This window comes from Sorex fumeus, unplaced genomic scaffold (genome assembly GCF_029834395.1).
Source record: "Sorex fumeus unplaced genomic scaffold, SorFum_2.1 ptg000095l, whole genome shotgun sequence".
Taxonomy (NCBI): Eukaryota; Metazoa; Chordata; class Mammalia; order Eulipotyphla; family Soricidae; genus Sorex; species Sorex fumeus.
Genome location: NW_026606152.1, coordinates 4,166,124 through 4,237,209, shown reverse-complemented (window position 1 = coordinate 4,237,209; position 71,086 = coordinate 4,166,124). Strand labels below are relative to the sequence as shown.

General features: G+C 52.2%; 1 protein-coding gene across 1 annotated transcript; it reads right to left on the bottom strand.

The window, feature by feature from the left end:
- Window positions 1-20,418: 20,418 nt before the first annotated feature.
- Window positions 20,419-70,667, bottom strand: LOC130040701 (epididymis-specific alpha-mannosidase-like). The gene is made up of 20 exons (XM_056132699.1): window positions 70,546-70,667; window positions 69,024-69,177; window positions 67,089-67,194; window positions 51,319-51,491; window positions 50,351-50,442; window positions 44,734-44,914; window positions 43,322-43,520; window positions 41,629-41,819; window positions 40,805-40,943; window positions 39,830-39,963; window positions 39,231-39,481; window positions 32,666-32,857; window positions 31,964-32,213; window positions 31,345-31,455; window positions 31,030-31,222; window positions 30,864-30,888; window positions 27,434-27,543; window positions 26,379-26,491; window positions 21,376-21,496; window positions 20,419-20,539 (listed from the first exon to the last, which is right to left on the bottom strand). Exons 1-20 carry the CDS (start codon window positions 70,665-70,667, stop codon window positions 20,442-20,444), a joined length of 2,955 nt encoding a protein of 984 aa, XP_055988674.1. The 3' UTR covers window positions 20,419-20,441.
- Between the last annotated feature and the right edge of the window lie 419 nt (window positions 70,668-71,086).

Below are 71,086 nucleotides of genomic sequence, written 5' to 3'. Positions count from 1 at the left end.
CACAGAGGAACAGCTGCCTGGTCTCACCGGGTTTGGGACTGTTGGAAAAGCCAAAAAAGGTCAGAGGGAGGTTATTTTTCCCCCTTTCATTAAATGAATTCAGTGCTCATTAACATGATTTGGCTGTAGTGTTCTTTAGCTTCCTAAATATAAAAGACCAGATTTATACGCCCCATCTGGATTGGAACATTTTTAGAATGCTTGAAAATTAGTGTTAATTTATTTTCAACAGAGATTTGCAAAATATTTTCCTGAGTTATCTGGGTCCGCAAGGCGATTCATTCGTGGAGAGGCCAGGTGGGGTGGAGAGGGGCACCCCCCCCGCCCCCTCCAGGGTGCTGTCTCTGCCTGCGAGGCTGGACAGAGCACGTGGGCGCTATTGGGCGTGGCCGGACTGGCCCCTCATGTGACCTCACAGAGTCCCCCTGGCCCACCAGAGCGTGCTGGAGCCACAGCGGCCCCCTGCCAGCTGGCGGAGGGTCTTGGGCCTATCTGCGTCCCAGCCCTCCAGCCCCCGGCCCAGACCCTCTCCCAGGAAGCACTAACTTTGCTCACTCAGCTCCTTCCATGAGCTCAGCCACGCCCAGCGGCCTCAGTGCTGGCAGCTCCTGGAAGGCACAAGCTCCTTCTTGCTGGTACCATCCCCCCACCACATCTCCTCCGGGTCCTGGGGACCCCGAGCCCAGGGCACAGCTTCCTCCCCAGTGAGCAGAGTCAACCTGAAGGCTGTGTCAGATGTCTGTGAGCAAACGGGGGGGGGGGGGGGGGGGCGGGGGAGGGGGAATCCTCCCTGGAGCATCTGCTGAACAGTAACGACAGCAAGTCTGAAAACTCTCAGGTGGAGGCTGCGGAGAGGCTCAGGGTCAGTGGAGGCTGCGGAGAGGCTCAGGGCTCAGGGCCAGGACCCTGCCTGTGAGAGACCTGAGTTCCCTTCCCAGCCTCTGTGGGCCACCATCAGCACCCCTGTTGGAGCCCCGCAGGGACCCCCATCAGTCTAGGCTGACTATCACTGGGAGTACTCCCCATGTCCACTGAACACCACTGAGGAGGATCTCCCTCAAAGCCGCTCCCACTGAACAACTGTAGACACACAAAAGGGGCAGCAGTGCTCTATCTCCCCCGCCGCCTGTGCTGGGTCGTCTCTGGCCACTTCCCCCACCCTGAGGAGGTTGATGGTGATGGCAGGTGAAGGAAAGAGCGAGGGCCAAGTTGGCCTCAGTTGCTGTTCATTCCAAACTCCTCTCCTTCCACTCCTAGGTCTCCTCTAGCTCCCCCCACCCCCATGCCACTTCATTCTCCTTCTCGATCCCCTTTCAATCTCCTTCTCTCTCTCTCCTTCTCCTTCTCCTTCTGCCTCTCGCCCCCCTCCTCCGGCCTAACTAAATCCCAAAACATGGGGATTGGGGTAACAGTTACACATCGGTATCATCATGTAATCAGCGGATGTAGGTCCTTCCCTCAGGGGAAGCTACTTCAGGACAGATTCTTATCCAGCAAGAAGACTGGACAAAGGCAAATGTGGCTGTGTATCTCCTCTCCTTGTCCAACAAACATAGAAGCATTCATGATATTAATCATTTTGTATGGACACAATAAGAGATGAATTATGCTTATAGAATTGCTCGCCTGGGGTCATCTCGATCTCAGACTACAGTGCTCAGGCCAGATTAGTCTTTCCTAACCCTAGCAGGGTCCTAATCTCGTGGTTGCTTTTGGATCATGACAGAATTTGACCATGATCAAGCTCGAAGGTGGGCGCGCGACATCTTATCAAAACTTTTTTTATGATATCTTATTATCTCATTCCTACTTTGGACAAATTTGTAGGCTATCGAATGTAGCCTGCCCACAGGGCAGAGTCTGGCAAACTCCCCGTGGCGTACCAAATATGCCAAATACCAGTAACAATGATGGGTCTCATTCTCCTAAAGAGCCGTGAATATAATCTCAGGGCTAGGATGAAAGAGACGTTACTGGGGCCTGCTCGAGGCAATCAACAAATAACAGGATGATGAAAAAAGCTCTTAACTTATAGTTAAGAATCGTGGCAGTTTGGCTTGGCCCATTTCGATGCCAGGGTAGCTCACAGCTTGCCCTAGGTCTATCCAGTCCCTCATCGGGACCCTGCTTTTGGGGTGCTAGGAACTAAGGGCAACTGAGGTTTAAATCGAGAAGGCAAAAGCCCAGGATTGATTAATATTCGAAGTCAATTAAATCCCAAGTTACAAAAGCATAATATTAACTGTCTTCCTGTGTCTATACAAAAAGGACATTGCTTTAAAGTAAACTATACAAAAGAAATAAGGGGAGGAGAAAGGCACTATTTCATTCATGGATATAAAATCATAGATTTCTGAGGAATCTGACCTTACAAGTTAACAGAGTCTGATTAAGGGGAAAAGGTGATAGGACGGTTGGGGAAGAGAGCACAGGGAAGAGTTTACAGATAAGCACATAGGAATGAAAGTGCCTCAGGAGCACTGTGATAAACGTGAGCTCCCTGTGGCAAGGGAAACAGGGCATGCCAATGTCATCCTAAAATGTTTAGAGCTGCATTCCAGTAAACACGGACGAATGGAGGTGCACTGCACCTAAAGGAGCACTGTGATGGGTATCGCGAGATAAACCTAAACTGTTTGTGGCAGAGGAGAATGGACATACCAATGTTAGGCCTAAAATATTTAGAGCTAAACTCCAACAAACAATGAATATCATATTTTAATATATTTAACATATTAATACATTCTCACCTGCACGGCAAAGCCTGGCAAGCTCCCCGTGATGTACTCGATATGCCAAACACAGTAACAACAAGTCTCACGATGGAGACGTTAATGGGCCCGCTCGAGCAAATCGATGAACAACGGGAGGACCGTGATTGACTGATTGATATATTAATAATATTAATAAACAGTATCATTTTATAGTAACAACAACATATTGTATATCATATTAATATAAGTACACCAATATATTCAGTGTTATAATTTAATATAATGTAAACATTTTATAAGTACAATTTAATATATGTATACATATGATTTAGTATAAATATCTTTTAATACATGTTTCTATAACTATATTTATTAATATATTATTTAAACATATTTTATATAGTACATTAATATGTGTAATATAATATGGGCTGGAGCGATAGCACAGCGGGTAAGGCGTTTACCTTGCACGCAGCCAACATGGCCGACCCGAGTTCGATTCCTCTGGCCCTCTCGGAGAGCCTGGCAAGCTACTGAGAGTATCTCGCCCACACAGCAAAGCCTGGCAAGTTCCCCGTGACGTATTCGATATGCTAAACACAGTAACAACAAGTCTCACAATGTTACTAGGCCCGCTCAAGCAAATCGAGGAACAACGGGAGGACAGTGACAGTGACAGTGACAATATAATATATTTTCCCAAGATTCAGTCATAAAATGGCAAATTCTTCCCATCATTCAGATACCAGCAGCAAGTCTTGTTAAATGGGAATTTTATCAAGTCAGGTTTTATCAGATCTGATTTCACGGGGTTCAACCACAGCCTTTTGCTTTCACAGTGAATGAATTAACTTAAACTTGCAGTTATTGGATCTTCCCATTGGCCGAGATACTTCCACATACTTGTCACATTGATGGAATCTGCATGCAGGTCCTGCCTCCTCCTCAGCCTTTTTCATCAGCTGTCGCTCATTCTCTATAGCCACTCCCCTGGCACCCCCACCATGGCCCCCACTGCCCTCTGCTCCCACCTCCCCGTTCTTCCTCCTCACTAGCATCGACATCTCTGGTCTGGACAAACTAGGTCTCCTGCTCCAGCTGCACCCTGCTTCTGTATTCCATCCAGCATGCATATACACGACAGCATGGACCAGCTTGCATGCATGAGGCTGCATATATGCATGTGCATATACAGGCACGCATATACAGCGCTGCATATACTAGCGTGCACATAGGAGGCTGCAGATACAAATGTACATATACTAGCATGCATGTATAAGGCCGCATATACCAGCATGCACATAGGAGGCTGTGAGAGAAGCAAAGAAGCAAAGGCAGCACCACGACAGACTCATAAGAAGCCAGAAGAAACTAGGTCTAGGTCTTGGTTCCAGAGTTCCTGGAGCTGAGTAGACACCTGGAATTGAGTCATGACTTCCCCAAGGTGAGATAGCCATGGTGAGGTCAACAAAGGGTTGCCAATCAGATGCAGATAGGGAAGCCCCCGTTGTACAACCCTTATGTAATTCTCAAGCAACCCTTAGGTAATGCCAATTTCTAACCAATCAGCTAAGTAAAGCAATGAAAAGTTCCTCAGACTGCGACTAGCAGGGTGGTTCGCTGAAAGTCCCTGATATATTTTGTTATGGTATAAAAACTCCTCACTTTTGAGACTCAGGGCCACTCATCCCAAGAAGGATGCCATGGTGTCAGTGAGCCCGATGAGGGTCCCAGCACAAGCTAGCCAATAAAGACCTTTGCTTATTGCATTGAAATTTGTCTTCATGTAATTCTCTGGGGGAGATCTCAGCCCAGTTTAACAGCTGCATATATGAGCATACATATACAAAGCTGCATAGACAGTTTAGGTCAAAGCTCAGCTGCAGAGATGCCCCTCCACCTCACCTCTCCACCCCTGCACCAGCCTTAGCTGCTCCACTCTCACCCTCACTCACGTGTGCCCATGACCTGGCCTCGTCCTCTGAGAGTGCCCATCCCCTTCCTGCACCTTTGAGTTGACTTTTGAGATACATACACCAGAGAAAGCCAGCTGTGATGGTGAAACACCTACAGGAAGAAGAAATCCGCATCAGCCTCCCTAACCAACAGCCTCACCTCATCAGCCGAGAGAAAGGACCATCCTGCATTTGCTCCATGCAGCCCAGCGCCCAGCTTCTCTCTGAACCTGACAGGGAATTCCAGGGGTGCTGGCTCTCTGAGTGCTGTCAGTCTACAGGTGGGGGTGTCCTTGCACACCACTGTTGTAGGGGCCCAGGGCTGCACTGTTGGGGTCTCAGCAGCCAGCCTGAGATCGTGGTCAAATCCCCTGCCCTTGGAAACAGGAGCTGGCTCTGTTCACAGGGGCCCAGGGCCTTGGGCCGGAACTCCACCCAGAAAGGCACTCTGGTTGAGAGGATAACGGGATGTAGGATGCACTCGTACCATCTGCCCATGTTAATATGCCCAGCCCTGAAGGCAGGAAAGGTAAATCATCAACTAACATGTGTACTGAGCCTGTATAAACTGTGTGTACTGCCCTCAGAGATGTATATACAAATACCCCTGTGTGAGAGCTAATAAATGGACTGCTGCTTGACCTCCAGCTTTCCTCCCCTGCGTGGTTCTTTCTTGGTGGCGGTGGGGGCCCACAGTGTGCAGAGGGGCAGGGCAGAGGCTTCTCCCCATCCCACTCCCTCTCCTATAGAGAGTAAGTCCGGCGGCCTGGGGGATCATACACCAGTGTGTCGGGGTTGACTGACCAGGATGCTGACACTGCACAGTGAAGGGAACTGTACCCTCCACAGGATGTCTCCTTTTCTTGTCTGCTCAGCCCTTGGCCAGGGGGCCCTGTCATCAACTCTCTCCCAAGGTGACTTCTCAGAGGCATTATGAGTCTTTGTGCCGGTTGCTTTGCAGCTGTCTTGTGTCTTGTGTGATGGGAAAGGAGATGTGGTGTGGACAACAACGTGTTTGGACCTTTGTGAGTTAAGAATTTCCTAATTGCTCACCCCCTTGATTTCCTTTTCCCCACTTATATAATCTAGGGTGAGGGTTATGTAGCCACCTCCCCATTCAGATAATCAGCATTCCCTTGTCCTGATACTCTGTACACCACAGAGACGTGATTTCATCCAGTATTTATCCTTCTTCTGACTTCCTTCCTAACATGATATACTCCAGTTCCCTTCAAGTTGGAGCGAATTGCATGATTTTATCATTCCTTGCAGCTATTCCACTGTGTGTATATGGCATCCATGAGCCTCATCTATGAGTAAATCTGCTGAAAAACCCAGGTATGCAGGACTTGTGACTGAAATCTCCAGACTTGCACAGAGTCGGGAATGGGTGACCTCCCCCCATCTCCATGTACTTCTGGGAGCCTGGCGGTCACATCCACGACTGCTTCTGGCACCATATAAGCTCATTAATGGCTATGATCCAGAAACTCACAAATAAATCTCAGAAGAGAGGAACATGAGAGCAACACGCCACAGAGATGCCTCTGAACCCCAGAGTCAACATCCAGTTAAAAAAAATAATTGAGTCGCTCTATTTAAAATTTTAGAATTCCTGGAGCACACATCTCATATTCCATCCCACTGATGTACCAAGAGTAGCACCCACATTTGATGGGGTGTAAAGTAGAAGGCGACCAGCTTCAGGAGAACAAAGCAAACAATTTTATATATATATACATATAAATATATACTTCATAGCTCCAGAGTAAAATACAGCAATCTTACCACACTTTCCTCAAAGGATCATTTATTTTTTAGATCATTTTTGGCGGATTATTCATAACAAGCAATGCAAAATGAATTATTTAGGTCCTGCTTTGGGGGCAGGCTTTGGGGTTCAGGGTGGAAACATTTAAAATATGATGGTGGGAAGGTGTAATGGTGACAGGAGTGGTGTTGTAATATTAAATGTAAGAAATTATTGTGAACAATTTTATAAAAATAAAATTAAATTAAAAAAAAAGAAAAGAAAATTTTATCTTATGGAAGCTCTGGGCCTGGAGCGATAGCACAGCGGTAGGGCGTTTGCCTTGCACGCAGCCAACATGGCCGACCTGAGTTCGATTCCTCCGCCCCTCTCGGAGAGCCCGGCAAGCTACCGAGAGTATCTCGCCCACCTGCACGGCAGAGCCTGGCAAGCTCCCCGTGACGTATTCGATATGCCAAACACAGTAACAACAAAGTCTCCAATGGAGACGTTACTGGGTCCGCTCGAGCAAATCGATGATCAACGGGAGGGCCTTTACCTTTACCTTTATGGAAGCTCTATTCCTGCTTGCCTGAGAAATAGCCATGATCAAATTTTACATGCACCAACATGATTTTTGTATAAATGACAGAGAAATTGTCACATTTCAACCTCTTTAAATAAAAGGTGTGTTATCAAGAAATCAACTTAGATTTGAAAACCAAGCTGGCATAGTTGCAAGTGTCTCCTTGGCAAAGTAGACTTGTAGAAAGACTTGAAAGACCTGATGTGGGACGTTTGCAGTCCTGTGAACCAGACGTGCTTGTGTAGGTAGGTCTCCTCCTGTCTAATTCACAGAACAGAGGGCTGTACAAGCATGTCCCTGTATATTAGGGCTGGAGAGACAGCTCACGGGCAGAGCAGGTGCCCTGAGTGCCAGGGGCCTGCTGGGAACTGTACTACATTGGTTCCCTGAGAGTGTTGAGGGGGGACCTCTGGGCACGAGCCTGGCCTTGTTTCCTCATTTCCTCATGCTGGCGTGGGATGTCATGGGGGAGTATTTCAGTGGGGGTGTGGGCATATACCACCTACATTAAATGTATTTCATTTGTTTGCTTTCTTTCATTTCCAGCCACACCCAGAGTTGCTCGGGGCCCACTCCTGGCTCCACGCTCTGTGATCACTCTGGCGGGGCTCAGCGAGCCTTATAAATTAAGTGTCTTAATTGAGCTATAATTTAACTCAGTGAAGGCTGCAGAATCCCAGCATCCATCTTGATGTCTAACAATTACATCATAAAACAGCTGCTAGGATCTTCGTACGGCCCTAGAAAGATCATTCGCTCCCCTTTTTCCAAAACGCATGTTTCCTGTTTTGAACTATGATGTGTACCAAGTGCTAGGGTTGATTTGTACACGCCTCTTACGAAGCGGGCACATTTTCAGCCATTGACAAGCTTTTCAGCTGCGTTCTCGGCTGTCACCAGCATCACTAGCATGGTAACTGCCCATTCTTTTTTTTTTTTTTTTAATTTTTTTTTCCCCCTTTATTTTATTTTATTTTTTTTTAAAGTTGTAGATTTACAATTTTTTGTGCTTTGGTTTCAATTATACAATGATCAGATACCCATCCCTCCACCAGTGCCCATTTTCCACCACCATGGATAATATCCCCCCTACCCCCATCCCCCCATCCCCCCCTGCCTCTGTGGCAGGGCAATCCCCTGTGTTCTCTCTCTCCTTTTGGGTGTTGTGGTCTGCAAAAGAGGCATTGAGTGGCAAACATGTTCAGTCCATAGTCTACTTTCGACATGCATCTCCCCTCCTGGGAGGATCCTCCAAACATACTTTATTTGGTGCTCCCTTCTCTATCTGAACTGCCCTTTCCTCTAGGATACCTGGCTGGCCTCTAAGTTATGGAGTAATCCTCCTGGTGCTGATCTCAGCTATTCTTGGGTATGGTAACTGCCCATTCTGAGGCTGCGCTTTGTAGGATCTGAATCTCCTCCCCTCCCTCTGTTCGTCAGGCTGGAGATATCCTCCGGGCTTCTTCACGTGTTTACCCCAAATATGTTGTCTCCTGCTATGTCACAATTAGCGACTTTCCCCTCCATACCATTTTCGGGTTTAGATTTTTTATTTAATCTCATAATTTCTACTCTTCAGATAACGTATGTTTCCAATCACAGTGGGTGTATTTTTCTTCATAAAATCATATGTAGAGGTCTGGAACGATAGCACAGCAGGCAGGGCATTTGCCTTGCAGACAGCCAACCCAGATTCAATTCCTAGCATCCTATATGGTCCCCTGAGAACTGTCAGGAGTAATTCCTGAGTGCAAAGCCAGGAGTTACCCCTGTGCATCGCTGGATGTGACCCGAAAAGAAAAAAGAATAGTATGTAGGAGGAGGAGATGTTTTAACGTTATTCTATGCAAATTCTAATGCAGGGGTAGTCCCAGTTCTTTCTGCTTCCCTTGAGTGGCATTCATTCCCATGCGGAGAAATTTGTTTTGTATCCTGAATTTGCAAGGAATGTGTTGTACAGCTTCTTGATTCTGCTATGTTATCCTTCAAAATAATGACTTTTTGTTTTACAAACGGAAAGCTCCTGGTCACAAAGTTTAAAATGTCTCATTTACAGAAGGTAGCAGCTAAAAATCTCAGTTTAGTTCTCAGGGCCTTTTCAAGGTGTTTGTGCCTGGTGAGGGCTGGGTGGCGTTCACACGGGGTTTCTGTTCCCTTCCCTGGTGATCTCATTCCTCCGCACTTACAGTGACTGTTTCTCACTCTGTCAAGTGCTCCTGGAAGCCTCTCCCGCCTGCAGGGTTAGGTCTCAGCTTCAGGGCGTCTCCTGAGACACAGAATGAGAAAAACCTGGGGCAAAAGGCCTCAAAAGGGGAAAAGTCTCAGCACTCCCCTCCCCCCCCCCCCGCACCAACTGGACACTTCCACACTTCCACACCCGTCTTCTCGTCTTCTCGCTTTGCTTCCTTTGCTGCTGGCTCAGAGCAGTGGTTGTTATCGTGAGAGGAGACATCTACACACAGTATTAGGTTAAGGACGCCATACTCTAGTGGCCTGATTTATTTGGTTGCAAGTTATATTATATATTACTGCTTGAACAGTGGATTTCTTCTTCTTCTTCTTCTTCTTCTTCTTCTTCTTCTTCTTCTTCTTCTTCTTCTTCTTCTTCTTCCTCTTCCTCTTCCTCTTCTTCTTCCTCCTCTTCTTCTTCTCCTCCTCCTCCTCTTCCTCCTCCTCCTCCTCCTCCTCCTCCTCCTCCTCCTCCTCCTCCTTCTCTCTCTCTCTCTCTCTCTCTCTCTCTCTCTCTCTCTCTCTCGGGGGGTCCACACTTGGAAGTGCTCAGGGATTACTTCAGACTCTACATTCAGGAATTACTCCTGGCGGTGCTCAGGGGACCATACGGGATGCCGGGGATTGAACCCAGGTCGATTGCATGCATGCAAGTGCCCTTCCGCTGTACTATCTCTCCTTCTTTTGGTGGACATTTGGGTTGCTGACAAGCTGTGACTATAATTCTTTGTGCAGACATGGATATTTTTTGTTTTGTTTTGGGGGCCACACTTGGTGGTGCTCAGGGCTTACTCCACTCTGTGCTCAAGGATCACTCCTGGCAGTCTTGGGGACCATATATGGTGCTAGGGATGAAAACCGGATCAGCCGCGTGCAAGGCAAACACCCTGCCCTGTACTATCGCTCTGTCCCCGAGATCTTTTCCCTCTAGCACCTAACAGTAGAGGGAATGAGCACGGGAGGTGCTTATTCGCCTTCATCAGACTGCCATTAGTGGATTCACAGGATTCCAATGTGTGTGTGTGTGTGTGTGTGTGTGTGTGTGTACGCGTGTGCGCGCTCGGGGTGGGGGGGGATTACAGAACAAAACGCAGTTGATGGCAGCAGACTGCGCGGTGTGGTACAGACGGCAAGTGCTGGAGAAAAGCCAACCTGCGCAGGGTGAAGGGAGGTGGACGGGGTTGGAGCTTGGGTACCTGTGTCAGCTGGCACCAGGGAAGGTTGATTAGACGGGACCTCAGGTCACCTTGGAAGGTGGCGAGCGATGCAGGCCGAGGCCAGCTCGTTCTAGGGAGGGCGAGCGGCAGCTGGCAGAGCTGTCTGCCCAGGGTGCCATCGAGGACAGAGGACCCTGGAGGAAGAGCCACAGGGCGTGGGCAGCTGGGGACACTCTGGACTTTTCCGAGCAGGGCAGGAGATGGGCAGCGGGGAGAGGCCCGCGACCTCGTGTGCAGACAGTGGAGCGAGCTCAATGGTGAGGAGGCGGTGGGCAGTCCTGCCAGGCCCCCGCCTGCCCGGCTGACTAGCAAGAGGCACAGCAGCTGGCTTTGCCCACTCTAGCGCTGTGGAGAAGCAAGCCGCGCTTTTAGGGCGAAGCGACCAGAGTCCACTCTAGACGTGAACTCGTGACCAGCCACACAGTATAAGGCAAGACTGAGCATGGGGAGGAAGGGGGTCGCTCTCCCCTCTCACAAGGCGCTGGGGCGGCAGAGAAAATGGAATTCACTCTTGGTAGTTATCTTTGAACCCTGCAGGAAACAACTCTCAGGATCTCCCCAGGTCTGGGCAACTATGGGAAACAAATACATAATTTGCGGTGATAGAAGGACTGCTAAAAAGAGCAATAGCAAGGTGATGAGAACTGATGGGCCGAGCTGGCACGGTGGTGCGGCTTGCCTTGCGTGCATCCGGCTGGGCATTCCAGCCACCCCGTATGTTCTCCCAGGGCCCGCCCAGGAGTGATTCCCGAGTGCAGAGCTCAGGGCAAGCTTTGAGCACCACTGAGTGTGGTCGCCTCCCCGAATTGGGGCAATGATGGAAGGAGAGGGAGGGAAGAAGCTGGGGAAGGGGCTCTGGGGTGGGGGTAGGGGAGAGGGGGGAAGTCTTGGGGTGAGGACTGCCCAAGGCAGAGGTCAGGGCCAGGGGACTTGGTGGGCAGAGGCAGGGCCTAGGTATCATGGCAGGCAGGGGTCAGGGCCCTGATAGCAGAGTCCTTGGGGTGACCTTGGGCCAGGGAGGTGAGCGGCCATGAAGACCCTCCCATGGACCTCTGGGGGTTAGGTCGGGAGGAGGTGAGGTTGTGGGAGATGCAGAGCCCAGCTCCAGAAAAGGCCATCAGCCTGTCAAAGTTGCCTCGCATGTGAATGGGTTCCACCCAACTCCCACCCCCCAGTCACTCCTGAGCCCCACCAGCCACGTGGTCAAAGAAGAGTGACGCCCAACACTCAGCCACAGCGCCACCTAATGGGTGCCTCTGGCAGCTGCTGCTTGCAGTTCTCAGGCCTCGGCCACAGCCTCCGGGGAAATAAGACAGAATCCAGGAAATGCCAAGAAATCAGGAAGAAATGAAGGAGTCCTTCTCCTCGAAGGATTAAAACCCCACATATTGTGCGTAGAGAATCTGATAAATGAAACGAAAGGATTCTTTAAGCCTGAGAAGCAGGACCGCTGCTATTGGAGAAATAGTCAGTTCAAGTAGGAGGCTGAGCCCCGGCATGAAAGGAGCCTCTGAGAAGGCAGCAAAGGCACTGGAAAGGCCGTCTGTCCGTCTAGCCAGTGGTGTCACACGAGCCCAGACTCCGGCAGATGGCAGATGGCACAGGCTAGGGCTGCAGCAGCGACTCAAGCAGAATCGCCAGGCAGGAGGAAAAAAACGGAATCTCAGTGAAGCAAACAAAGAGAAGGAACAAGAAATGGCAGAGTGACAGAGGAGATGCAAAAAGATAAAATGGCTGGACTGGAGCTGCATTTATCGATGATGACACATAAAACAAAGTGAATTGACCGATCAAAAAGGCCCAGGGTGCTCGTAGGATCAAAACCCAAAACCCAATTTATAGGATGTTTCCAGAAGTCCGTCAGTCCTAAAGATAGATTCACAGTGAAATGTCAAATTAAGTAATGGGAAAAGGAAGCGGCAGCTATACTCGGATTATAAAATTTGGACTGCAAATAAAGAAATGAGAAAACACAGACGCTATACAATGATGAGATGCTATCTAATGATGAAAAATCTGATCATAATTTTTATCTAGTCATCAAAAATAAGGACAGTCATTCATATACATGCACTCAACACGGGGGGCCGAAATGCATAACTCAACTATCAACAGTCTAAAGAGAGAAACTGAGAGCAACATAAAAATAGCCCAGTAATTAAAGAGCACACTTCTACTGCCAGACATCAACCAGACAGAAAATTCACACGGAATCTCTGTGTTTAAGCGTCGCATTAAACCAACAGCCTGTAGAAATGGACAGAACCTTCCGTCCGGAACAATGCACACCTTCTTCGATGACAGGTCAGGTGCTGGTGGCTGTCTGATGAACATCTAGGGACTGACATCTTGTCAAGCATATTTTGTTTTACTCTTCCTGATTCCTTTTTATTTAAAAATTAGGCACAGTTTTGATATTGGCAGGATTTCACCCCAGCCCCCTCGACCTGCACGTCGACTTCCCTGCACGTCCCACTGTCCCCCCATCCGTCCTTCCCTCTGTCCCCCTACCGGCTGTGCTTCCTACTGAAGACCAGTTCTCACCTTCTGTTGCCTTTGAGGATTTGCTGTTTGTTTATTCTGTGTTTTTAATATCAAAAATAAGAGATATTCCATATCTGTCCCTCGCCTGCTGACAAGCTTTCACTCAGCATGAAACTCTCCGCATCCATCCATGTCACTGCCAAGGATAAATTTCGTCTCCTGCTGGGACAAGGTCAAGGTCGCATTACCCTGTGGTTTTCCAGGTGCCACACTATCTCTTCACGCACGGGGCCCTTGGCTGTCTCAGAGCTGCAGCGCACACGGGAATGCAGATGTCCTTCTGCAGAGAGTTTCTGGGCCCTTGAAGAAGGGGGCTGCTGAATCAGTCACCAGCGTTCTGAGAAGTTTCCACAACGGCCTGGACCGCTGATGGTCCCACTGCAGCGGACGAGGCTTCCTTTCCTGGCCTCCCCCAACAACGGCTGCCTTTGCTCTCTGGCATGTGCGGGGCGAGAAGCAGCTCACTGCCGTCCTGATTTCCCTGATGATTCATCAGAGCATTTTTTTCATGTGGCTTTTGGACATTCTGCAAAATGTTTATATCTCTTATATATGTCTTATATATGTCTTAGTTAAGGAAGTTTCTGTTCATCCCTTCCCACTAGGTTTTTCTTTGGGGGGGCACACCTGATGGTGCTCAGGGGCCACTCCTGGCTCTGCGCTCAGGAGTCACTTCTGGTGGGGCTCATCTTCCCCGCTTTCTCACGGGGCTGGTTCCTTTCTTGTAAAGCTCTGCTAGTGCCTCATCTATCTCGACTATTAACCTTTGTCAGGTAAATGGTGGGCAAATGTTTCCTCCCAGTCTTTGGGCTGTCTTTGTGTTCTGATGGTCATTTCTTTTACCGTACCAAAGCTTCTTACTCTGATGCAGTCCCATTTCTTTATCTTTGCTTCTGTCTGCTGCCCAGCATCCAGTTGAATCACTGCAGAGGCCTCGAGAGTCGATGTCCTGGAAAGTTCTGCTGAAGCTTTTCTCAGTATAGCTTATGGATTCAGGCCTTATATCCAGGTCTTTAATTCGTTTCATTCAGCCTTTGTGCATGGTGTTGGAAGGAGCCTGAATTCGTCTCTTTCTTGCCTGTGACTAGCCAGTGTCCCCAGAACTCTTTGTTGAAGAGGTTTTCCTTGCCCCAAGTGATATTTATTGCTCCTAGAGGCGGGTGGGGCGGGGTGATGGGAGGGAACCTGGGGACACTGGTCCTGGGAAACATGCACTGGTGGAGGGACAGGTGTTGGAACACTGTATGACTGAAACCTGATCATGAACAGCTCTGTAAGGATATATCTCACAGTGATTCAATTACAAAAATTATTTTTAAAAAATGACTCACTGTCCATATACCTGTGGATTTACATCTGGACTCTGGATTCTATTCCATGGGCTGACAGCCTGTCCTTATTCCAGGTCACTCTATCTTGACGGCTACAGCTTAACAGGCTGTTAAAATTGGGCACAGACGTCTCCCCGGGGCTCCCTGCCTCCCATTGGCCTGTCAGTCGCTCCACACTCTCACTCTGACTGACACTCCAGAAGCGTCTCCTACAAGCAGCACTGGCTTCGGTTTGGTGTGCTTCCTGGTTCATCCAGTGACTGGCGCCTTTCCGTTGAGGGTTTTAGGACTGGATGCCGAGGGAAGCGGCCGCTGCAAGCAGCCTTGCCATTTGAGAGGATTTGGGTTGCGGTCGCCGGGTCTTGACGTCCAGGCCCTGGCTCACGGTTCACACGTGGTGGTGCTGGGCAGTGAAGTGGTGTCACCATCTGACCCTTGGCACAGGGCACCTTGCCCTGACCCCTCTGCTCAGAGCTTGCTGCTTTCTCCCCACCCCCAAGCCCAGTTGGCTCTTGTCCCCGCTGAGGTCAGGTCCCGTGAGAGCAAGCCTCAGCTCTTGATGTCTGGCTCCTGCGAGGCTGAGCTGCATGGGGCTGACGCGCCATCCCAGCAGCCCCCTTCTGGAGCCATTGGTCAGGATTGGGTAGGGGGCAGGCACCAGGCATGCGGGGGAGTATTTGGGCTGCCCTGAGCTGCCCTTGCTCTCAGGGACAGGAGTCGGGGAGCTGAGAGAACCCCATCGGCTCATCTACAGACTCAGTGCCCAGGGCTCCTGCATGGACAAGCAGACACTGGTCCCTGGAGTGAGCAGCATGACCAGTGGGAGAGGCAGAGTGACCTCAGAAATTGGGGTCCAGGGGGACCTGCCTGCACGGTCCTCTGATGGCCCCGCAAACCCCGCCCACCCCACCACCTGCTGCTTCCTGCCGCCCCTGGAGCTGAGTCCTCACAGGCAGGGCACAGCATCAGGGCAGCTGCGATCGCCCCCTGCTCCCCGGACACTCCCCCGGCTGGTCGGTCAGACCGACCTTCATCCTACATCCTCCTCATCCTCGTTGCTCGCATTGGCTGGGGGCTCCATCTGCAGGTCAGAAAAACAACCGCCTGGACCCCCCAGGCCTTTCAGCAGAGCTGGCTCAGTGCTGCCCTCACTAAGGCAGAGAAGGACAGACTCACCAGGGATGTGGTCCTGGAGGACAGGCCGGTGCGGACCCCACAGCGAGCTGCCGGGAACTGCACACTTGGTGGCTGTGCTTATTCTCTAGCTCACAGTGCTGCCACATTCACCCTCTAGCACACAGTGCTCCCACGCTCACTCTGCAGCTTACAGTGCTCCCATGCTCACTCTTTAGCTCACAGTGCTCCCACACCATCTCTAACTCACACCCTCCAGCCACAGTGCTGGCTAGGGTCACCTCAGGCACAGCGCCCACACACTCTTGGCTCCCACTGACTTTATTCAGCACTGGAGTCCAGTCATCAGCTGTGCGCTGAGGATCCTGGGTCACACTCGCCATGTGGGGGTGGTTGGGGGCTAAACTCAGGACGTCAGGCCAGCCAGGCAGACACTCGCCCACAGAGCCCGGACTTTGGTCCTCAGGTATTTTTAAAACCATTTTCTTTTGATGTTCTTGCTGATTCAATAATCAATCCGAAGTACAGTGATACTCTTGGACTTTGCCTGTACACTTGAGTTATCATCAGAGAACACACTTGAGAACAGCCAAAGGCAGAGAGAGCCTCGCTGGCATTGATCAAACATTCAGCGAAACAAAGTCACCCACAACTGGGAGGACATGGCGTGCCTGTTGGGAGAGCGCTCAGGAAGGGAGCTTAACTCACCGATACCAACGTGCACCGAGGCAAGTGCTGCACGGTTATAGGTTATAGGACAACAGTGTCAGCGGGAGACCTCCCCCCACCCCGGGGCCAGATGCGGGAAGCAGGTCACCAACCAAGAAGCAAGAGCCCTGGGTGAAGGCCTAGGAGAAGCAGGTGGACAGACGCCCAGGACCACCACCCCCAAAGCTGCATTCACTTCCTTGTGAGTGCTCACAAGGACAGACACACAGGGGCACACAGTGTTTGCCAGGTGATGATGACAGCGTTCGTGCTATGGATATTTTCAGACCACAATGCTGCTCGAGTAAAAATGAACTTGGGGAACACGTTGATTTTTTTTTGTTAATAACACAATGTAATTTTATTTTATTTTATTTTATTTTTGCTCTTTGGGTCACATCCGGTGATGCTCAGGGGTCACTCCTGGCTCATGCACTCAGGAACCGCTCCTGACGGTGCTCGGCGGACTATATGGGATGCTGGGAATCGAACCTGTGTCAGCCATGTTGGCTGCATGCAAGGCAAACGCCCTACCCACTGTGCCATTGCTCCAGCCCCCATGTTGATATTTTGAATCTGAACGAAACACTGCTAAATAACCAATGGGTCAATAAATGAAAGGAAGAAGAAAATCCCTACGAAACATGTGAACCGGAAGACACAGACTGTCAGAACCGGTGGAATTTGGCAGAAAGCAGTGCTCAGACAAAGTTCATGGCCAAACAGGGCCACATGAGGAAACAGGAAACATCTCGAATAAATAGCAGTAGCACAGCGGGTCGGGCACATGCCTCGTGGGCGGCTGATGCAGGTTGGATCCCCAGCACCCTTCGTGGTCCCTCAGGCCAAACCCGGAGTGATTCCTGAGCACCGAGGCCGGAGTTTGCCACCCCATCCGCTCCCACCTCAGTCAAGTAAATAACCTGGACCCACAGCTTGAGACACTACATAGGGCAACAGAGGAAAACGAGGCCGTTGACTTTGGCCCGTCCGAGGCTGTCTGTCCGGGCACCCCTCCCGCTTCACTCCCTCCAGACCCAGCTTTGGCCAGGTGCTGAGGCTGCGGGCCTGGGCCTGAGCCAATATTTCATCACTTGCGGTCCGAGCCCCCCGTCCCCCAGGCTTAGCGAGTGGCAGGAACCCGTGGAGGAACCTTGAGAGTCCCCTCTGCCCGGCTGTCTTCTTCCCGCCTCTTCCCACTGGGGGTCCTCCAGACCCTTTGCCAGGACCCGGGCGGGTTCGCACTTCCTGCACCTCCTCCCCTGACCGCCAGAGCGCGCCCTGCGTGGCAACCGCTGTCCGCGGTGCTGAACTACAGCAGCAGGTGGGCCCAGTGCGGCTGCAGTGAAGCGACCCGCGAGGGCGAGATGTGATGTTCTGGATTCTTTGCAGATCCCGGGCGGCTGTGGGGGCTCTCGGCCACCGAGCGCATCTCAGACTGTTCCGAGCTTGAAGGGGCGCCATGAGAGTGGAGAGGCATTACCTTTGTGTGTGTGTGGAGAGAGGCGGTGGGATGAGGACGCACAAGGGGTGCAGGCGGGGTCCGTAGGAGCGCAGAGTGGCCGTGAAGGGTGCCCGTGGGACGCATGTCACAACAGAGCAGCTTGCTCCAAACCGGGGCGGGGGGGAGTGGGAAAGGGGCTGTCTGAGCCATTGAGTGAATGGAAACTGGCATCGCAGGAAAGACACACTGAAGAGGCACAGGGGGAGGTTGGCCATGGGGAAAGGACGCACAACCAGGCAATTCCAGCTATCACACTGCATCGTCTTTAGAAAATTTGAATTTTTTTCTCAATCACTTGTCATTTAACGCTATAAATGAATCTCCAGGAACAAACACAGATTCTGGCAAGTGAAGGGACAAAATAAATATTATGGAATGAAATAAAGAATAGGTGCATGGAAGGAAGAAAGGAAGGAAGGAAAGGAGAAAGGAAGAAGGAAAAGGGATTGGAGGGAGAAACGAAGAAAGCGAGAGGTGGAGGAAAGAAGGAAGTAAGGAAGAAACAAGGAAAGGAGGAAGGGAGAGAGGGAAGAGGGATGGCAGAGAAAGGATGGAGGGAAGAGAGGAAGGAAGGAAAGAAGGAAGGTAGGTAGGGATGGATAGAGGAAGGACGTGAGGAAGGAAGAAAGGAAGGTAAAAGGAAAGCAAGAAAATAAGAGACGGGGAAGGAAGGGGTGGAAGAGAGAGGACGTAAGAAAGGAAGGGAAGAAAGAAGGGTGTGAGGGAGAAATGGAGGAAGAAAATGGAGAGAGGGACAGGGGATGGGAGGGAGGAAGGGAAAGAGGAGCAGAGGGACAGAGGGAGGGAGGGAAGGGAGGAGGGATGGAGGTAGAGGGAGGGAAATGGAGGGAGGGAGGGGAGGGAGGAAGGAAGGGAAAGAAGGACAGAGGGACAGAAGGAAGGAAGGAAGGAAAGAAGGAAGGGGAGACGGAGGGAGAGAGGGAGGGAGAGAGGAGGGGAGGGAGAGCAGCTGGGAGTCTGGAAGGATGGGGTCATGGGGAGGTGTAGATGTGAGAGGAAGCGCCTGGTAGGTGAGAGGGGCTGGGAGGGAGGGTTTGGGGGCCAGAAGTTCGGCTGGGCGTCTCGCTGGCATGTGCTGCCCTGTCACCGTGGCAGGCCCGCTCTGTTGGCAGAGGCCCCTCATATTCATAGCCAGGGGCCTCAAGGTGGAATCTGCTGATCTTCCTTGGCCTCCTGCTCCAATACCGAGACGCTCCATAACCGTGAGAGTTCTTACCTGCAGAAACTGGCTGCCCCCCTCCTGGCTTCTCCGCCAGGACACCCCCTCATGGAGACCGCCTCAGATCCAGCCTCCAGTCCCAGATTTACTCCCCAGTTACTCTGGAGACAAGTGATTGTGGCCCTCGAGCCCTCCAAATTAGTCAAGTTGTGTCTAACCTCCCTGTGCTGAGCTCCTGGCCAGAAAGGCAAAGAGGCCTCAGCCCCATCTGCACGGAGGTCCTTGTGGGGGTAGGCCCAGACCTGGGTTCATGTCTGCCCTGAGTTGGATCCATGACCGGAGCTGACCGTGGCCAAGGGGAAGTGTGGTGTGATCATGTAGAACCCAGGTCACCTAGCTCAGCTTCCTAATCTGTGAAATGGGCAGGCACTGAACCTCCTCCCCGAGGAGGAGGAATCTTTTTCTTGAGTCTGGCTGTGCTGGGAGCTGAGACACCAAAGGTCCGGTTGGAGCTCCAGGACACTTAAAGGTGCTGCTCCCATGAGCCCAGGAGGGTCCTGGGGGTGCCCTGGGCTGCTCTGCTCGGGGGTTCCCAGACCACCGGCCCCCAGTTTAGCTCTGGCCATCACAAGTGTCGCCATGGCACCTGAGCTGTCCATCATCATTGGCTGCCCCTCCCCAGGGTCTGCTGCAGAAATCTATTCGGTCCCCCCCACACCCCTGCCCCATTACCTTGGCGGCCGTCAGAGCAGACCCCTCCCGCCCCAGGGTGGCACTCTGGATCCCTGAATAATTTATCCCACACTCTCCTGGGTCTAAAAACCTGATGGCTTGGCTGAGTCTGACCGCAGAGGGCCACAGGGCCGTGCCAGCATCAGCGCCGCCCACGGCTGCTCTGCAGAGGTCAGTGCCCTGCATGGTCTCCCTCTGCAGCTGCCCTGCAGGATTCCAGGGACCCCAGGGGCTGGACCCACCTGGCCCTGGGGCAGGCTCTGATCTGCAGACCCGGGGCCGCCTGGAGGGTCTGTAACACGGGGTGGGGGGGGGGGCGGCTGAGAGCCTGACTTGGTGCAGATGAACCTTGTCTTGTCTGTTTAGGCTCATGGTGACCCTGCGCCTCCACCCCAGAGCACGGGGCAAGGCTGAGCGGCCCAGTCCTGGCCGGCTCCCCAGGGTGGACAGGCCCCTACGGGATGGCCCCCAGCCTGCTCCCACTGCTCTCTAGCCGGGTCTCCTCACTTCCTGGGTCACAGCGGAGACCCCTGCAGGTTGGACACCCACCAGAGGTGACCTGAGATGTCACAGCACACAGTAGGGTCACAGTGAACCCACGGAGATCCATGGGGGCTGCAGGGCACAGGCAGTCTCTGTCCCATGGGCAACACCTTTGGTCCTGAGGTGACCTAGCCTAGCCTGGTCCCAAGGGACAGGGGAATGGGAGGACACGGGGCGCAGGAACTTCTCATGCAGTTTTATTCAGAAGCCTCCACAACTGTCCCGCCCTGGCCCGACAGGTGGGCGCTTCTCTGTGCCCTTGTCCCCCTGTCCCGGTCCCAAGACAGCCCAAGGCAAGAGGAGCGTCCACAGGCTCATTCCCTCTGGAAGTGGACAAAGAAGGTTCGGATTTCCTTGGGGTAGATGGTGAACTCGAAGTCTCCGGCTGGCTGCAAGAGGGCCCTGGAGTTGTCTGGGGGAGAGTGTACTGTCCAGCACTGTCCCCTCAGTGCCCCTCGCCCCTCGCAGAGCCCCCCAAGGACTCCTGCCAGCACGGCCGTGTGGCCCTCCGCCTGCTCTCAGGTCGGGCCCAAGCTCCAGTGGAGGTGGCACAGGAGGGCACCTGCACCCTCGCACGGTCCTGACGACCTGAGCCCCTTCTCTGTGACATCTGCAGCCCCCTTTAGCTCACTCCGTGGGGTCCCCCACCCATGGGAGGGGGCCTGTTGCTCCAGCAGCCCACCCATGCTCCCCCCACAGTCACGCCTGCGCTTGATTCCCGAGTCACTGTCTGTCTCTGCACCCGCCCGCTTGAACACACACCCTGAGACACCCCACTTCCGCCCAGCCACCGTCGTCAGCAATCACGGGAACTATCCCTCGAAACGACAGTGTCCACCGTGTCTGAAACTGTGCTTTGTGCAGTGGACAAGAGGAGATGCAGGCACAGAGCACACATAGCACACGGGGCAGACACAGCCTGGGGTGGGCGGAAGTCTGAGTAGAAGTTTCCAGAAAGTGCAGGCAGAGGGAGCATCTCCAGGCTGGGAACCCTCTGGGGAGTGCCCGGGGGACAGGGTGGGCAGGGGAAGGCCCCCGGGTACCAGGGCCCCTGGGCTGACCTGGGGCAGGGAGGTGAGTGGCCAGCAGCCCCCCACACTGCCCCTAAGGGCTGGATGGGTGGTGGTGAGCCCGGAGCCTTTCCTGCTGTGGGGGACACAGAGCCCGGCCCCAGGCAAGGCCATCAGCCGCCAAGGTCCCCGGGCCCAGGGGGCGGGGGTCTGCACAGCTCCAAGGGGGCTTCCAAACCTCTCTCCCGGTGTGTGTCCTGCAGCTTCCACCTCCAGCGCTGCAGGGAGCCCGCGGCCCAGGTGCCCGTGAGGGAGCGCTCCTCCACCGTCTGCACCGTGCCCAGCCCTCGCAGCAGGACCTGCGGGCAGAGACGGGGGCGCCCTGAGCCCGGCCAGGCCTCGGTGGCTTCATTTTCCAGGGCCTCCCCGCCTCTCTGCAGGAATGCCCGCCCCTCTCGTGCAGGCAGCAGAGGCTCCCGTGGGCCCCTCCAGGCCTGGGCCAGACCCGGAACCGCGCCCCCAGCGCCACTGAGCGGCTCAGCGAACTGTTGGCGCAAATCTGACCTCCTGACACATCGATGGTGTCTGTGACAATACGTGTGGGGGGCCTTAGCACTGTGGTGGGTCAAACATCTCCTTCCCGGGTCTCCTTAAACAAGGGCCCACAGGTGCTTCCCAGGCGGCCGCAGCGGGAGCGACTCGGGGGAGACTACTCACCCATCCCCGGGGATGGGAGATCCCCCTCCCCCACCCAGGCAGTGAGGGAGAGTCCAGGAGGCATGACCCACAGGTGAAGTACAAAGGGGCCCATGGGGTGGGTGGTGCAAAGCGCCCCTTCCCCTGCCAGGAGGACATCCCCACAATCCATGTGGTGGACAGGGGCCACGCAGACCTGCCCCCTGAGGCAGGACTTCCTAAATAAGGCTGCCCAGAGCAGGATCCACGTAGGCTCAGGCAGGGAGGGGGCAGCAGAGTGACTGAGCCTGGAGACCCCCACGATGAAAGCTGGGACCCCTCTCCCCTCCATGCTCCTCTCCCTGCTTCAGACCCCGACATAGATCAAAGGAAACTCAAACCCCCCAGATGGAGCCACCCACTGGAGATTTAGAGAGCAGCCCGGCCACGAGGAGACCCAGGCACAGGCAGAAACGGCAGTCACCAAACAAGTTCAAAGTCACAGCAACATGGAGAGTCAGATTGGAAGTGATATTTCCGGAAATCAAAGGCACAGAATTATGGATCTAATGGAAAGATCATCAAAAATAATTATCGACTAACAACGAGGACCAACTATAAGAAAACAGGGAAAATTAAATCAATGAACTCAGAAAGGAAATGAAGGAGTAAGAAGCAACAGATTGAATTGATTGGGAAAAAAAGGATAATTTCACAGATTACATAATATTACTATCAAATCAGACAAATAAGTGTAGTTTCTATTGCATGAAGAGATAGTTGAAACAGAAGGTAACTTACCCTAACAGCTTAAAAGATAAAACACCTGAGAAAACTTAACAGAGGCAATGAAGGACTCAATCCATTCAGAAGAATAGTGACAAGATAATCCAACACAAACATGACTCTCCTACACATGGTAAGTTTCATACACCAGTCATGTGGCATGTAAAAAACTAAGTCTTGGAGCAGACACACGGCAGAAAACCTGAGATAATCACCATGGAAAACCACTCAAGTGACAAATAAAAATGGAGCAACAATGGAATCATAAGCATGTACAGAAAATAGTCAACAAGGATTAAATGTCAAAAGTCACAACACAAAATGTGATAGAACTTAAATCACCAATTTAAGGGAAAGAGTGACTCAGAGGTTACGAAACATAATCTAACTCTGTCACGTGCCAGCAACTCCAATTGCTTCCAAGCGGATAGCGTGTGGCTGAAACTCGGGGAAGAGCTGCCAGGAGGAGGCGACGGAAGAGAGGAGTGGGTACCCGGCCCCCAAGAGGAAGAGTGGCTTCCAGCAAATCAGGTAACAAGAGGCAAGGACAGACAGTCATGGTGAGCGCTCAGTCTGCCCAGATGCCTGTCATTAAATGAAACACACAAGCCTGTGTGAGTGAACACACATACAGACTGTTCTGGTTGCACGGAGAACAACAAAAGACCCGGTGTAACATAAAACCAATCAGAATGGAGCTCCAATGATACAAATCTATCAGAAATACCTTCTGCCGGCAAGAGTATCAAACTGCAAAGTTAAAATCAGCCCATCCCAAAGACTTGGAAACAGGAGTGGCAACTTGTCAGCAGGAAGTGATGGGTGAGAATTTTTTGGGGGGGTCACACCCGGCGATGCACAGGGGTTACTCCTGGATTATGCACTCAGGAATTAGTCCTGGTGATGCTCCAGGGACCATATGGGATGCTGGTCCCTGGTCGGAACGGCCACGTGCAAGGCAAACGCCCTACCCGCTGTGCTATCGCTCCAGCCCCAACAGGTGAGAATTAAACTGTCCCGAGCCTAGGCGTGGGGCCATGGGCAGAGCTGACCCTGGCTTGCATGGTGCCCTGAGTGTAAGCCCCTCTGTCAGCCCCCATGACAGGAATGACCCTGAGGACTCCAGACACTCTGCTGAGTGTCAGCGCCACTGCAGCCGTGAGTCCCCAGCCAGCATAGCCACCAGAGAGTGTGTGCGCATGGCAGTGAGGGAGCAGAGTCCATCCTGGGCAGCCTAGCCAAGGTGAACAATGGGAGACAGGGCACAGGAAGAGACTGCAGGGCGACGGGGCAGGGTGGCAGGTTCTGAGGAAGGAAAGAGCATTTGGGGCAGGGTGGCAGCTTCTGAGGAAGGAAAGAGCATTTCACATCTACCGGACAGGAGGAAGGGCTCACCCAGAAGCTGGCCTGGAGGGCACAACAGGATGAGCAAACCCAGAAAACAGGAAGAGGAAGGCGGGACTGCAAATGAGAGAAAACGAGGAAGAGGAAGTAAAGAAAATAGAGCTTTACAGCAGGTCAATCTGTACCTGTGAGGCGAGTGCATCAGCAGCCTGATGGCGCCTTCAGACTTCCAGATACCCCAAATTGCTGCTCTGTCTTTGGCCAGACCCCAAAAGCTTGGGGCAAAGTTTACCAAGAAAGTAAACGGCCAAAAGTTAGGTATGTGGGAGACACACCCACAAACCACCTCCGGCTCAACTATATAATTGGAGGCATGGCCTCTCTGGTTCCTGATAGGACTGCTTAATGGCCATGATCCCAGAGACTCAGAAACAAATCTCGAAACCCAGCGGCTTTTGGCAGAAATGCATCCAGTTCCTGCAGTAAGTTAAAGGTGCTGGGCCACCCCACGTGGGAATAGGTTTCGTGCCTTGGCCTGTTCCCCCTGGTGACCTGGTGGCTGCCATGATCCAGAGGCCACTGGACAGTCAGGTTTGGGCCCACAGTGACGAGACACGTTGGGTCTCACGGGATGGGGGTGGAGTGGCCTTTTCTTCCCCATCCCAACAAGACCCTGAGTCATCGCCCACGAACGGCCTTTCTGGCTCCTGATCAAGCTGCTTAACGGCCATGATCCAAGAGACTCAGGAACAAATCTCGGAACCCAGCAGGTTTTGGCAGAAATCCTTCCAGATTTAATTGTTAAAATTTTGGAATTTCAAAATCGCACGACCACTACTGCAGCCACGCAACATCATATGTTATTCATAACCAGCAATAGAAAACAAATTATCTACTGTTGCCTTTTCAGCTGATCTGAGTAAAGGTAAAGGTAAAGGTAAAGGCCCTCCCGTTGATCGTCGATTTGCTCGAGCAGGCCCAGTAACGTCTCCATTGGAGACTTTGTTGTTACTGTGTTTGGCATATCAAATACTCTTGGTAACTTGCCGGGCTCTCCGAGAGGGGCGGAGGAATTGAACTCGGGTTGGCCATGTTGGCCGCTTGTAAGGTGAACGCCCTATCGCTGTGCTATCACTCCAGTTGATCTGAGTATTGGAGTAAAATCCCAAATAATAATGGTGGGTCTGGTGTCAAAATATTGAATGTAATCAAAATAGAGAAAGAGTAATGTGGAAATCATCTGCCCCACAGGTAAGGGGAGGGTGTGGGATGGGGGTATACTGGGGGTTTTAGTGGTGGAGAATGGGCACTGGTGAAGGTACGGGTGTTTCATTGTATGACCAAGACTTAAACCCGAAAGCTTTGTAACTGCTCTCACGGTGATTCAATAAATAAAATTATTTAAAAAATGAAAAAAAAAGTAAGGTGGAGTTTATGCCCAATTCAATCAGCTAATCAGTGGATGAATAAATAACAGTATTCCTACATAAAAAATAAAAAAATAAAAAACGTAGAATAAACAAGAAAAAAAAGAAAAGAAAGCTTTAAAACAATACAAACATTAAAAGCTAGTGATTGAAAAAGATAAAAATGAAAATAACTTTAATGAGACTCTAGGAGAGGAGACAAGGAGATTACAGAGGAAAGTCTTATGAATGAAATGAGAAACGAAGAGAAGTGTCTACTGATACCAGAAACCCTCGGAACTGGAAAACACTCCAAGAGTATATCCTTAAGTCAAAGATCTTTTTTTTTCATTTTTTTTTTTGCATTTTGGGGTCACACCTGTCAATGCTCAGTGGTTGTTCAGAAATTACTCCTGGTGGTGCTTGGGGGGCCGTATGGGATGCTGGGAATCGTACCCGGGTTGGCCATGTGCAAGGCAAATGCCCTGTCCACCGTGCTATCGCTCCAGCCCCAAGCCAAAGATGTCTTAATGTTAGATTTTGTTCCAAAAAGCTTGACAGGACGGAAAACGTTCTGACTTATTATGAGTCTGAATCCTGCACGGATGCGTTTTGTTTTCTAGTCAAACAAGTGCTAGATTTTCTTTCTTTAATGTGCTACAAAAGTACACGTGAGCAGGGGCTGGAGCGATAAGACAGTGGGGCGGGCGCTCGCCTGGCACGCAGCCAAGCCAGGCTCGATCCCCGGCGCCCCACGCAGCTCCCGAGCTCACCAAGAGCAATGCTAGTGCAGAGCCTGGAGTGACCGCTGAGAATCACTGGGTGTGGACCCCAGAGGAAGAATAAATGAGAAGCAAATGAATACCCACCTGGGGTCCTACCTGGGAGCCCAGAGACCAGGGAGAGGGGGAGGCACCCAAGAGTGCTCCTGGTGAGTGCCCTGCCCTATCTCTGTCAGGGCCGACTCTGGGCTTTCCCTCTCACCCGTGCCGTACCCCAGGAATGGGACGTGGTGGGCGGGCGCACTCACCTTCAGGTTCACCGTCGCTGGCTGAGACAACACCGGGTCCTCCCCAACCTCATACAGGTGCTGGAGCCGCAGCAGGACGCGGCGGAGGTCTGCCTTGACTTGGGCCTGGCGACCTTCAAGGGCAGAGGGGAAGGGCGGTGAGACGCCATCAGTGCTCCAGGTCACGCCTGCTACTCAGTCACCTCCACTTCCTACCCTCACCTCCCTGGAGGCTGCTGAATCTGCTCCACAGACAGAAAGAAAACCAAGGCACAGAGAGGGACAGTAAAGTGGCCGAGGACACACAGCTAATGACCAACAGAGGGACTCAGTGCAAACCCAGCTGATTTTGACTTGCTGCCTCCAGCCACACGGGGCCAGCGCTGACCCTGAAGTGCCTCTGGGTCCATTTGGGCTGTTCAGGAATATCCTGACTTCCTGGAACTCTGCCCCCGTGTGAGTCTGGCCTCTGTGTGACCAGCAGGAGTGAGCTGAGCCAAGGAGCCACTCCCCAGGGAGTTCCTGCCTGGGTGACGGAGCTGGTGCCTGGTGAGCAGAGAGCTCCGAACGAGACCAGCCCAAGCCACTGAGGCTCTGGGGACCCAAGAACTACTGGGACAGCCTCCCCCACCCCCCAAACCGTTTTGGTGCCTCTTGTGGCGAAACGGGGAGGGAGGGAGAAGCTGGAGTTTTGTCATCACCTCCTCCAGGAAGCCCTCCTTGATGCCCACGTGGGCTTCCATCTGAAGCCGGTGGCGACTCAGCTGGAGCTCGGAGAGCTGTGCGCCCCTGCCTGACTCGGTCCTGCTCATCCCCGGGGGGCCTGGGACAAGGGACCTGGGCTCAGAGGTCCAGAGGACCTGGGGCACTGATCCTCATGCGGCCAGAGGGCATGGGGACCCGGGCCACCAGGTCTCCAGAAGATGCTGGGGTGGAGCAGGCGCAAGGCTGGGGTGGGCTGGGGGGTGCTCAGGTCGGTGCCAGCAGGCCAGTGCCCTCAGCTGGCTCGGGGTCCCCCATTCTGGCGCAGGCGCCCGTGGCCTGGCTGTGGTGAGAGGAGGCACGGCCCCACCCACCTTCCTGCAGGTTCCGCAGGTGCTCGGTGTGGTTGGAGCTGAAGTTCCAGCCCGGGATGCTCAGGAGCTGCAGGTGGAGGGTCGGGGGCAGCGTCACGGCGCGCCGGTGCCTGTGGGCGTCCAGCAGGTGCGGGAGCTCTGCAGGGGGCGGGGGAGGGCGGGGGTTGGGTCGGGCCGGCCGGGGCAGCGGCTGAGAGGGGCAGAGCCACTGGGCACCGGAGAGGCGCGGGGAGGCCGGTGCTCAGGCCGCGGCGGGGAGGCGGCTCCGCTCTGCCGCGCTCCCGCACGGCTCTTGGCGGTCCTGGACGACTTCGCAAGGAGCATCACCTCTGGGCCTGTACAGGGCGGGCACCAGGGCGGGCTGGAAGACGAGGCGGTGGTGGAGAGAAGGTGGCAGTGATGGTCGGCCGGGGCGGGAATACGGAGTACCGGTAGCAACGTTTGTAACCATGATGCTTCAAGACGGCGGGAGAACGGGGGAGATAAGCGGACATCAGATCTAAGTGTTTTAAGTGTGACTCTATACGCAGCCCTTCGTGGGGTCTGGCACGAAAGGTGATGCAATATCGAAGGAACGGTTATGAGTTCCAGAAAAGTGACACGTGAAAACTGTAGAAATTGGCACCAGCTCCTTTAGTCACAGCCTCTGTAGCTGGCTGCGCCCCTCTGAGCCCTGCAGGAGAGACTGACACCAACAGGGACTGCGGGCTTCTGGCCCCCCAGGCCTGTCCCCAAGGGACAGAGCAGAGGCAGCACGTCGGGGTGAAAGGAAGGTTAAGGATTCAGGAGTGGAGAAATTGGCTAGTGAGACCGTGGGAGACACGGGCCAGAGTGGGACACGAGCTGGGCAGGAAGCAGGACCTGACTGTAAAGGCACAGAAGGACAGAAGAGAGACGGCACAGTGCTTGGACACCAGGATTCAGCCCTGAGCACAGATCCAGGAGTCAGCCCCGAGCACAGAGTTGGGAGTCAGCCCTGAGCACATCCCAGGATTTAGCCCCGAGCACAGAGTCAGGAGTGAGCCCTGAGCACAAAGCCGGGAGTCATCCCCGAGTACAGAGTTGGGAGTGAGCCTGGAGTCAGCCTCGAGCACAGAGCCGGGAGTCAGCCCTCAGCATCATTAGGTATGGCCCCAAATATTTTTTCAGGAGTGTTTACTGAGACACAGGGTTTCCAAAGTTGTTCATAATAGAGTTGTTTCCGGCATACAGATTCCAATGCCAACCCCACCACGGATGCCCACTCCCTGCCACCAATTCCCCCAGGCTCCCTCCCAGCCAACCCCCCCGTGGCAGGCATATGAGAAATTTATTTCCAATGACTTGGTCCAACAGAACTTAAAGGCATGGCAAACAGAATGATCAGAAAACAAAGGGGCTGGAGAGATAGCTCAGCAGGTAGGGCGTTTGACTTGCATGCGATCGACCCGGGTTCGATTCCCACATCCCATATGGTCCCCTGAGCACTGCCAGGAGTAACTCCTGAGTGCTTTTCTGGGTGTGACCCAAAAAGCAAAAGATCAATGAATAAAAATCAAAAAATGGATTAAAATGGTAAATATTCAATGTTTCCGTTTGAGCTGTGGGAGGTGGGTGCAGAGAGGTCACTGTGGATATGCGTGAGGCTCAGAGAAAGAGAGAAATCGGGTGCTTGGCAGGGAGGGCGGGGCTCCAGAGACAAGCGGGTCAGCCACACGCAGACACAGGATGGTCGCAGTGAGACCTAAAGACGCAGAGCAAGGGGGCAGCGGGGGCCACAGCTCACAGCGGGGACCTGAGCCACGGGACTGAGTAGGGCTGGGACGCTGGCGGTGGGGTGGTGCTGGCATTCTGCAGAGAAACTGCTATTAAGAGGGTGGTAAGCTTTGTACTGACGTTTAAAATCACCTAGACTGGGGTTGATGTGGGTCAGCGGTCAGGGGTCTAAAGATAAGGAATCGGTCAGTGACAAAACGGTTTCTCTTCATGTTTTGTTCTGAGCATCTTTATACAGACACTCACTGTTCTGTTTGTTGACTTCAGATTTTCACTTGTAAAATCTTATTTTTCAAAGTTAGGGGCTGGAGCAATAGCACAGCAGGCAGGGCATTTGCCTTGCATGCAGCCAACTCAGGTTTAATCCCTGGCATCCCAACAATCCCCCAAGCACTGCCGGCAGTAATTCCCGAGTGCAGAGCCAAGAGTAAGCCCTGAGCATCGCTGGGTGTGACCCAAAAGGCAAAAAATAAAAAGAAATTAAAAAATAAAAGTTATACAGTCTAATAAAGATAGAGGGTGTGTGTGCTTGATAGATAAGAGGTAAGGTAAAGGTAAAGGCCCTCCCGTTGATCGTTGATTTGCTCGAGCGGGCCCAGTAACGTCTCCATTGGAGACTTTGTTGTTACTGTGTTTGGCATTTCGAATACGTCACGGGGAGCTTGCCAGGCTCTGCCGTGCGGGCGAGATACTCTCGGTAGCTTGCCGGGCTCTCCGAGAGGGGCGGAGGAATCGAACTCGGGTCGGCCATGTTGGCCGCGTGTAAGGCGAACGCCCTACCCGCTGTGCTATCACTCCAGCCATAGATAAGAGGCAAAAATAATAAAGATTTTAGGGATTTTCATTTTTTCCTTTTTTTTTGAATAAAGTAAAAAAAGTATAAATGCAACTGTTATCTGAAGACATTTGTAAATATATCTTTGAATTTGATTTAAAATCTCTTTCATTTTCTTATATTTTAATTGTAACTTCTATCTGGGGAGGGGGGTCTACTAAACTGTGCTCAGGGATCTGGGGGCCAGTCCTGAGACTTGGCTGGAGGGGAGATGACTCAGTCCTCAGGCCTAGAGCACAGCCTGTGAGGCACAGGGGGGCTGAGCTCCCGGGAACACAGCTGCCGAGGGCCACGCGGCAGGGGACAGCCAGATCACTGTGAGTGGCAGGCAGGTACGGCTCACCCTGGAGCTGCATCTCTGGCCCCACCTATTCTGTTTTAAGCAATCAGTGGTAGGTTATTCAGAAGAAATTAAGACGTGACGCCCAAAGGGGAGGAGCTGGGGACCCTGGGTAAGGGAAGCAGAGGTCTGGGTGGCCGGTGGTAGTGGAACCATCTATGCGTTAAACTGTCATCAGCAGCGTCGTAAATCACAGCACCTCGATTGAAGCTAGAGGGGGAAAATACCAAAATGTAATAGAAATGGGAGAGATTCAGGAGTGGTGAGAAATCGCGGTCCTGCCCATCGGCCTTTGATGCGGATTTCTCTAAGCGCCGTCCACTGTCTCCGGGCACCCTGGTTTCGTGAGAGACGCTGAAGGTGTCCGAAGGGGGCAGAGTGACCCTCCCTGGGTACACACTCCAGACTCAAGTCACAGGGCCACGCGGTCACAGGTCGTACGAGCAAGATAAAATATCGCAGGAGAAAGGAGCAGACTCGGAACACGGGTACGGGGGAACCGGGGGTCCGGACCCCACTTACCACCTCAGAGCCCCTCTGCACCTCACCTGCCCACAGAGGACAGAGGACTGGCCTCAGATCCTGCCCCGAGGTTTCCCAGATGCACGGTCCCCGGCCAGGTGCCCATTCAGGGTTGGTGACCACGATTGGTGGGTGCCCCCTTACCCCTCAATTCTCTCAGCAGCATGACGGGCCTGTGCTGCAGTGCCAGCCCGCTCTGATGGTGCAGGGCTGTGGTCAGCGGCAGGGGGCCCAGCAGGAGCCAGAACACAGGGTTGACCACCGAGTCGTCGTTCAGTGTGAGGTTGAATGAATGCATCCAGTGGTTAGTGTTGTGCAGGCGCCGATGCAGCATGACCTGAGGGACAGAGGTCTGAAGGCCCCTCCCACCCGGGCAGCCCAGGGCCATGCAGTGACCTGAGGGACAGAGGTCTGAAGGCCCCTCCCACCCGGGCAGCCCAGGGCCATGCAGTGACCCACCTCGACCTGCCCGTTGTCCTGGCTGGACACGCCGTGTGCCTGATCGGACAGCACCAACAGCCGGTTGCAGTCATCCTGAATGAAGGCCGACTGCACCATGGGGTAGTAATTCTGTGGGCACAGACATTGTCAGCTGGCCCTGCGCAGGCGACCAGGTGGGCTCTCCCTGTCCCTCGCCTCCCTCCAGAGAATGGGGTCAGCATGGGGTTCGCAGGCAGTGCGGGGGTCGGGCATGGGGAGGAGGCAGCCGGACGATCCTCCCCAGCTCACTGACCTGTCCCGAGAGCCAGGGAACCGGGTCCCTTCGGGCTGCCATGCGCCCCTCTGTCCACTGCAGCCCTAGGCCAGCACATGCTGAGGAATATGGGACCTGTGCCAGCCCCACTGACAAGGATGGCGCAGTGGCCAGACCCTGGTCCTGGGTTCTGGGAGGGCCTGGAAGTGCCCCTGCCCTCATCCTTGAAGCAATGTCCTCTGGGGCTCAGGGACAACCAGGGGCAACTGAACACATCTGGCTTGGGCAGAGCTCAGGCCCCAGCGCCGGGCACTCATGGTGACAGCAGCTCGCACCCGCTGCCCTGGACAGGGCCGTGTGGACCTTCAGGATCTTGGAGCATACCTGGGCCCTGACGTTCTCCCTGGGCTCCTGGAAGGTCCTCTGCTGCATCTGGTAGCCATTATTGTCTGAGTAGAGGGTCTTCTGTGTGTCCAGTCCAGTGCTGGTCCTCAGGATGGCCTCACGGTTGACCTTAAGGGGTCCTACCTGGAGCTCCTGCTCCAAGCGGTGGCACAGCAGTGCCCCGCTGGAGACGGGAGACACGTGGGCTACTCGCGAGTAGAGGATGTAGGTGGGGGTCTTGTCTGCCCCACTGTGGGAGGAGGAGCTGCTGACCCACCTCGCTCTGTAGCCCTTCCTCCTCCCTCTACCCCCACCTCTCCATCCATTTCCTTCCCTCCATCTCCACTCATTCACCCTCCCTCCTTCCCTCTCGGCCAGAGTGGGCTTGGCCACAGAGACTATTGACAAAGTAAGGGGACAAGTGTGGTCCCTCGTGGAGTGGACCTTCCCGCCAAGCCTAATGCAACATCTGTCTGTCACTGGGAGAGCAAGGAACCCCCGGGCTGAGGCACCGCATGGGGAACAGTCTGCGCCTCCGGGAGCTGCAGCCCCACAGAACCAGGGTCCGAGACACCAAAGCAGCCTGGGCTCCATGCACCCTGCACAGACCCGAGACACGTCCCAGGTGGGGGCAGGCACTGGGCGTCTGGGGCAAACTCTACCTCCTCCCTCCCACGCCCCTGCATGAGGGAGGGGAGTCACCTGTAGAAGTACTGCCGGATCTCAGTCAGGAGCTTCCCTGGCACAATCGCCAGTGCCACAGAGTCCCAGGCCCGCTGAGCGGGGCCAACGGGTGTGAACATGAAGTTATCGGAAAAGAGGTTCTTCTGTGTGTGCCGATTGACTCGGTACTCCAGGAAATCCTGTGTCATGCGCACCGTGCTATTCCCCTCTCTAGAAGGCGGGAGGGGAGACGGTGTCGGCATCATGGGTGGCTGACCCGGGGCTGCGCGTGAGGACGAGCAGCTGGACGAGCCTAAGGAGCCGATGCCCAGGGAGGTGGCCGTGAGGCCCCAGAGCCCAGAGTCGTTTCCAGGGTCTTCAGAGGCACCCGGAGCCAACGTGGCATCACACTCTTCTGTCCCAGGGCAGATGTCCAAGGAGGGACAGGAACAGATGCCCTGGCCCCAGAGGTGACACCAGGGACCCCCTCTGCCTTCAGCAGGCAGCCCCCCCGCAGTGAGCTGCCCCCGCCTCCCGGCTGTGGCTCAGTTCAGTGGCCAGATTCTCCAACACCGCGGTCGGGGCCAGAGCCCAGAGACGTGACCCTGGGAGCCCAGTCATGATGCGCCAGGGTGACCCCCGCCAGCCCCAACTCCGCATTTGTGCTGAACCCCCTGAGAGGAACGTGGACTCTGCATCCGGGCATTGTCTGAGCTTCGGCTAGCAAAGGGCCGTCCGAGAAACGCGGGCGGGATGGGGAGAAGAGGCCTGGGGCTGGTCTCATCATCGTCCAGAGAGAAGGCGGCTGGTCAGCCCATGGACTCCACCAGTCCCTGGCCACCCAGGGAAGCCCGGAGCCATGCCGAGTCTCATGCCTACCTGCTGCCCCCATGGCAGCTGTGGTCAGTCGCCATCGGCCACTCTCTCTCACAGGACGCCAGAGTGAATCCAGCTCCGGGGGGCTCTGCCCCGAGTCTCTCTCCCTCCGCGCACACCGCTGCTCTTCCCAGCTCCCTCTCCTCCCTTCCTTCCTCACAGCCTGACAGTTTTTTTCTATCAATGTTCTGCTATTATCACTTTTTCTCTCCTGTTCTAGGCCCCAGCGGAAACATCCGTCAGTGTCTGTCAGAGGCAGCAGGGCTGGAAGCGAGAGGCGCAGCCTTTGGGAGCAACCGACCCCGCCGACGGGAACCTGCCCTGCCGTGAGTACCACGGCTGACAAACATGCTACAGGATGCCAATGTGGGCGGGTGGGCATGGGGGCGATGGGACACTCAATGTTGAGGGCCTCGTGCTTTGGCAGACTCATGAGGTGGACGGCGAGATGAGCAATGTGAGATACCGATGTGATCAGTGCCAATGTTAAGGAAATGGTTGGACTATTGGGAGTTTCAGGGGGTGGATAAAATGGGTGAATGGTGCCACGTGGATGGACTATTGTTGAGGCCTCGAAGGAACTGTCACTAACTGGAGTGGATGTGTGGCAGATGGACAGATGGGAAGGAGTCAGGGGTGTTGTGAAGTCGACTGGAGAACAGGGAGTGGGAGGTGGGAGGGATGACGCACAGGAGGGAGAGACGATGGCGGGTTAGAGAGAGTGGTACAGAAAGACCAGCTGTGGATGGATCGGATCGACAGGAGAGATTTGGAACAGATCAGGACACAGATGGACAGGAGGTAGAGAGAAAAACTAAAGGATACAAGAAGAGCAAGAATTTGGTGAGTGGACAAATGATGCTGAGGAGGCAAGACTAGGGGGAGTGTCTGGAACTGCACAGAAGGAACTGAAAGGTGAACGGAGGCCCCAGGGTGGGTGGACGGGAGGTCGGTGAGTGGGTCAATGCATATCCAGGGTGCTCGGATGCCTCTCCATGAATGTCACTCCTCATGCTTTTCTGGAGGTTTGTCCTTCAGTACGGACCCTGCTGGAAGCCAATAGTCCTGGAAGATGACGATGAAGCTGACCGCCCACCGCTGCCCTGCGGGGCTTGCCTGCTGGCCCAGCTTTGCAGACCATGGTTAGATCTTGGAAGAGATCAATAGCTGCGAAAATTCACGGGTATATCAGTTTCTGGCTGAGAACTCGGGCACTCGCAGGAGGGGGCAGGCAGAGACCTCACCTTGCCAAAGGCCCCACAGTGTCTCTCCCGGCAGCAGCTGCCAACGGCCAGACCCCCGACCTCACAACTGAGCTTCGCAGGAAGGCCAAACTGCCAGAAATTTCAGATACTCTGGGTAGATTTGGGGTTTTTTTGGGGGGGTTGTTTGGGGGCCATACTGGCAATGCTCAGGAGTCGCTCCTGACTCTGCACTCAGGGATCAGTCCTGGCAGTGCTCGGGACCATATGGGATGCTGGGGATCAAAACCAAATGGGATGTGTGCAAGGCAGGCGCCCTCCCTCTGCACCATCACTGCAGCCCCAGAACACTGGCATTTTTTTTGTTTTTGTTTATTTGCTTTTGGCTGAGAAGTCTGAGGTCTCCTCGGAGTGAGGGCAGGCAGCCTCCCCCACACCCCACCCCCATACTTCCAAAGGCCCTGGAAGCCACACCCATATCCCACAATTGCTGCAAATACGCTCACTGCCCAATTAAATATTCTGGGTTTTATGAGCCTGCCACAGAGGTGGGTGTGTATGGTGGGGTGGCAGGAGGGATACTGGAAATGTTGGTGGTGGAGAATGGATACTGGCGGAGGGATGGTACTCGATCGTTGTATGATTGAAACATAATCACTGAAGTTTGTAAGTCTGTAACTATATCTCATGGTGATTCATTAAAAAAAGCAACAAAAGAAAAAGTTAGATAATGATTTAAAAAAAATATTCTGGGTTTTCTAGGAGCATGGCCGCATTACCACGTGACTTTGCCATCCCAGCAGGAGAAAAATCAGATGGGAAAGTAACACGGAAGCCAAACTAAGCTCAGTGAACAAAACCATGAACAAGGAATTAGCAACAGTAGCTCCGGAAGCCCTCAGACAAGTTCTAAATGTCCCCACTGTGAGATACAACAATTTTCATAAATTTTCTTTTACTGTAATATTTTTGATAATTCCATTAGCCATTTAATGATAACAAGCAATATAAAATAAATTATTTTGGGTTTGCTGTGGGTCAGGCTTGGGGGGTGGTTGAGAATCGAACTCATCTGCAGAATATAAAGCACTGGGTCAGCTGCGTGCAAGGCAAATGCCCTACCCGCTGTGATATCGCTCCAGCCCCTAATCATCTAATCTTCAATAAGGGACCAAGAAACGTGCAGTGAAGCAAGGAAAGCCTCTTTAACAAACGGTGCTGGAAAAACTGGTTCGATTCCTCTGCCCCTCTCAGAGAGCCCGGCAAGCTACCGAGAGTATCTCGCCTGCATGGCAAAGCCTGGCAAGCTACCCGTGACGTATTCAATATGCCAAACACAGTAACAAGTCTCACGACGGAGATGTTACTGGGCCCACTCGAACAAATCAATGAACAACAGGAGGACCGTGACCGTGACCAACCTCTATCTAACACCGTGTATAAAAGTCAGATCAAAATGGATCAAAGAACTCAACATCAGACTGGAATCCATAAGGTACATTGAAGACAAGATCAGCAAAACCCTCCTCGACATTGAAGCTAAAGGTATTTTCAAAGATGACACACCACTAGCCAAGCAAGTGAAAAGAGATAAACAAATGGGACTATCTTAAACTAAGAAGCTTCTGCACCTCAAAAGAAACAGTGACCAAAATGCAAAGATAGTTTGCAGAATGGGAAAGGATATTCACCCAATTCCCATCTGATAAAGGGTTGATATCAAGGATATACAAGGCACTGGTCGAACTCCACAAGAAGAAAACATCCAACCCCATCAAAAAATGGGGTGATGAAATGAACAGAAACTTTCTCAAAGAAGAAATCCAAATGGCTAAAAGGTATACGAGAAAATGCTCTACATCACTAATCATCAGGGAGATGCAGATCAAAACAACAATGAGATATCATCTCATACCACAGAGACTGGCCCACATCCAAAAGAACAAAAGCAACTGGTGTTGGCATGGATGTGGGGAGAAAGGGACTCTCCTTCACTGCTAGTGAGAATGCCAACTGGTTCGGCCCTGTTGGAAAACAGTATGGACAATCCTCAAAAAAAAAATTAGAAATTGAACTCCCATTTGACCCAGCAATACCACTTCTTGGAAAATATCCCAGAGAGGCAAAAAAGTACAGTTGAAATGACATCTGCACTTGTATGTTCATTGCTACACTGTTTACAATAGCCAAAATCTGGAAAAAACCAAAGTGCCTAAGGACAGATGACTGGTTAAAGAAACTTTGGTACATCTACACAATGAAATACTATGCAGCTGTTAGAAAAGATGAAGGCATTAAATTTTCATAGAAGTAGTTCTACATGGAAAGTATCATGTTAAGTGAAATGAGTCAGAAAGAGAGGGACAGACATAGAAGATTGCACTCATCTGCGGAATATAAAGTAACAGAATTGGAGACTAACACCTAAGAATAGTTGAGATAAGTACCAGGAGGTTTGCTCCATGGCATGGAAGTCGGCAGCACATGCTGGGGGGAAAGGAAGCTCAGATAGAGAAGGGAACAGCAAGTAAAGGGAACAGCATGCTCGGGATGGGAGATGTGTGCTGAAAGTAGACTATAGACCCAACACGATGGCCACTCAATACCTCTATTGCAAGCCACAACACCCTAAAGGAAAGAGAGAGCAAAAGGGAATGCCCTGCCACAGAGGCAGGGCAGGGGTGGGGGGTGGGGAATGGGGCTGGGGTGAGTGGGAGAGTTCCTGGGATTATTGGTGGTGGAGAATGAGCACCAGTGGAGCGATGGGTACTGGATCATTGTATAACTGAAACCCAAGTACGAAAGTTTGTAAGTCTACAACAGTACCTCATGGTGTTTCACTAATAAAACTTAAATTCAAAAAATCACTTGATCGCTTGACTTCCCGTTAATCATCGATTTGCTTGAGTGGGCGCCAGTAACATCTCCATTTGTCCCTGTCGCGTGCTAGTGTAGCCCAATGGCGTCCGTTTGTTCTAGGAACATGAAAAGCCTCAAACCGATCGTTCAAGGTCTTGATGAAGAAGTCTGACCATCTGGTAGGTGGGCAGCCACGTGGTCTTTTGACTTCCCGTGGAATCCAGTCGGTAATGGCTCTAGTCCAGTGGTCGTCTCCAAATCTCATTATGTGTCCAGCCCATCTAATTTTCAACGCCTTGGCAAAAGAGACAGCGTCACTGATTCTTGACTGTCGGAGACCCGAATAGTGTTTTCATCCTGTTTTCGTAGGGCCCAGGTCTCTGAGGCATATGTTAATGCAGGAAGAACAGTGGAATTGAAGAGATGTGCCCAGAGCTGGAGGTTCTTTGTCCTCTTAGCTATTTCTTCGATGCTCTTGAAGGTGTTCCAAGCTGCTCTCTTTCTGCGCAACTCAGGTGCCAGGTCATTCGTCATGTTGACTTCTTGACCTAGGTACACATAACTGTTGCATTGGGAGATGGTCATTCCATTGAGAGCAAATAGAGCGTCAGGAACGAGGCTGTTTCTCATAAACATTGTCTTTGTAAGATTCAGCTGTAGTCCGACCTTTCCAGACTCACGGTCGAAGTCGGCCAGCATTTGTGCTGCTTGGCTAATGTTTGGTGTTATTAGAATGATGTCATCAGCAAAGTGGAGATGGTGTAGTTGCCGACCGTCTATCTTCACTCCTATTCCTTCCCACTACCTCCACTACCTCCACTACCCAGCCGCCGCCATGCTCCAGGACACTTTCCGGACATTCGGGCCAAGACTCACGCACAAATGAAGCCCCACAGAACAAGATAAGTGGAACTCTGAGACCTTGGACTCCAGGCTCAATGGACCCCGGGACAGAGATCCTCTGCTTGCTCCCACCAACCACAGGTGACAAAGGGATAAAACCAGGAGCCCCACCCTACCCTGCCCTGTCTGCTTCCACCAACCGCCAGAGACCCAGGGATTGGATTGCGCACAGAAGACCAACCCTACCCCTAGTGGTACCAGATAAATACCTCACCGGCAGACCTTCACTACCTCCACTACCTCCACTACCAGCCGCCACCATGCTCCAGGATGCTTTCCGGACTGCGCGGCCACAAAGTGGCCGCACAACACATTATAAGACACTTAATACCCATCTTCCAGGATTGCTGTACTGTATTTGATAGGGTTCAAATATGGTTTGAACCATGGGAACACCTACAAGGGAGCCCCAAAAGCCTCTATCCCTCTTGGAGAGCCTGGCAAGCTACCGAGAGTATTCCACCCACACGGCAGAGCCTGGCAAGCTATCCGTTGTGTATTTGATATGCCAAAACCAGTAATTACAATGGGTCTCATTCCCCTGACCCTGAAGGCGTTATCAAATTCAAAAAATTAAAAAATAATAATAAAATAAAATAACCAATAAATAAAAAGAAAACAAATTATGCTCTTAGAAATAAAATGGTGAAACAGGACGTAGCTACCAACCCTTTCAGGTCCCCTCTCCAGAAGCCGGGACCCAGGGACTCAGGGCAGGGTGAAAGGTGCAGAACCCGTGCATCTGCCCAGAGTGGTACCCTCACCTCTCCCAGATGCTGTACATCAAGTTGGTATCCAGGTCCAGGAACACGGTGTAGCAGTCATTCTGCACCGACACCAGGTTCTTGTCGCTGGACCCTTTGGATGTCCTCTTCTTGCGGCCGTAACGCTTGGGGGTGACCATGGTGTTGGAGCTCTTCTGCATGCATCTGATGCTGTAGTGCTGATAGCTCAGGCCAGGGATTGTGATCAGCAAGTGGACGTCATAGAGGGACGGGCTCTTGGATCTTTGCATCTGCCAGTTCTGTGGACAGGATGAAATGGGACCAGACTCAGAGATTGCCCTGCCCTGTGGCTGTGGCTTGCTCAACTCCAGGGGGCGCCCAGCCTGCAGGAGAGAGGCTGTCCCCAGTCTCACAGAAGCGGAGCGCCCTCCCCTCCCTCTCCCTCCCCTCCCCTCTCTGTGCCCTCCCTCCTCTTCCCTCCCCTCCCCATGCCCTCCCCACACCCTCCAGTGCCCTCCCCACGCAGCAGCCCACCCCCTCTCTCCCCACTGCCCATCACGTGCCACTGTCCCTGCCCCTCTCTGTGAGGGCGCTGACTGGACAGGATGGCACACGGGGGCAGCACCTCCCACCCCTACCTGGGCCGGCACAAGATTTCCTGAGTCGTCTGTGAGGCTGAAGTGGGGGTAGGCCACGGTGAGGGTGATGATGGTGGTGACGTTCCAGGCCAGGGGGTTGTAGATCACCACAAGGTGGCCAGCGATTTCCGGACCTGCACGCAGAGACCAACCTTACTGGAAGGGACTCATTCACCTGGCAGCAAGGGAAACTGAGGCAGGTGGGGCGTGAGGACAGGTGCCGGCCACAGACCCGCTCCTCCACTGTCCAGGGACACTCGAAGTTTCCTGAGCTCCCCTCCCCCGCCCGGTGAGGAAACACAAGCCAGAGAGGAGAAGCCTCCTCTGAGTGAGTCGGGAGCTCAGACCTGCTTCAGCAGCAGCATGCTGGGCAGCAAGCAGGACCCAGACCTCTCCCCTGGACTATGGACACAGAACCCTTCGGTGCTGTGGCCGCGTCTGATGGCCTCTGACTCCAAGCACATGCCCATTGTGCTATTCTGTCTCTGTGCCCGGGACTGTGCTGCGGTCCTCAGCACCCGTGTGTGCCCAGGAGCCTCCTTGACATTATGAAATGGACGCACCCGCCCGCCCGGTGACCTGGGACTCAGGACCTGACTCTCTGCGGCTCTCTCTCTGTGAGCCCACCCCTGCAGGCAGGGTCCTGCCCGCCCCCCGAGTCTGAGGTCAGACAGGGAGGCAGGAGGCCGGAGGGGGGCCAGGTCACTGGAGCAGGTGCGAGGGGAGAGGGCACCGGGCAGAGTGGGGGGTATGGGCACGCAGGGCTCACTCCTCCGCTTGGAACTCCATGGTCCAGCCCGTTTGTTGGTACCTGAGACCCTCACAGACACAGGGCTGGAGGTCTGCATGGCACGGGATGGGAGAGAGCAAAGTTGGCGAGCAGTCCCCAGGGCATGTCGAGGATAGCCACCGTGCCGGTGGAAACAGCTGACTTGGAAGCCCGGCTGGCCCTGGGCCAGATCCTGCCCGCCTTACCTTTGCTGGCCTGCCCCCTGTCCTTGATGATAGAGAGCATCACATCCTGTACATTCTCCATGCCTTCAGTCAGGTGGTCCACGTATATGTCTCTCACCTTGGGAGTCTCTGTGCCAGTGATTGCATTGTGATGCTGGACCTGAAACCCCAGAAGACAGTAGGGAATGGCACTGGGCCCCGCAGACTGCTCAGGAGGTGACCTGCCAGGGCCCCGTCCTCCCACACCACCCCGAACCAGCTCCGAGTGCAACAAACTAGTCTGGTTCTGAGTCTGCCTGCAGCAGGACGAGCCCCCTGATGCCCCCCAGCCCCCGCCAAGGACAGGCACTCAGAGCACCCTGAGTCCCCCAGACACACCCACATCCCCCTCATCTGCACTGAGGCGGGTGGGCCTAGCCTCTCCCAGGAGTGCCCTCTGCCTGGCCCCCACTGGGCAGCCTCTTTGGAGGTGGACTCTGGCGGCCTTCTCTGCCTGGCGCCTTCCCTCTGGACTCACAGGCCCACATTGGTAGGGCCGCAGTCAGCAGTTCGGTTGTTACCGTCCTGTTAAACGTCCTCCATCCTCCAGTGTGAGAAGCAATTCGACAGACAAAAGGGGCATGGGCCAGCCCAGGTCCAGGGACCTCCCATGTCCTGCATGACCCTCAGGCCCAGCGGGGGTCACAAGAGCTCTGGCCCGAGCCTTCCCGGGACCATCACAGAGCTATGGTCACACACGGGGAGAGCACGGCCCAGACCACCACACAGCGCCCTCAGCGTCTCCTCAGGAACCCAGGCTTTGTGGGGCCCGCGGTGGTAACTGCACCTGGTCATTGTGTCCTTACCTCGGACACGGCCCAGCGGAGCTGCTGCAGCTGCTGCAGGGCCCAGGAGGCGTTCACAGTCGAGTCGTGCTCCGGCCACAGGTGCCGCACGAACATGGACTCCGCAGCGTACAGCAGGGCGCTAGCCCGCCTGGCCAGGGCCTTGAGCCCACTGCGGGAGGCGTAGAAGCCTGTCCAGGCCTGAAACTTCCCTGGGACACAAGAGCCAGCAGGGTGAGGAGGGGGCCCGGGAGGAGCCGGCAACAGGGAGCACCACAGAGGCGGCCGCTGTGGGTTTGGCTGGAAACTGGGCAAGGGAAAACGTGGGGAATCCCATGAACCCAGCCTGGGAGAGGAGGGGGCTGGGGGGAGTGGGGTGGGACCAGGCACCAGCAGACAGCTCTGTGCGACTCGGGACAAGGCCAGGCAGGGCTGGGGGCGTCCCTGAGGGCTGAAGAGCCATAGGCTAGTGTGGGAAAGCGAGAAGGCTGGGTCCACGGCGGGTGTGGAGGGAGTGGGCAACCCCCAGCCCGTGTCTCCCGGGCCCATGCGGGACTCTCCCTGGAATCTCCAGTGATTGGGAATCCACAGGATGTCTTGGAATGTGCAGGGCTGTGGGGGTCATGCGGACGGTGACATCTGCAGCCCAACTCAGAGCACCACAGCCCCAGGCTGCCTTGGCCGCAAGTCCCCAAGGGTCCTCAGAGACCGGCCCAGCACCAACTCGTCCATCCCATCACTGCATCGCCAGAGCCTTCTACAGGGACGCCCTGGTGTGTGCCACGCCCACTCTAGAGTGCTGTGGCCAGGGTCTGCCCACTGGTGGCAGGAAGTGGACACTGGTGGAGGGCTGGGTGCTGGAACACTGTATGAAAGCTTTGTGACTGTGTATCTCATGGTGATTCAGTTAAACAATGGAAAACAATCGCTGACAAGTAACAGTGTCTGCCCATGTGCTGGGCGGAGACAGCAGCCTCTCTAGTCCTGTTTTGCATCACAGATGACAAACTTTCTGGGGATACTTAGATTTTTGACGAAAAGCAACAGCTAGACCTGAAGCTGTGTCTCACTCCCCAGATCCCAAACGTGCAGTGAAGGTGCAGCTGCCCAGAGACCGCGTGTGTCCTGCGGGTCAGGCTTCTCTGGGCACACCCAGTCCAGGAACCTTCTTCTGCCAGCCCCAGGAATGCCCCACACAGAGCCTCCAGACATGTGTTTGCCAAACTGATCCTTTCTCATATGCTGTTGCCTATTAATTCTAGAAAGATCTGCAGCCCACAAAACAGAGTGCATGGACTCACTGACCCCACAACAAAGCCCTTTCTTTCCTCTAAAGAAGGTCCCTGAGCACTGACTTCCGTGTGGGTCAGTCATGACCCTTGGTTACTGGAAGCTATGGCCATAGTTCCAGGCAGCGTGAGGGTGCCAAGGTGATGTTTAATCTAGCGTTCAGGCGAGAGCACTTCTGGAGATGACAGCAGAGGCTAGTGGGGCCTACAGGGAGGGGAATGGCGCAGACACCCCACAGAAGAGCTACGGGCACGAGGTATGGAGGAGGGCATTGGCGTGGGGGATGCTGGCTGGTTACGAGCCTCCCACCTGAGGTAGCTGGGCACATCTCTGGCCACTAAGGGCTCACAGGAGTATGGCGGAGTGATCACTGAAGTGGACACTTCTGGGTGCCAATCTCTATCCCCACCCCAGCATCCCCTACCTGAGGAATACGGCAGGAAGTCGCGGTGGTCACGGACCGCCCAGGTGACACGGAGCTCGTGCAGGGCCCGGAAATACTCTTCCAGAGTGGCATACTCCACTGAGACTCCGAGCTCCGAGGCCCTCTGGTTAATGTGGCTTATTATAAGGTCCATGTTGTCGAACTGCTGTAAGGTGTCGAAGAACTTCCGGTCACATCCCTGCAGGGGACACAGTAACAGAGCTGCACAGGAACTGAGCCACCCACGCAGGACAGGCTCCTGGGGCGCTCCCTCTCTGCCCCCCTCCCACACCGGCCAGGAAGCCCACAAACCAGACCCCACAGCTGAATGTCCAGTGGGTTCCTTTCTTTATTTTTCCTTAAAAGTTTAGTAATATATATTATTTCTAAATTTCTATTAAGTGAAGAAAAATAGGCTTTTTGAAAAGTTTTCTTTTGTGGATGGTGATGTTCAGGGGCCACTCTTGGCTCTGCACTCAGGAATCACTTTGGTGCGTGTGGGATCTTATGGGGTGATGGAGACTGAACCCAGGTGGGTCGGTTGTGCAAGGCAAGTGTCCCACCCACTGTATCATAGCTCCAGCACTCTAAAAGAAATTTAGAGATACAGAGAAGTGAGGGGAGAGAAAGAGAGGAATATACGTTCAAGAGACAACATTGACTTCTTCAAAGGAGAAAAGGCGAGAAGAAATTACAACAGACCCTTCTGAAATTAAAAAATATTTTGAGAGATACCCCCAGGCAACTTTATACTGCTAACCCAGAGAACCTAGAAGAAATGGACAGATTCTCAGAATCACATGATCTCCCAAAACTGAAGGAGGAGGAAGTAGAAAGCCTGAACGGGTGGTCACAACGAATGAAAACAGAGCAGTAGTTAAGAATCTCCCCAAGAACAAAAGCCCTGGTCCAGAGAGGCTTGCGGAAGAGTTTTGTCAAACCTTCAGAGAATCCTTTACTCCATAAACTCTTACAAATACTGAAGAAACAGGAATCTTTCCTAATACCTTCTAAGAAGTTAGCATCACATGAATACCTCAAGCAGATAGAGACCCTTCTAGAAAACTTTAGACCCATCTCCCTAATGAATGTTGAAGCAAAAATCCTCAACAAAATCTTAGCAAATTGAGTTCAAGAGCCTGCACACCCAAAATTAGATGCGGCTGACAGAGGTGCAATCCCCCACATTCCATAAGTCCTGCAAAGTCCACCAGGAATGACCTCGAACACAGAGCCATGAGTGAGCGCTGGGCACTGCAGACTGGGCCCCCAGCCCCAAACAAGGTAAAACACAAAAGAAGTTAGTGGAACAGGTGAGGGTTTGTGAGTGGCAGAAAGGGGCGTGACTGAGTCCCATGGTGCAGGAGACCAGGTGGCATGAGGTATGGGGGCAGGTCGGGCCCCCAACTTACCCAGGACCAGAGGAAGTGCTGTGTCTGGTACCCATCCACTCGCTCTTTCATATCCTTCACCAGTTTTTCAGCCATGGGCTTAAGGTCTTCTGAAGTGAGGGGAATGTCGATTTCAGGGTACAGCAAGTTGTCGAGTGAGGGGACATCTGGGAAGAGCACAGACTCATTCCACTGAGACATCCTGCAGGGAGTGAAGGCAGAAGGAGCCGCCTGAGGGGGACATGGCCAGAGCATGAGGTGGGACTTGCCAGAGACTGCTCCTCCGTCTTGCTTGGGGCAGCCTCTCAGCGGAAGGGGGGGACTCACTTCTGCTCACTGACTCTTCAACTCAGCTCACTTCTGCTCACTGACTCCTCCTCAGACTCAGCTGGGAGGCTGCGGAGAGGCTGAACACAGCAAATGGGGTCTCGCCTTAGGGGCCGGGTGTGCTAGCAGCAGTCATAGAATGGGCAGCACAAAGGGATTATCATGCAACATAGAGAAACCAGGTTTGTAGAAAAAGCAAAGTGAAGAATCTAATATAATGCAAAGTGAAGAAGCTAAATATAATTTTTAAAAATTGAAGTCAGAAGAGGTGGGTCAAGATGGCAGGCCAGTGACCCCAGGGAGCTGCACTGGGAAATGGAACCACCCGAAGGGAAGCAGCACTTTCTGGGGTCATCAGAATGGAAGCAGCTGCGGTCCTGTATGAGGCCTGGCAGGGGAAAGCAGCAGAGGATGCCTCAGAGGATACCAGAGGTGTCTGCATTTGGAACTGCAGCAATTCAGGGCGTTAGACTGTGTGGCCACTAGACACATGATTCAGCAGTGCAGCAACTGAGAAGAGGCAGTAAGCCATGGAACTGAGGCCCTGAGTGCTGGACAAAGTGGACCCAAGATTACCCGAACTCCGGAAACCTGGAATTCCCAACCTGAAGACTGGAGGAAAAAGGCCAAGAAAGGTTCTGTAACTGCACCAGCAGAAGCTGTCCCCAGTCTAGATGGTAAAGCAGAAGAGCACAGCTGAGAAAGGGCCCAGAGGCGCTTCCAGCACTTGCCTGCTATCCTCAGAAGAGAATTCCAGAGATACCAGGTGGGGATATTTCATGAACCGAAAGAAGTGATGGTACAGGCAGTGAATAAAGCACGAGAACATGCGAGAGGGGCAGCTGAGAAAACTGCGATCAGAAAAAACAGAACTGAAAGGCAGGCTTCGTGAAAGCCCTCGAGGGAAGGCCTCAGCCGCAGAGACAGTGGCTGGAGGAAGACTCAGCGATCTTGGTCATGCAGTGCAGGAAATCTCTGCAAAACAACAGAAGGTCAGAGGCAGCCTGACATAAGAGGAACTGACCAGAGTGATGGGACCAATTCAAGAGGAACAATGCAAGAATCCAGACGTCCCAGAGGAACAGGAAGAAAAGGTTGATGAAAAACTTCTAGTCAAAGAAATGATGACTTGGGACTGGACAAGAGCACAGCGGGTAGGGCGTTCGCATTGCACGCGGCCAACCCGGGTTCGATTCCCAGCATCCCATATGGTCCCCTGAGCACTGCCAGGAGTAACTCCTGAGTGCAGAGTCAGGAGGAACCCCTGTGCATCGCCAGGTGTGACCTAAAAAGAAAAACAAAAAAAAAGAAAATGATGACTAACAATTTTACAGAGTTAAAGAGCACATGCATCCAAATTTAAGAAGACCCAAGGATTCCAGCCAAAATAAACTCAAACTTATAAAACTTTAAGATGTATTGGGATTAAAATGACAAAAATTAGAGCCAAAGGTAGAATTTTGGAACCAGTAAGCTCCAAGAAGGAACTTACAGCCACAGGAACTATCACAAGTTTCACAGGAGACTTATCAAGTGTGACTCCACAGGCAGAGAAGAATGGTTTGATATATTTAAAAAAAAATGCAATGAAAGCCTCCCTAGAATCCTCCATCCAGCTAGGTTATCGTTCAGATTTAAAGGAATGTTGCAATGCTTCGTGGACAGGTTAGGAAATTCAGAGTCTTGAAGCCAGTTTTTCAAGATTAAAGGAATTTCTTTAAAAGATAAACCAAACGGGGGCCAGGAGAGTGCAGCAGGCAGTAATCTTGCCTTGCACATGACCAGCCTGTATTCAATCCCTGGTGCCCCACAGGTGCCCGAACTGGTCCCTGAGTACAGAGCTAGGAACAAGTCCTCAGCTCAGCTGGTGTTGCCCAAAAATCAAAAAATACCAAAGAATAGACAAATTTCACAAGCCCTCAGGACCTCTATAAAATGATGGCAATATTTTGCATCTCAATGGTGTCAGTTAATGTCCATGGGCAGGAATCAGCAGTCCAGGGTCTCAGGGCGTCAGGCTCTATCAGAAACTGGCTGACTTTCTGCTGCCTTCAAAAGCCACTTCTCACAAGAGGGACAGACACAGCCCAGAGTCCAAGGCTTGAAGACCTTTCAGGGAAACAATGACCTACCAATGGCCAGGTGGCCACACTTATAGCAGACAGCATAATATTCAGGCGTAAAATGAGGGGCAGCAAAAGTAGAGGGAGAGTATGGGGGAAATTGTCTGCCATAGACGCAAGAGGAGGGGGTGGGACACTGGGGGGTATAGGGATATTGGGGACGTTGGCAATAGAAAGTGTGCACTGGTGGAGGGATAGGTGTTCGACCATTTTATGACTGAAATCCAAACATGAGAGCTTTGTTAACTGTGTCTCATGGTGATTCAATAAAAAAAATGAGAGACAAGGGGTCATTAATTAATTATCAAGGGTCTATGCATTAAGAAGGATGCAATGGGGCAGAGCAATAGCACAGTGGGTAGGGCACTTGCCTGGGTTCGATCAAGGCTGACCTGGGTTTGATCTCCAGCATCCCATAGGGTTCCCTGAGCACCTTCAGGATTAATTCCTGAGTGGGAGCCAGGAGTAACCCCTGAGCATCACTGGGTATGATCCAAAAAGCAGGAAAAAAAGAAGGATGCGTACTCCTAAATATATATATATGTATATATATATACATACTTGATTATTTGGACATCAAGATGTTTAAAGTGACTATTCATAACCCTGCGGATAGATAGTGAAAGAAACAGAATAGCAGCCAGAGGTTTGATACTGGCCGGGGAGATAAACAGGGCAGAACTCAGCAAGGACACACTGGCCTCAAGGGAGAAAGGGAAGAGCTGGTACTAACAAATGTGGGTGGGGCTCCTTTTCCACAAACACTAATTACAAATTTTTCTCTGAGAGAGGCCATGTGCTGGGACACAAAAACATCTCTGAAAAAAATCAAGAAGATAGAAACTGTGTTAACTGTCGTCTCAGATAAAGATGTCTTGGAAGTGAAAATTAATCACAACAGAAACTTGGAGAAACTCTTGGAAATCAAACAACTAACTACTCTCCAATCGATGGGTCAAAGACGAAATCATCAAAGAAATTGAAAGATTCTTGGGAATGAATAAGAATAAAAACACGAGTCACCATAACATATGAGACACAGCGAAAGCTATTCTCAGAGGGAAGTTGATAGCAAGGCAAGTGAAGTCAGGCCAGAAGAAAGGGCCACAAGAAATACCTAACTTTACAGTTGGAGCTGCCGGAAGGAAACCAACAAAGTGATGGGGCTGCAGAGACAGCACAGCGGGTGGAGCGTTTGCCTTGCACAGGGCCGACCCGGGTTCGATTCCCAGCATCCCATATGGTCCCCCGAGCATCGCCAGAGGTCACTCCTGAGTGCAGAGCTAGGAGTAACCCCTGTGCATCACCAGGTGTGACCGAAAAAGCAAAAACAAACAAACAAACAAACAAACAAACAAAAACCCAGAAAACCAACAAAGTGAACCTAAAGTAAGTCGGAGGAAAACAATAAAAGAGTGGAAATCAATGAAATGCAGGGGGGAACTCCAAAAGATGAACAAAACCAAAAGCTGGCTTTTCAAGAAAATAAACAAAACTGTCAAACCATAAAAAATTCTGTGCCACAAAACTAGAGAACCTAGAAGATATAGAAATAAATCTTTGGATTCGTATAACAACCTGTCAACATTTGAAATTTTGGTATACTTCACTCATAAAAAGTCTTGCCTGTGCTTTTTCGGGGCAAAGGATTTTGATTGAAGTTTTAATTTCCTTATTGATGATAAGTCTTTATATTTTAAAGTTCCTCCCAACTCAGTATTGACAAGCAGAATTCTAAGAATGTGTTTATTTATTCTAGACTGCCCATTTGTTGCCATGTATATAAATCCTCTGTATACATAAGAGAAATGCCCATGATATCTCTATAATGCTTTATTTTCTGGAATATTGCATAGAACCTCTATGCAATAACTTCTCTTTCCATTCTTATTTCATTTCTCTGAATTTTGTCTCTTCTACAGGTTTATCGACTGTTTTTTTTTATGTATTTCAAAGAATCATCACCTGGCATCACTGACCTTTACATTTTTTCTCGAATACTATGTCATTCATTTCTACTCGTTTTGAATTACTTCCTTCTACTTACATTTGATGCGATTTTCATTTTCTAATTCTCTTAGGCTAGGCAAGAATTAATTTTTTTCTTCATGGTATTTTATCTGGAATAGATTTGTGTGGCTATAACATTTCCTCTTAAAACGACTTTTGCGGTGTTCCATGCTGCGTTCTGGTAGCACATGTGTTTATTTTGTTGTATTCCAGACATTTTTTGGGTTCCTTATTGACCTGATACTTGTTCAGTATATTTTTCTTCAGACTCCAGATATTTGCGAATTTTCATCTTCTTTGTTTTACTGCTACTTTCCCTGTCATTGTAATCTGAAAAGATGCATGATGCGGTTTTATTCTTCATTGAGTTCCTGATGATTATTTTGTGTCCACACCAACTACCCACAAGAAAATCTCTATGCAATTTAAAAGAATGTGAAATCTGAAGTTTGGGATAGGATGTCTGTAAATATTAAGTCCATCTCATCCATTTCTGGTTTGGTCTTGGAGCCCGTCTCTGCCTCCTCTCTCTGTCCCTAGTCCCCACGCTCTACACTCAGTGCATTGATTTTTGCTGGCTTCTCCTGATTGCGCCTGCATCACTCCTCATAGGGCTGACAATGGAGAAGGCTGTGGCCAGCTTCTGAGCACCTCAACCCTGTGGGGGCTTCAGGCAAATGACCGAATGAGCCAGAGGATTAAACCAAAGGACTTAAGGAACCGTCCCTGGCACTGAAGGCCTGGTATGCTCGGGCATCCCGTCTCCCAGCTTCCCATCCTGCCCCGCAGACCTGGACTGTGTACACACCAGTTCACAGGCACAAAGAGACTCTGAGAAGGTCCCGGCCGGACATCCTATAGATAGAGCAGAGCAAGCCTAGGTACAAAGATGTTGCTCGCTGCAGGCCTGTGAGTGAGGGGTCAGTCTCAGTTTCTCTTCTTTGTCTGGGGGGCCCACCCAGCGGTGGTACCCAGGGCTCTCTCCTGACAGGGACCCCTGGGGTGCCGGGAATCCAACCCCAGTCATCTGCATGCCAGGCAAGGCTCTTCCCACTGTCCGATTGCTCTGGTTCCCCCTTGGTTTGTCTTTCTGTCACGTGGGGGGCCCAGAGAGTGTCCCCCAGGTCTGCGGCCATGCAGGACCCGGGGGAAAAGGCTGGGCCGAGGCAGACACTCACGTGCAGAAGCTGCGCTTGTCCATCACGTGCGTGAAGATTTCCTGCTGCGTCTCCAACAGGGAGCGGGACCCTCGCCATACGAACTGCAGACTCTAACAGGGTGGGCAGCAGGGTCAGGGGCAGCGCGGGGTCAGGGGCAGAGTGGGGTCAGGGGCAGCACAGGGTCGGAGGTGGCGCAGGGTCGGGGCAGCACGGGATCGGGTGAAGCATGGGGTGGGGGCATCACGGGGTCGGGGGCAGGGAGGGGGGTTCCAGGGGTGGGGAGGCAGCTCGGAGTTAGGGACAGCACGGGGGTCTGAGACAGTGGGGCTGGTCTGGGCCCACCTGCCCTGCCTGCCTGGTCTCACTGTCATCTCTGGGGTCAGCATTCAGGGCGTCGGGGAGGTTTTCCCTCCGCTGCTTCTAGAAGCTTGCTTCTGATGCCCACAATGCCAAAAGAGGTAGGATCCACCCTCGGGGACTCTGCCCGGTTGGCTTGGGGTCCCAGGGAGGCCTGGCAGGTCGAAGGTGCAGGGGCTCGGTGGGGCTTGCATGGACGCTTCCCAGACCCCAGCGCACAGGCTGCGGTCCGCACCAGGCTCGGGATGTGGCGGCTTCTACACCCCCAAGTGCGGAGAGCAGCTCCTTGGCCTGGGCTGTTCCAGACTGTCAAGGAGAGCCCCGGGCTGGCTCATGGCTGCCACCTCCTTAGTGCACAGAGGCGGCCGCGGTGGCAGTGTGTGGCTGCGGGGTACCAGGAGCTGCCCTCACCGCATGCCAAGTGGCCACCCCGGGCACTGGGCACAGCTCTTGGGTGCTCAGAGCACCCAGCCGGGGCCTGCTCAGCCCAAGGTAAGGCGGGGGTGAGAGGCAGAAGGGTCCGAGGCGCAGCCGAGGGGAGAGAACAGGGCGAGGGGGCAGCAGGCCGGCGCGCTTAGGGCAGGAATGGAAGGATGAGGCGAGGCTCAGGGAGGCCCACAGCCACACACCTGGGCCTTCTGCATGTCCAGCTTCAGCTTGTAGTTGATGCGGGAGATGACATGGGCCTGGAAGCCCGCCAGCGCAAAGAGGGTGGGGGTGGTGGCTGAGGCGCCATAGGGGTCGATCTGCCAGGAGGACTGCGGCCGGATGCCGAGCGCCTCGTAGAGAAACGCGTGTCCTTCTGCGGAGAGGACAGGCTGGGGACGGGGGCCAAGCGCTCGGCCCCCAAATGCTTGCACCGCCCAGTCATTCATTCAGGGCTTCACTCCCACCACAGGGCCAGAAGAAGCCAGACCAGGAGAGGCCACTGATGAATGACCCCGCTGGCCCCCAGAGCTGGGGTTGCAATCTGCATCGAGGGTCCAGACTTGGCCCTGGAGAAGGCTTCCACAGATTCCGCACCAGGATCACTCCCTGCGCCCAGACTGTGCCTTGCTCCTAGTAAGAGAGGGACAGTCACTCGAGCCAGGCCAGGCCCTGCAGGACAAGTTCTCCGGGAGGCAGCGGTGACGGTCTTTACACGGAGGAGCAAAGTAAAATCTCCTCCGCCTGTGTGCAGGAGACCCGGGGGGCAGGCAGAGGCTATGGGGGTCTGGTGAGAGGAAGGGGCAGCTGTGGGGCTCAGGGCCCCACCCTCCCTCACAGAACCCTCTGCTTTGTGAGAGGACCCGACAGGAACTCTAGTTGCTTTAGTCAGTCCCGAAACATCACCCTTTGTCAGACATTTGTTTACTGAGCTGCCTTTTTTGGTGAAAAGTGTATCGGATTGTTGTTCAAAAAGATGTGTGTTCAGCGCCAGGGTTTCACAGGAAAATGTCCCACCTCAATGAATAAGACTTAGTTGTGGGTTGGCGAGCTGGTACAGGGGTTCTCGAATGTGCCGTGGGTGAAACCAAATCTCTGGGGAGTGGAGGTATCAGAGTCAACAGCATATGAGGAAAACTATGAGCTCCACGCCCAGCTTCCTAAGTGGAAGGTGCGCGTCATGGGACAGACTGTCCAGTGTCACAGGAGCAGAAATGACCAGCTAATTCCCCACAGCCTCCTGCATTAGGAGAGACTGCAGACTTATCTGCTGATAAACAGGAAGAGGAATGTGGAGAAAACGCTACACCTGGCGAATGGAATGTGAGAATTGCTGCGGGCCTCGGGGCTGCTTGCTATTCCCGTGGGAGCCGCCTTCTCTTTCCCATCATCTCTCTCTGATTCCCACTGGGACAAGTGTTCAGTCGGGATGAACTGCTTTAAGACTTAAGCTATTAAAGATCATACCTAATAGAAAGATAATTTTAAACAACCATCTTGAAGGTAATGCAAAGTCAAGTATTAAATGAATGGACATTAGCTGTGCTTTGCCAAACAGATTTCCATATCTGAAGAATTCAACAATTGAGACGATCACGATCATGATCATCCTGTTGTTCTTCGATTGCCTCAAGCAGGCACCAGTGATGTCTCCTTCATCCTATCCCTGAGATTCTAAAAAGTGACACATTCAAGGTTCTTTCAGGGTTAGGAAAATGAGACCCATCATTGTTACTGGTATTTGGCATATCGGGTACGCCATGGGGAGTTTGCCAGACTCTGCCGTGTGGGCAGGTTACATTCGGTGGCCTGCCAGGTTGTCCAAAGCAAGAATGAGATAATAAGATGTCGTGCAGCCACAAATGCGGCTGCGTGCTTCCAGGAGCTGGGTCTTATAGTCTCTGGGTCTTGGCCATTGGTGGGATTACATGGCAATTGAGAAGAAAATTATTATATAACATACTGGAACTACAATGCATTGTATAAAAAATGAACGAAAGTAAAAAGATATATAAAAGTGAATGATAAACAGACTCAAATACACAAAGGCAGAAAGTCTGCTACAGTAGAAAGAGAAATAAAATGTAAAATTAGCCACGGAAGTATAATGTGTGTCCCATTAGACAAACATCAAATCAAAACCTTATTCAAGGAAATACTGAGAACTTACCAACAATCTAAGAAAATTATCAAATCTATCAAGCTTACTAATTATTAGATATTCAAATGTGAAAAAGGTGTACACCAAGACAAATAAACAGTCAGTCCATGAAAAAAGAAAGAAAGAGAAAGATCTATGGGGAATAAAAGCACATAATATACAGTGATTCCCACCAGCCTATCAGGGCCTACTTAGCAGGAACTCAACAAGCCTGGCTAGAACGAAAGAACCAAGTATGTTCAAAGTACCAGTTATCACCCCAAAACTATCTTTTAGCTATGAGGAAGAAATAGAGAATTTAAAAAAAAAGAGGAAGAAATTCACTACTAGAACCCCCTTTCAGGAAATGTTGGTTAATAGAAAAAGAAGAAAGTTCACCAAAAAATAATCATGTCTATAAACAAACAAAATACATAAACGAAAGGAAAGGTAAGACAGCAATAGCAGGCATTCATATCAATAATCAACCTAAATGTCTGTGTGGTGGGATCACCAATCAGATAGCACAGAATGGTTAGAAGCATGGAAAAGTAATTCCCAACACCATCTGCCTAGGAGAAAGCCCCTTGGACCACAAGACAGACACAGACCAGAGAGAAGGGGACAAAGATTGCATTCCAAGCTAAAGGGAATTTTTCATGTAGAAAATGTTATATTTATGGCCTGAGCAACAGTACAATAGAGAGGGTTTATGCCCTGCTGAGCTAGGTTTGATCCCCAGCGTCTCATATGGTCCCCAAACTCAGTCATGAGTAATTCCAGTGCAGAGCCAGGAGAAAGCCCTGAGCGCTTCTGGGTATTGCCCAACAACAACAAAACAAACAAAATGAAAATGCTATTTTTATATCAAGTAACAATCTTCAAAAAAATTTAACAGTAGACCAAGATAAACCTTACATAATGTGTTGCCTACTGACCAAGTAAAAGAATGCTTGATTTTTCATTCCCCCTTTGTCCTGCTCAAAGCTGGGCAACTTCCCAGTACAGGAGGTTTCAGTTTGGGGAAAATGCACCCTCGTAAATGATTTGTAAATGATGCATGAGGAACAGCACAGTCTCTATGGATATGTCAAAACTGTGACAAAGCAGGCCGCTCCGATCGGTAGCATTAGGCCGAAAGGGTCACCAGGTGGCTGACCAACGTGCATGGCTCTGCTCATTGTCCCATCCACTTTCCCACGTCCCATCCCCCTTTCCACTCTTTTGGGTGGGCTGTGGAAACATACTTAAGTCTGTACCTGTGCTCTGAATAAACGCACGCATTCATGCCATCTCCCGAATGACAGAACCCTGTGTGACTCGAGTGCTGATTTCACCCTGACGGCCTCCCCTGGCTCGGCCCCGCAGCGCCAGACACGGCAAGTGGAGGTCCCACCGAGATCAGGTACGAGGGAGAACCGGACAGGGTTCACCTGCGCATAGCAGGGGGAGAGCCTGCGTATAGGCAGGGGGAAAAACCGCATATAAGCGGGGGAAACAGTGCATGGTACCATGGGAAATTCTGACTCAAAAACTCGACTGGCCACCGAGTTGACTGAGTTACTGAAACAGCAGGGAACTGTATTAAGTTTAGGACCGCACTCGAGTTCATTACAGTAATAGGGGAAGTCAGCCCTTGGTTCCTGACAGGGGGAGAATTCAAAATCTGTGACTGGGAACAGGTTAAGATAGATCTACAGAGAGCCCTCAGAGATAGGGGGTCGGAGAGGGTTCCCGTCGCTACATTCTCCCTCTGGAGATTGGTTAAAGATGCGCTGTCAACCACCCGTGTCCGGGTGCAGGAACAGCTGTGTGACCTCCAAAAAACCTTCGGGGAAATCCAGGAGGAAGTAACAGGGCGCTCTCTGCAGGGGGACGCTGGCAATGATATAGCAGAACATGAATATGCCGAAGTCCCCGTGATTTCTGAATGTGGGAGCCAGACTCCTCTTGCCCCCGATCTAGACACAGAAGAAAAGCAGCTCCTCTCTGGTCCCAGACCTCCCCATCAATCTTTGGGGGTGAGATAAATTCTCAGCCATGGGCACAGTTCTAGTCACACCGCCTGGCCACCTCCAGACCCCCCTACCACCCCCGGTTTCTTTCCGGACTATAGCCCATATTACTAGTGATTACCCAGCCCTGGGACAAGGGGACCCCATAACTCTGATGCCCATGGAAGAACTGGAAGGGGCCGCAACCCCTGGGTCAGAACATAAGCCTTTTTAATTGGGGCCACTGTCGAGTGGCCGCCCCCCACCCCCATTACCTGGAAATCAGATGATCCAGTCTGGGTGGAGCAGTGGCCCCTACCTAAAAAGAAATTACAGGCCGCACATGCCCTAGTGTCCGAGCAATTAGAAAAGGGGCACATTACCCCATCCACATCTCCCTGGAATACCCCAATCTTTGTTATAAGGAAAAGGACAGGTGGGTGGAGATTATTGCAAGATCTCAGAGCAGTCAATGCCACCATGCATCCAATGGGGGCCCTGCAGTCAGGGCTCCCCCATCCCTCCGCTATACCAAAGTCCTGGCAATTGTTAGTGATAGATCTTAAAGATTGTTTTTTTAATATTCCATTAGCTCCTAAAGATTGTCAAAGATTTGCCTTCTCTCTACCTTCCCCCAATTTTCAGGAGCCCTATCAGCGCTACCAATGGGTAGTCCTTCCCCAGGGCATGACTAATAGTCCTACTATGTGTCAGATATATGTTGCAGCGGTTTTAGTGCCAGTCCGGGCTTGTTTCCCCAACGCACTTTTGATTCATTATATGGGTGACATCTTAGCCGCCTGCCCCACCAAAGACCTGTTACTTCAACTCTATGATCATGTCCGGGTCGCCCTGGAATCAGCAGGCCTTGTAATCTCCCCGGACAAGATACAGCTCTCTCACCCATACAGATATTTAGGATACACCACAAACAAGGTGGGAGAAGCGCCTCAAAAAATACAGTTTGCCACCTCTCATTTAAGGACTCTACACCAATGGCAACAGTTTTTGGGAGAACTCCAATGGCTCCGACCATCCTTCTCCCTGCCCACGGGAGAGCTCAAACCTCTTTTCGAACTATTGAAGGGGGATTCTGACCCCTCCTCACCTCGTCAATTGACCCCAGAGGCACAACCTGGCTCTTAGAAAAGCGGAGGATGCCTTAGAAGAAATGCAAATACACCATATTGATTACACTACAATTTATAGTGCTTGCTTCAGAATTTGCCCCAACTGGAGTTTTCTGCCAGATTGGTCCATTATATTGGGTCCACCTCTCTGCTTCCCCCACCCGAACAGTGATTCCCTATCCCACCTTAGTTTCTCAATTACTCTGGAAGGCCAGAACCATAGGGTGTGCAGTCTTTGCTAAGGATATGGACATATTGGTCGTTCCCTATTCCAAAGACATGATTAATAATCTGATGCAATATGATGATTCCTGGTGCCTTTCTGTCTGCTCCTTTAAAGGACAAATTACACAGGCATATCCCAAACATAAACTCCTGCAAAGCTTCAGGATTTGCCCTATTATCTTCCCCCGAATCATTAAGACCACCCCCCTTCCGGGCGCACGGACCCTCTTTACCGATGACTCTAAAAGCGGTCGAGCTGTAGTGGTTGATGGGCAGGATGTTCACACCATACAGCTTGCAGAAACCTCGGCGCAATTTGCAGAAGTATCGGCTGTATTATTGGCCTTGCAGACATTCCCTAATGAGCCCCTCAATATTTACACTGATAGTGTGTATGTTGCCAATATCTTCCCCCAATTAGAAACAGCACCCCACATAGGTGAGGGCTCGAAAATTTTATCTCAATTACAAACATTGCAACTGTTGATTTGGGCTAGAAAGGACCCCCTCTTTGTGGGTCATATTAGAGGACACTCTGGCCTCCCGGGACCCCTTGCAGAAGGCAATGAATGAGCAGATAAAGCTACCCGCTTAATAATGACATCCCTAGAATATGATAAGGCCATACAGCTACATAAAAAATTCCACCTTAATGCCCAGTCTCTCCGTTTTCATACAGGTTGTTCCAAAGCCGAGGCTCTCTCCATAACCGCTGTCTGTCCCGCTTGCGCTCCTTATATACATTCCCCATCCCTAGGAGTCAGTCCTAGAGGACTGAGAGCAAATGATATTTGGCAAATGGATGTGACCCACACTAATTCATTGGGTAACCGGCATTATCTCCATGTCTTGATAGACACACACTCGGGCATGATTTTTGCCTCACTGCATGCCGGGAAAAAAACAAAACATGTTATAGATCACCTTACTGCCGCTTTCTCATATATGGGAAATCCCAGGCAAATTAAAACTGACAATGGACCGGCCTATACAAGCCGCGCTTTTCATTCCTTTTGTGAAACCTGGGATATTGCACATACAACAGGCATTCCCTATAACCCCCAAGTACAGGCTACCATAGAGTGAGCGCACCGACATCTCAAAACTTATATTTCTAAAACAAAAGAGGGTGAGATCTACCAAGGCTGTCAAGCACTCCTATCCACAACCTTATTCATTTTAAATTTTTTGCTCCTCGATGATTCGGGCCACAATGCAGCCTAACATCACTTTGCTACTCCGGCTCCCCTTAAGGCAATGGTGAAATGGAAGGATCTGTCCTCAGGAACCTGGCAACCACCGGCAGCGATACTTGCCAGAGTCAGAGGTGCAGTCCGTGTATATCCAACTAATGCAGAAAAACCCATTTGGGTACCAGAACGCCTGGTCAGGCCTATACATGAGTTCCCCCCCCCCACAATCATTTGTCCCCCACAGCCGGGAAAGATAATGAGACTCACCTCCAGGGCACTTAGTCCTGAGACAAAATGACCATAACGACGCTTGTCACCTGGACCCTCGTTATACTATTAATGAAGGACCCAACCGAGACCCATGCCAATCGACACCAACCATTCAAGCAGACCTGGGTCATAAGGAGTGGAGAGGACTACGAGGTTTGGAGTACCACAAGCTGCGATGCAGCACCCCTTAATCAGTGCTTCCCTGACTTATATTTTTCCCTGGAAGACACTTACCCTTTTCAGGATGGTCTTGAAAGGCCTGGGGTCAGAGCCTCTGTAAGCAGCAGGTTCCACTAGGCCCTAAACAGGCACTTGAGGCTCCAAACCCCCCTCTTAAGCCCACCATCACTACCACGGCTGGCCCTAAGGCGAGACCACCTTCTGTTACAGCCGGCCCATCCATCCCAAACCCCAATCTTGGCCCAATCGTTAACCCCCTCAGGAGTCTTATCTATGCCACATATCAGACTCTGAATGCTACTGCCCCAAACCTGACTGAAACCTGCTGGCTGTGCTATAGCCCCACGCCACCGTTTTATGAGGCTATGGGTATTAACGCCTCATACAATGTTAATTACAGAGCCCCTGGGGAGTGGAAGGTCCGCCCCCAGGGACTGACCATGACCCAAATTAGCGGCCAAGGGACATGTGCAGGTACAGTCCCTCAAAACAAGAAGTTGTGTGCACAGAATGTGGAGTCCCCGGGGTGGAGTAACTCCGCCTGGATCTCACCAACAATTGGAGCTTGGTGGGCCTGTTCACATTCAGGATTAACTCCCCACTTGGCAGGCTCAGTATTTAATGCCTCCCAAGAATTTTGTCTTATGGTTATTGTTATCCCAAAAATTATATACCACCCTGCTGAGGTACTCCTTGATTACTGGTCCAATTCCCCTGATGTCCTGCGTAGGAACTGCAGGGAACCCATATCCGCACTAACCATTGCCACTCTGTTTGGCATAGGCCTGGCAGGTGCCGGCACTGGCATCGCTGCTCTGGCAACCCAACATTCTGGCCTATCTTCTCTAAGAGCAGCTATTGATGAGGACCTGGACCGTATAGAAAAATCTATTAGCCATCTTGAAAAGTCCTTGACCTCCCTGTCGGAAGTAGTCTTGCAAAATAGGAGGGGGCTCGACTTGCTCTTCCTTAAAAATGGAGGGCTGTGCGCAGTGCTGGGAGAAGAGTGCTGCTTTTACGCCGACCATACCGGGGTAGTCCGAGATTCCATGGCTAAGATGAGAGAAGGCCTGGAACGGCGTAAAAAGGAGAGAGAGGCTCAGGACGGGTGGTTCGAATCTTGGTTCAATCAATCCCCCTGGTTCACCACCTGATATCTACTATAGCAGGCCCTCTGATCATACTATTACTGATGCTTACATTCGGGCCCTGCATCCTGAGTCGACTTGTCTCATTTGTCAGAGACCAGATTGGCAGGGTTGATCGGCAAATCACTCAAATTCATTTTACGCAGCTGAGAGAAACTAGAAAAGAGCAGCCCTATTCAGAGAGGTATTTCTAATGGGCCTGGGAAGCCCCTTTCTTTATCTGTTGCAGCAACCTCATCTCGTGGCCAGTACCGGAAAACGTAGGAGGAGGAGTGTGGACCGGACCTGTACAGAACCCCCGGATCACTAAATGAAGAGATCCCCATCACCCCTCTACCCTACCCCTGCCCCTCTTTTCTGAGCCGTGCTCCATTCTGGTCAAGCCACACTGGGTCCTGCCTGGTCTGGTAGAAATGTCACGAACCTTCCCCTGTGCCTCCTCACGGTTAAGGAAGTATGCCCTTGCCCAGGATACCCAATGACGGGCAACTTCCGTCACTGCCGCGCACACCTAAGACAGGGGCTAAAGCATTCTCCCCAAGGACAGGTACCACAGCGGGCCGACGGACGACCTAAGACAGGGGTCCTGGCGTGCCATAATTGGAAAAAAGGGGTGAGATGTTGCCTATTGACCAAGTAAAAGAATGCTTGATTTTTCATTCCCCCTTTGTCCTGCTCAAAGCTGGGCAACTTCCCAGTACAGGAGGTTTCAGTTTGGGGAAAATGCACCCTCGTAAATGATTTGTAAATGATGCATGAGGAACAGCACAGTCTCTATGGATATGTCAAAACTGTGACAAAGCAGGCCGCTCCGACCGGTAGCATTAGGCCGAAAGGGTCACCAGGTGGCTGACCAACGGTGCATGGCTCTGCTCATTGTCCCATCCACTTTCCCACGTCCCATCCCCCTTTCCACTCTTTTGGGTGGGCTGTGGAAACATACTTAAGTCTGTACCTGTGCTCTGAATAAACGCACGCATTCATGCCATCTCCCGAATGACGGAACCCTGTGTGACTCGAGTGCTGATTTCACCCTGACGGCCCTCCCCTGGCTCGGCCCCGCAGCGCCGGACGCAGCAATAATGCATCATGTATAATCATTAACAAAATTTTAAGTTCAATACATCAAACACATTCACACCGTTCCTTGGCTAAAAACAATTAAATTTGAAGAGATTGATTAGAATTAAGAAACAGAAGCAAGTGTCTCACTCCCAACCAAATGAAAGCTTGGAGAAGGTGACTAATGAAATTTGTCAAACTTGCCAAGAAAAATTAATCCCTATCCTTTGCTTGTCAAAAAAAAAAAGTAAGAAGAAACATAGAAATCTATACAAGTTATACAAGACCAACATTAACTCTATTTTAAGAAAAGATAAGAAGATGATATAAGGAAAAGCTAAAGGCACATTTTTTTTTGCTTTTTGGGTCACACCCAACGATGCTCAGGGCTTACTCCTGGCTTATGCACGCACTGGCGGTGCTCAGGGGACCATATGGGGTGCTGGGAATCAAACCTGTGTCGGTCATGTTGGCTGCGTGCAAGGCAAACGCCCTACCCACTGTGCTAGCACTCCAGCCCCAAGGCACATTTTTGATAAGTATAGCCATAAAGTGCTAGAAAAGAACTAGAAAACAAAATTCATTAATATCTAAAGAACCAAACCCTTTGATCAAGGGGCACTTAGTCCAGCATGATTCAAAACACACAAATCATAAACCACATCAAAACACACAAATCAATCAACCACATCAATAAAGTTGATAAGATCATATTAATAGTCACTAAGAGTGTACTTGACAACATTCAACTCTACTTAGGATTTTTCCTTAAAAAAAAAACAGCAAAATGAGTATAGGGTGAGTGGACCTTAACCTCATCATTTACAAATAAGTCAAACTCACAGCCAACTTTATATTCAATGGTGAAAAACTTCAACTTTTCAATTAAACTCAGGAGCAAGAAACCTGAGTTCACAATGACTCAACATGGAATCACAATTTCTAGACAAGAAATTAGGCATGTGAGCAAAATGATAGGTATCCAACTGAAAGGGAAAAGATGTAACAGGATCACTAGACATAGTTGACATGAAAATACAACTCAAAGCTCAAGATTACGTACAAAATATATATATGTAAAACATGAGTACACGTCAGGCAGCTTCAGTATTCCCACACCAATCCGACCTTCCTTCTTAGCAAAAGCATCTTTAAACTTGTAATTATTAAGATGTCGGTCATGTGCTTAGGACTGGAGCGATAGCACAGCAGAAAGGCGTTTGCCTTGCACACAGCCAACATGGCCGACTCGAGTTCGATTCCTCCGCCCCTCTCGGAGAGCCCGGCAAGCTACCGAGAGTATCTCGCCCGCATGGCAGAGTCTGGCAAGCTACCCGTGACGTACTCAATATGCCAAACACAGTAACAACAAGTCTCATGATGGAGACGTTACTGGGCCTGCTCGAGCAAATCGATGAACAACGGGAGGACCGTGACCGTGACCGTGACCAGGTCATGTGCTTATGAAAGGGTCAATCCTTTGGGCTTGGGTCTGCCCTTCTGTGCCCAGCAGCCTCGCCTCTTCAGTCTCACCGTGAGCCTCCGAATCTCCTGGGGCTTTCCCGTTCCCAGGCCCCCCCTTCTCTGGGTGGGACCTAATTTTCTTCATCTCAGAAGAGCTCAGGATTTACATCCCACAGGGATAGGTTCCTCTTGCCTTTGGGCTACTTCGGGGCAGGGCAATTTCTTTTTGACATTATCTCCCAAAGCTCATTCCCAGGGCTCCCATCTATCTGCCTGTGATGAATGCTGGCATGCCACACCCCTTAGGGAGGTAGCCCTGACTGACCTGGTGGCTGGGACTTACCCGGAAAATTGGATCCTTCAGATCCACTACTGCTAGTTTCATGGAAGCTGCCTTGATGGCTGGCATCCCGCCATCCAGTGCCCCGTGCCGAGTTTCTGAAGCACCCTCACTGCTGCAAACTTGATGGAATTTCTAGTTGGGTTCATCTCACCAGGCAAAAGTCAGCTCCATCTACTCGTTCCCATGATCCAACTCAGACAGAAGTGAATCAAACTATTGCTGTGAACCCACTGAGGACTTAAAACTTCTGTGGAAGAAAACCCAACATGGGTGTGAGTGGTAGGGCAAAGGGCAGGGTACTTGCTTTGCACCTGGTTGACCTGGGTTTCATTCCCTGGCACCACACAGCGTGCCCCAAGTGCAGCCTTAAGTGATTCCTGAGCACAGAGCAAGAAGTAAGCCCTTTGCCATTTGCACTGCTGGTGTGTCCCCAAAACAAGTAAACCAGCTTTTTAAAAACCAAGGAAAAGAAAGAAAAGAAAGCCAACGCGAAAAGGTAAGTTATTTGTCTATTAACTTAAGTGTCGAGGAACTTAAGTTCCTCGCCTGGGCCCCTTGGAGGGGAGCGGGTTGAGCTTTCCTCCCCACCCTGACCAGGGCTCCGGCAGCCGAAGACCTCCAGGACCAGCCACCACCATGCTGAGACCACTCTCCGCACACATGAAGGTACTGGCAGAGGGACAAATCCACGCGGGTTCCGGGGCCGAGACCTCCAAGCCTAATCGGATTGGAGTCGAGCATCCTCCACCCAGATCCTCCAAATTCCAGTAGGCGGGGGTCACACCCACCACCTGGCCCCCTGGCGCCGTGTAATCCCATCAGCGGCCAAGACTCAGAGACTATAAAATCCAGTTCCCGGAACCGCGCGGCCACACTAGCGGCCGTGCAACATCATATCAGGACATCTTTTTATGACTTCTTATTATCTCATTCCTACTTTGGACAAACTTGCAGGCTATCGAATGTAGCCTGCCCACAGGGCAGAGTCTGGCAAACTCCCCGTGGCGTACCAAATATGCCAAATACCAGTAACAATGATGGGTCTCATTCTCCTAAAGAGCCTTGATATAATCTCAGGGCTAGGATGAAAGAGACATTACTGGGGCCTGCTCGAGGCAATCGACGAATAACGGGATGATGAAATGAAAATGAAAATGAACTTAAGTGTCAGTCAAAGCAGGAGCTTAACAATCTCTCTTACAGCAGAAAACAAAAGGATCAAAAAGGTGTATGACGGACTGGACTGGACGTTACCACCTTATTCTCTTCCATGGCTCTCCCTGGGTCAGAGAAAGCTTTTCTAATCTAATCTCTCTGATCTCCCTTTCAGACTGGCAACTCTGAAACCCAAGAAAGCATTGTCTGAGCCCCACTAAGACAGAGCGAGCAGGACCATTAACTCCCTTAGGCAGAGGCAGCAGAAATTTAGGGAAGATGGACCTGCCCCCTCCCACCCCTCAAAGACTTAAAGGGGTGAAATCTCTAGGAGGGGAACGTTGGGAATAGACCCAGGGAATTAGCTTTGGGAAATAATAAAACTTGAAGAAGAAATTGCCTGGCCCTGAAGGAGCCCAAATCCTGAGCTCTTTGGAGCAAAGGAAGCACCGCCCAGAGAAGGAAAGCTCTCCCTAAGGTCAGGACCAGAAGATGAGGGGACCAGCATGAACCCAAGGCTTTCCCTGTGGCAACCTCAGATGAACTCAGGGCCAGGACAATTAGAGGGAATTATAAATGGCCTCTCCCAAAAGCCACTGGGGGGCTTTTTCATTCCTGAGAAAGTCCGTTCTCTCTTAAGCACATACCACACACACACACACACACACCTCTTCTCTCTTATTGTTTTTAAATGACAATATTTTGCTTTATCATAAAGCAAAAATCTTTTTGAATGGGCAGAGGATGTGAATGAGCCATCCACTGTGGCACTGTAGCACTGTCCTCCCGTTGTTCATCGATTTGCTCAAGCGGGCCCAGTAATGTCTCCAACGTGAGACTTGTTGTTACTGTGTTTGGCATATCGAGTACGTCATGGGGAGCTTGCCAGGCTTTGCCATGTGGGCGAGATACTCTCGGTAGCTTGCCAGGCTCTCTGAGAGGGGCGGAGGAATTGAACCCGTCTCGGCCGGGCTGGCCATGCGCCAAAGGCAACTGCCCTACTGCAGCAGGGCTGTGGTGGCGCTCCAGCCAGAAGAAACTAATAATAATCTTTTTTGTTTGTTTTTGGGTCACAACCGGCATTGCACAGGGCTTACTCCTGGTTCATGCACTCAGGCATTACTCTTGGCAGTGCTCAGGGGACCATATGGGATGCTGGGAATTGAACCCAGGTTGGCCACGTGCAAGCCTACCTGTTGTGCTCCAGCCCCGAAACTACTAATAATCTTACTGCAAGCCAATACATCACTCTTTCTTTCTTTCTTTTTTTTCTGAAGACATGTCCCCAAGGCCACAAAGCAGTCAGGAAGTAGAAACCAGCCCAGCCCAGCCTGGCAGTGAGAATGGCCTCTGGGCCATTTCCTGGTCCTGTGGAAGGGGGCGCCCAGAGCGGAAGTGAGCAGGCAGGGGCAGGGGCAAGGGCAGGGGTTGGGCCTCTCCACACCTGGCCGTGCCCCTGGGGGAGCACAGAGGGGCCTTTCAGCCCACTGCCCCAGGCCACCTTCTCAGGAAGGGTTGATTTTCTAAACATCTGATCCTAACTCTGGCAGGTGGGAGGCAGCCAGCTGGCGTGCAGGGGCCCCAGGGCGGCATGTGGGGTGGCCGTTGGGTGGGTGCTCATCTGTACCCCGGGTGCCACAGGTCCCCAGAGGAAGGGACTCGGCGCAAGCAACCCGTGGATGCCCGGGGGCCTGCACAATGTGCCTGTGCGTGTGAGGGACTGGGTACACCCCCAGCTAGACAAGGGCCTCTTTGTTTGTCACACTGTCCCCTCAGATGCCCACTCGATTATTTGTGGAGAGTGTTTCAGCCTTTTCCTCTGGCTTCATCTGCTTCCTGATCCCCGACTTACCTCATTCCGCCTCGGAGAACAGCTGCTAGGGAATGTTGGAGCCAGTGATTAATGCTTGGCTTTCCAAGAAGAAATAAACAGGCCAATAGGCCTATGAACAGATATTCATTTCTCATTTAGAAGCCATGCAAAGCAAAAGTAAGCTCACATCTCACACCTGTGAAAATGGTGTGAAACAGGAGATGTGCAGTGAAAGGAAGTGTCTGTAGGGAGTGGGGGACAGGCAGGCGCCCAGGGTGGGGGGAGTCAGGGAGAGGCAGGTGCCCAGGGTAGGGGGAGGGGGGTGCGAATTCCTATGAAAATAACTGAAGATTCCTCAAAACATTAAAGATAGAAATTCCAGGGCCCAGAAAGATAATCCAGTGGGGAGGGTACTAGTCTTGCGCAGGTCAATCCAGGTCTATCCCCCGCATCCCATATGGTCACCTGAGCATCACCAAGAGTGATTCCTTTTTATTTTTTTTCTCTTTGGTCACTCCTGGCTCTGCACTCAGGAATCACTCCTGGCGGTGCTCAGGGGACCATATGGCATACTGGGAATCAAACCCGGGTCGGCCGTGTACAAGGCAAACGCCCTACCCGCTGTGCTATTGCTCCAGCCCACCAGGAGTAATTCCTGAGTGCAGAGCCAGGAGTAAATCCTGAGTATCACCGGGTGTGACCCAAAAACAAAAGAAAAAAAGTATCTTTTTTAAAGATAAAAGTTCCACAAGAGGGAGCTGTCCCAACACCCAATATTTATATCAGAAGAACAAACAGGACAAATGCGATGCTGTCTCCTTTCACACACGCTCCTGGGCGTTATTCCCAGGAGGCATGACTTGGGGTTCGCAGATGGTTCTAGACCACAGATCAGCAACAGCTGATGATTCTGTTCCAAATTAACCTGTGTGGTAATTCCCTTGCAGGCAGAGAGGGAGGGGGCCCCAAGGGCGTGCTCCGGACAGGGAAGGCCCAAGGCGACCCTGCGACACTCACCCCGCCTATGCGAAGAGCCTGAGCCCAGGCAATGCAGAGAAAAGGCCTTTTCCTGCTTTCCTCCCTCTGGGGAAGCCCATGAGTGAGCTCGCTTTCCCTCTCTCTCCCTCTCTCTCCCTGTTTCTTATCCTCTCTCTCTCCCTGTATCTTTCCTTGTCTCTCTCTCCCTCTCTCCCTGTCTCTCTCCCTCCCTCTCTTGCCCTCTCTCTCCCTCTCTCCCTCCTTGTCTCTCTCTCCTTGTCTCTCTCTCCCTCTCTCCTCACTCTCTTTCTTTCACTCCCCCTCTCTCTCCCTGCCTCTTCCCTGCTTTCTCCCTTCCCCCCCCCCCCGCCCCCTCCACCCGCATTATTCTTCAGCCCCATGCAGAATCCTAGATCCCAGCGACCATCAGGACAATCAGGGCGTGAGGCATTGGGAAGAAAGTTCCCACAGCTCTCTGTGAGGAAGATGTTCCCCAAAGTGCAGCATCGAGGATCCCAGAACGTTCTCTCAGCTAAACGCCTTGCAGATGAGAGGGCGGACCTTGAGGGCGGAGCAACATATCACTGGCATTCAAAAGATCATACTAAAATAATATCTCAGCATCCATGCATGAGCCTTAAGGAAGAGAATGCCATCCGTTGGATTTTGTAAGAGGAAATGAGGTGCACATTGGTCCTTCTCCTGAATCAGGGTCAGGGATTAGCAGAGCCTGGGTCAGCTGATAATGCACGGGCCCCACTGCTCAGCACCTGTGTTCGTGGGTGGGACAAGGAAAGTCCCACTGTCTCTATAGCTGCTTCCTCGTGTCCTAGCCCCAAGGCAGGCCTGAGGACTCTGCTGAGGCCCGCTGAACCCACCTGTGAGCTGTAGGATCTGGTCATCCACGTGTGTCACTGCCTCGTCATGCATCACCTGGCCGCCTGTGACAAACTCCAGGCGTCCTTGGTTCAGGAGCTGACGGACCTTGGCATAGCAGGAACACAGAAAAAGCCAGTGACGACCCCAAGGCTGGGACGCACCCGCCTCATCTCTGGGTGCCTTCCCTCCAACCCTCACACCGTTCACCCTGAAAATGCAGGGGGGTCCATCCTGGCCCCCACACTGTCCCGCCAGCGGGCAGTGCCCTGCCCAGGCTGCTGCTTCCGTTTCCCTAGACAGGCCCGTGAATGGGTCCTTCCGAGGACCCATGCCTCGTGAGTGTGGGGCACAGCACAGGACCATCCTTGAGCCTTTTGTGCAGATTCAACCATCCTTGTCCGTATTATCTATGTGACATGACACCAGCCCATTTTCTCTTATGCTGAGTTACTTTTTCTGAAGCATTTCAAAGGCCGAATAACAGCTTCCTTCCCTCAAACCTCTGCATGTGTTTGGTTTTCATGGCAGTAATAAAGGCATCGGTCCAATGATGAGAATCTAGTAGTTATTAATACTAAAGCTGCAGCGTTGATGTGCACACTCTGTTTTCATTTCAGCTCACGTCCTTCTAATGTCTTTTCTCTGGTGGAGGGTTTTATTCACATCATATGTTTGTGTTACTTGCCAAATCTCTCTGTATCCTTTGGTTACAAAGGCCCATGAGCCTTTCTTGTTCACAGACACGATCATTTGGAAGCACACGGGCTAGGTTTGGGGATTTGTACAATGGGCTTTAAAGGGTCTTTTTTATTAATTATTGTTATTTTTTTGGCTTTTTGGGTCACACCCAGCGAGGCTCAGTGGTGACTCCTGGTTCTGCACTCAGAAATCACTCCTGGCAGTGCTCAGGGAACCATATGGGATGATGGGGATCTAACCCAGGTCGGCTGCGTTCAAGGCAAATACCCTCCCCGCTGGACTATCATTCCTGCCCTCTGTACAATGGACCAAGGACAATGAGGATAGTAAAGTTTCCGCTCTGGTCTCTACTATCTGCTTGTTCCAGGAGGAATGTACAGGCCCCTGAGCTATGAAACAGATGGCTGTCACGGGTCCAGGCTCAGCCCTCGGACCCAGATATTGCGTGAAGCCCGGAGTGGGCACTTACATAAATTGTGACCTTCAATCTGCTGTAACGGCTGACTTGGGCCTATGTAAGTAACCCCTGAACCTTGGGTCAGGGTCTGCCTCTCACACGGGACCTGGGCGTCGCTGTGTGCGTGTGCACGACACTGGCTAGCCAGCTCAATAAACGGCCTGCTTGCTGATTGCGTTCCTGTGTGGTCCTTGTCTGTGGTCGGAGATCCAGAACCGTGCCCTAACAATGGCATGTGGCTGGTCCACCTCATTCCCCAGGTTCCTTATCTTGTGAATATATTACAGAACCAGGAACATATAAACACAAATGATTCTCAAGGAATAGTTGGGTGCCTCTTTACAGACGGAGTTTTCATATTGTCTAAAGTTAGAGTAGGGGCTGAAGCAATAGCACAGAGGGTAGGGCGTTTGCCTTGCATGTGGCTGACCCCGGTTCGATTCCCAGCATCCCATATAGTCCCCTGAGCATTGCCAGGAGTAATTTCTGAGTGCATGAGCAGGACTAATACAGGGGTGTATTGCTGGGTGTGACCCAAAAAGAAAAAGACAAAAAACAATAAAGCTGGAGTATTTGCAGTTCCTTCCTCAAACCGTATTGATTGAGTTGCCACTGGGCAGTGTTTAAGTGAGCACCTGGTACATCCCCACCCTGAGACTGAGTCCAGGGTCCTGTCTCCAGGAACGATGGTCTGGTGCTCTGCCCACCTGAGCCGCCACATCTACTGGGTGGGTGACAGGAGACTTCGCCCCACTGCACCCCTGAGTGTGGCACCTACCTGGTCTTTCTCCTTTGCTGTGGCAACATTATCCCACCACAGCCGGAAGTACTCCTGCTCGGCCACAATGAACCTGCGTTCTGGTGCCTGCATCAGCGCCGTCACTGCGGAGGAGTAGATGTCCAGGTAGGTCGCCATGTCATCCTGGGCAGGAGACCACAGCCACATCAGGCACACCGGCCCCAGGCGAGGAGGAAATCAGGGCCACACCATCTCAGGGCCTGAAGGCCCGAGTCTGACCGGCCTACCTCTACTCCCCCCAGCACCCACAGCTCCCTCGGGCGGAGGTCACTGCACAGATGGCTCAGAGGGCCTAGGGACCCCCGTGTCAGGCCATTCAGCCTCCTACTGGTCCACGGAAAGAAACTGCAGTGGCAACACATTGGCATAAGCTGAGGGCGATGACCCAGAGAGCTGATGCAGGGGCTGCTGCCCAGCGCCTGGGCCCTGCGGTTGTCCCTGCCGCCTCTACCAGGCCGCCCTCCGTGATGCAACCTGGTTCCTCTGCCCAGATCTCAAACTGGTCTACAGTGGCGCCCAGTCTCCCACTAAGGCAGTTTCTCCTGATTTCTGTGTACCCTCTTTTCTCACATGCACTCCTCAACAGTAACTCACTGTCTCTCAGTCATTCCGTCCCTCCCTCACTCATTCATGTACACACTCACACACAAACTCACTCACACACACATACTCACTCATGCACACACACAAACCCACTCATGCGCACACACACACAAACTCATGTATACACAAACTCACTCATGTACACACACAAATTCACGCACACACACAAACTCATTAATGCAGATGCTCACACACAAACTCACTCACATACACATTCACTCATGCACACACAAACACACACACACATACTCACGCACAAACTCACACACACTAACACACAAACTCATGCACAGATTCACACAAACTCATGCACATGCACACACACAATCTCAAGCACACACTTACACACAAGCTCACTCATGCACACACACTCTCTCACTCACTCACCCACTCATGCACGCACGCACACACCCGCCCACACATCCGTGGAGCACCTGCCATGCCACCGAGTCGCTCCCAAGGATGGAGCTGCCCATGGCGCCTCACCTGAGGGGAAGCCTAGGCACAGCAGCAGTAGGTGTTGGGTCAGGACGGCGGGTTGGGAGCAGGGGGCCCGGCCTGCTGGAGGCCCCTCGGGAGTCTTATTGTCCGTGTGTCTGTTTCAGGCTCGCTGGCGGCCCTGCTCGCCACACGCAGACAGACCTGCTCTGCTCTGCCCAAGAAGGGCCCCTCGCCCTACTGATGGAGGCGCAGCAGAGGGACAGCAGCTCGGGGCTCGCTGGTCCCATGCTGGTGCCCAAGCCCGGCACGGTGTCTGACCTGACCCAGGACACGGCTTGGCCCTTAGCGCACGTGTGAAAACTGAGGCTTCGGCGTGGGGCTACCCCCCGAAAGGAAACCCCCAGATTGGCCGTCCATAGGGAAACTGTTGCACCCTCAGGACGGCCCTCGACCTACTTGGCTCCAGGCCACGTCCATGTGGCTGTGCGGCACGATGAAGACCCGCACGGTCTTCTTCCTCTGGGCCTCCAGGCCCGGCAGCGGCAGCAGGAGCAGCAGCAGCAGGAGCAGCTGGCCCATGGCGGGGTCTGTGCTGAGCCCAGGTCCCGCACCCATGGTCACCGCCTGGCCTTGCCGGGGGCAAAGCCGGAAGGGCAGCCAGGGCCTCGGGCAGTCTCGGCTCCCGCCCACAGGCCCTCCCCGCTCTGCAGCTTCCTGCGCCCCTGACTCAGAGGCATCCAGCAGAAGACCACGGGCCGCTGCCCAGTCCCCCTGCGCCCCCACACACCTCCCTGTGCTTCCAGAAGCTTCTCTCTCCTGTCATGCCCTCCGCTCGCCACACTTGGGCTGAGGTCTTGGGCCCAAAGGATGAGAACTCCCAGCTCTCGGCCCAGCGCCCCCCAGCCCCTTCCGGGACCCCCGCCCCACAGCGGCCCCTCACAGCTGTCATGGGGACTTGGATCAGTTTGGGGGCAGGGGCTTCCGCAAAGATGCTTGAC

Excerpts from the sequence above, each read along its gene's own strand:
- LOC130040701 (XM_056132699.1), bottom strand. The coding sequence starts at position 70,667 with ATGGGCCAGCTGCTCCTGCTGCTGCTGCTCCTGCTGCCGCTGCCGGGC. Across the intron at positions 40,944-41,628 it reads TCCGCTGGGCCGTGTCCGAG|GTCCAGCATCACAATGCAAT; the intron begins GTAAGGACACAA and ends CTGGGGTTTCAG. Across the intron at positions 20,540-21,375 it reads GGACACACACCGGGAGAGAG|ACAACTCCAGGGCCCTCTTG; the intron begins GTTTGGAAGCCC and ends ACTCTCCCCCAG.